Source organism: Talpa europaea (assembly GCF_964194135.1).
Source record: "Talpa europaea genome assembly, chromosome: 9".
NCBI lineage: Eukaryota > Metazoa > Chordata > Mammalia > Eulipotyphla > Talpidae > Talpa > Talpa europaea.
In genome coordinates, this window is record NC_140076.1 from 14,151,287 (window position 1) to 14,222,646 (window position 71,360).

The 71,360-nt window shown below is 45.1% G+C and overlaps 4 protein-coding genes across 5 annotated transcripts in view; 1 reads left to right on the plus strand and 3 right to left on the minus strand.

Moving 5' to 3' along the window:
* Positions 1–20,454: 20,454 nt before the first annotated feature.
* On the minus strand, positions 20,455–26,438 carry SYF2 (SYF2 pre-mRNA splicing factor; the record flags this gene model as incomplete). Its single annotated transcript, XM_084243717.1, has 7 exons — positions 26,410–26,438; positions 26,130–26,240; positions 24,045–24,170; positions 23,458–23,575; positions 23,041–23,131; positions 22,227–22,325; positions 20,455–20,620 (listed from the first exon to the last, which is right to left on the minus strand). Exons 1-7 carry the CDS (start codon positions 26,434–26,436, stop codon positions 20,455–20,457), a joined length of 738 nt encoding a protein of 245 aa, XP_084099843.1. The 5' UTR covers positions 26,437–26,438.
* A 5,134-nt stretch (positions 26,439–31,572) lies between these two features.
* RSRP1 (arginine and serine rich protein 1) lies at positions 31,573–35,546 on the minus strand (the record flags this gene model as incomplete). Its single annotated transcript, XM_084243564.1, has 4 exons — positions 31,573–31,795; positions 32,652–32,735; positions 34,103–34,248; positions 35,042–35,546. 4 exons carry the CDS (start codon positions 35,544–35,546, stop codon positions 31,676–31,678), a joined length of 855 nt encoding a protein of 284 aa, XP_084099690.1. The 3' UTR covers positions 31,573–31,675.
* An 8,463-nt stretch (positions 35,547–44,009) lies between these two features.
* TMEM50A (transmembrane protein 50A) lies at positions 44,010–56,215 on the plus strand (the record flags this gene model as incomplete). 2 transcript variants are annotated; one of them, XM_084242599.1, is made up of 6 exons in its annotated part: positions 44,010–44,108; positions 45,404–45,516; positions 47,954–48,021; positions 49,844–49,936; positions 51,400–51,460; positions 56,170–56,215. In XM_084242599.1, 6 exons carry the CDS (start codon positions 44,010–44,012, stop codon positions 56,213–56,215), a joined length of 480 nt encoding a protein of 159 aa, XP_084098725.1. The 2 variants fall into 2 exon arrangements, with proteins under 2 accessions (XP_084098725.1, XP_084098726.1); XM_084242600.1 differs by having other exon boundaries at positions 44,010–44,102.
* A 1,831-nt stretch (positions 56,216–58,046) lies between these two features.
* RHCE (Rh blood group CcEe antigens) overlaps positions 58,047–71,360 on the minus strand; it is a gene marked incomplete at its 3' end in the record, with an annotated part of 25,899 nt that continues 12,585 nt past the window's right edge. The window contains exons 5-10 of the mRNA XM_084243718.1: positions 71,034–71,200; positions 69,427–69,564; positions 67,208–67,341; positions 65,006–65,085; positions 63,415–63,488; positions 58,047–58,073 (exon numbers count right to left, since the gene is read on the minus strand). Of these exons, the coding sequence (XP_084099844.1) occupies positions 58,047–58,073; positions 63,415–63,488; positions 65,006–65,085; positions 67,208–67,341; positions 69,427–69,564; positions 71,034–71,200 (620 nt within the window). The remainder of the gene's footprint in view (positions 58,074–63,414; positions 63,489–65,005; positions 65,086–67,207; positions 67,342–69,426; positions 69,565–71,033; positions 71,201–71,360) is intronic.

The window sequence follows — 71,360 nt, forward strand, 5'->3', positions numbered from 1 at the left end:
TAACAAAGATGCTAGAACACTCGGATCTAAAAAATAAATATATAGCTCTGATCAAAAGAAATTCTTTTTTTTTTTAAGAAAAAGCCTTTATTTTTTTTTTTTAAGATTTATTTATTTATTTATACAAGCACCTGGTACAGTCAGAAGCGTGGGAGGGTGAGAGAATTCACCAGAGCCAGAGCGGGGAGCAGAGCAGGCAGAAGGACCGAAGTACACTGCTGAGGGGAGCAGCGGGCGGGCGCCATGTGGGACCCTCCTCTGGTGGCTGGGGAGCAGCTGGGAATCGAACCAGCACTGCAGAGGCTACAGGCAGCTTTGCAACCTAGCGCTCAACCGCTGTGCCACCGGGGAGGCCCCAAAAGAAATTCTTAAAAGCCAGACATTCCACTAATATTGTGATGATTCAAACACAAAGGTAGAACCAACAAGAATTATTTCATCAGTTCTGTAACAAAGTTTAAGCCCAGAGAAGCCCAGAGTCGTTTGCCCAAGATCGCACAACATGATAAAAAAGCTGAAAGAGGCAGTTTTCTAACAGTATAAAACATATGTCTAACAGCAACCAGGCCACACCACACCCACCATTCTTATTTACCCAAGAAAAATGAAAGTATATATCCACATAAAAAATATTAATCATACCCAAACACTTACAGCAAATTTATTTATAATAGTCAAAAACTGGAAACAACCCAAATGCCCATGAACCAGTAAAAGGAAAAACAAATAGTGATACAGCCATACACTGGAATACTACTCGGCAATAAAAAAGAAACATACTGATAGATGAAATGTGGATGGATCTCAAAAACAGTCTACAAAATGAAAGAAGTCGAGCTCAAAAAGAAAAGCAGTACATGCGCTAAATTCCATTTAGGCAAAATGCTTGAAAAATAAAACTAATAATAGTGATAGAAAGCTAGAAATGATGGGGGGTGAAAGAGGTGGATTACAAAGGGCATGAGGAAACTTTTAAAGGTGAGACATGTTCGATGTCTTGATAGGTATAACGATTTAATGGATAGAATCAAATGTTAAAACTCATCAAGTTATATGATCAAGTTAAACTCATCACGTTTAAATACGTGTGGTTTTATTATATGTATGTATATATGTGCGTGTCAATTGTACCTCAATAAAACTGTACAGTTTTAAAATATAAAAAAGAAGAAGGCGGAACAAGGCAAAGAGGAATTACAAGCAGGAAAATAGGTTTCCAGAAATGAGGTTAGCGTGCAAAACACAAACCATTTTATCTGTTAGAGGGGATGACTCAAATTTGTTCCTAAATTTCCTACCAGCGAGGGCAAAGAGGGGAAAAATGATTTTAACGCAATAAAATTGTGTCCGGTTATCTCCATCTCTGATGATTTGCTTAGCATAAATTTCTGGAAATGTACTAACTGGAACAAAGAATATTAATATGGCTCTAGCTAGTATGCACTTGCTCTCAAAAATGGTATCAGTTTATATGAGAATTTCGCCACAACCTTTACTGCACTGAGGATTGTTATCAATAAGGTCTAACCATTTTTCAAGTGAAAAAAAAGAAATGATGTCTAAGAAGCTAGAAATGAATCTGTTTGGGGAAAGCCCAACAGGTTCCCAAGCTTGATCAGTTGAGGCTGTTGGTCTCATAAACTTCCCTGGCGGGTAGTGACCACACCTGTTGTTGATAAGCTTCCTAAAAGCAAGCAGAGCAGTCGGTGTGCTGGCACCTTTAACAACCAGCTCTCAACTGGGGTTGGTCCTGACCTGTATCCTCTGCCAGTTTCTGTGGTGTTAACACTCCCACCACAGCCCACGTCAAACTGCTAATGTGAAGTCATGGAGCTCAGAGGTGAACCCCAAAATACACTGGATCCCAAGCTACTCTGTTTCCCCCTCACAAATACAATTGATGTAAATGACCCAGACCATGGATCAAAGCAAAACGTAGGAAAATGATTAGGAAGTGGTAAGTTTTGAAAACTTAACATCCTTGCTTTTAATCAAATTTACCTAAGCTTGTATAATTTCATTTTTAACGCTGGCTGCCCCATAAAATTCCTGAAGCTAAAACGATTGGATAACATGATGGAGCACTAGCCTGCTCTAAGCTGGAGGGTGGGATAAAAGCCAAAATGCCTGCATGTCCCACGGTCCTGTGGTTGGATGTAAGGACCAGGGCTGGGTGGCAGGAGAGGGTGAAGGAAGCCACGAATCAGACACAAACGTCAGTGGCGCAGAGGTGCCATGATAACAAGCAACTAGTCAGCCACTCCCTCAGGTGGGATAGACCCACACCTCTGAGGATCAAGTGAGGGGGCTCCCAGCTGTACACAGACTTCAGAAGGACTCCTGCCCTCCGTGGCTGCCCACAGACCCACAATCCAGGCAGGAAGTCTGATGGGTCCCTAATGCTTGGAGAGGAGCTCTTTGTTTAAGTATCAGGGAATTCACTACCTCCCCTCACTCATTCCTGAACATTCACTGAGCCCCCACTCTGAGCCAGCCATGACATCAAAAGTCTGCTCCAGCTGTTGCAAAGCAACACCAGAGCTTTGGAATCTCTGCCACCTGGCTTCCTCTTCAACTCTGCATCATCCTAGCTGCAAGACCTGAGGAAATTTTTCGCCCTCTGAGCCTCAGTTTCCTCACCTGTAAAATGGGACCTACAGCCCCTCTACAAAATAATGCTTAAAATTGTCTGGTACAATATAATCCTTTTGCTTTCTGAAAGAGATGATTCAATAACCCCTTGAATATAAAGTAAATTCTGGAAAAATATTAAACAAAGAAAACACACTGATTTTGGGTAAGAGATAAAATTAAAAGATGCTTCAATAGTGATAACTAGGGGCCCCCCTGGTGGCACAGGCGGTTGAGCACTGCGCTGTGAAGCTGTCCACAACCTCTGTAGCATGGGTTCGATCCTGGCCAACCGGTGAGAATCCCACATGCATGGCAGACCTCTCCTGTCTCGCCCGCTGCTCCCCTCAGCAGTGCATTTCATCAGTCTGCCTGTTCTGCTCCCCACTGTCTCTGGTGAATCCTCTCACCCTCCCGCGCATCTGGCCTGTACCCCGTTCTTGTATAAATAAATCTTTAAAAAAATAGTGATAATGGGCCTCCCCGGTGGCGCAGCGGTTGAGCGCTGGGTTGCGAAGCTGCCCGCAGCCTCTGAAGCGCCAGTTCGATCCCCGGCTGCTCCCCGGCCACCAGAGGAGGGTCCCACATGGCGCGCAGAACTCTCCTGCCGCCCGCTGCTCCCCTCTGCAGTGTACTTCGGTCTTTCTGCCTGCTCTGCTCCCTGCTCTGGCTCTGGTGAATTCTCTCACCCTCCCACGCTTCTGACTGTACCCAGTGCTTGTATAAATAAATAAATAAATCTTTAAAAAAAAAAAAAGAAAAAAGAAAAACATCTTTAAAAAAAATAGTGATAACTATAATGTAGTAATGATATTTTATCTGCCTTTAGTCAAATAAAGAACTGAACATATTCAGTTTAATCCAAATAATGGGTTAAGTACTGTTCATTAAAAAAAAAAATCAGTGATATTTAAAATTGTCTGACACAGGACCTGGCTCACAGCAAGCATTTATGTGGGCCTTGGTATGTCCTCCAAAGCCACACATCGAAAGTCCAGTTCCTTGGACACGTGAGATCCCTCCCCCAAAATAGAAGAAGCCCTTCTAAGAATAAAAACAGTTGACAGAAAGAGGTCAAATTCTGTACCTTAGGTACTGTATTAATTCTGCATTAATTCACAGAATCCTTTCAATACCTATAGGAGATAGGTACTATCATTTGCAATTGAAAAAAATGGAGGCCCAGAGAGGTGGGGTAAGTTCTCAAAGACACACAGCTAGTCAGCCACATGCCAGAACTTAAGCGGGGGGAGTGTACTCAAGCCTGGTGGTATCATGTAACCTGGTCTGTCCCTTCCCACAGTCCCAGAACTGGGCTTACGGGCCCACCCCAGGTCCAGCACCCAGGGGGACGGAGCAGGGCTGGTGGCCTCCCCCACTGCTAAGCACTCTAGTAAAGTTGCTAACTGTTCTTTTTTGGAAAATACTGTTCTTTAAACAGAGGTTATGTCACTTGCCTTTTTCAAAACATCCTTCCCTTTAAGATTTGATAGTAGTGGTCTACTTGCGGACACAGCTTTAATATTCTCAACTGGAAAAATAAGAAGTTTGTCCCCCTAAGTGTCCCAGGGTGAGGGAGGGGGGTTGTCAATCCATAAAAGCCCAAAGGCCCTGGGGGGGTTGCTGTGGGGAACTCCAAGGTCTCCCTTTGGCCGGGACCCTCCCTGCCAGTCCCCTGAGCTCCTGATGTTCCACCCTCTCAGGGCGCCACCCCAGGGGCCACCTCATGGAGGATTCTGCCTCCTCTGTGTCTACAAGAACTCCAGAGTGAACCATCCCCACTCCAGCCACCCCCTGGCCCATCTGCAAAATTATCTGTTGGCTTTGCCCATTCACCAGAGATGAACCCCTACTCCTCAGGTGTGTTTTGAGGGTGGTGCTAAGTGGGTCCACTGGAGACCCCCAGTAAGCAGAAGCAAATATGACACTTCACCCCTAAAAATGTATGGGTGTCCTGAGAACTTAGCATGAAAACCTGCGCCAGGTGCTCAGGCCAGGGGGTACAGGAGAGCCAATAAAAGGGGGCTCTGCTGTCAGAAAGCACTGGTGCCAGGTGTGGGGCACAAGGGGCAACTCTGGGGGAAAGATGGATAAAATCTACAAAGGGGAATTTCCATCTCACCTGACTGAGGGCTCCACTAGTATCTACCCCTCCCTCTCACACCAACCTCCCTTCCTCACACCCTTCATACCTGCACACTCACACACACTTCCTCACACACCTCACAGTCCCACATTCACATGCCCCACTCCACAGGTAGTCCCTGGGACCAGTCTTTCAACCGCAAGTTCCCGTGACCCCTGGCTCTGTGTTCATGGCCACGCCGGCCAGGACCTAGACTTCCCTGGCCCAATCAAATCTGTTACTCAGACACGGAGCTGCTTGGGTAACACAACACTGGAGGACGATGTGATAAATGTAACCATTTGCCCTGCATCTGGTCTGGCAGGAGAACAAAGAGGAGTCTTCTCAGAGGTGTGGCTTGCTGGCCAGGCCTCTGCTGTCCCCGTTCATGCCCTCTGGAGTCACTAAGGTCAGTGAGCAAAAGTAAAAGGCGACAGGCTGCTCCTCATGTGTGGGAGGTGGGGTGGCCTCAAGTGGGGAAGAACCAAGGTCTTCATTTCTTTAGGTCTTCATGCAGCAGCAACAGGAAACCACGTCAGCATGAAGGAATGGCTTGAGTTCAAGACTAGCTGGGTCTCTCGAGAAGCACCATCACAGCTTCTGTCCTGTGGGAACTGTCCTCTGCTTGGACCACTCAGCCCCAGGGACAGGACCTTTGTCTCCCCCCAGCACCTCCGGGAAGAGCTACACTGCCCCCTTACATCCTGGCAGCAGCACCCACAGTTCCCATGTTGGAGAGGTCAGCGACCAACCTGTAAGGGATAGAGCCCAGAGTGGAACCCGGACAAGCCGAGCCAAGCCCAAGCTCTAACACCTTGTCTAGGAATGCAATCGTAGACACAGCATTGGTGGGGTGAGTGTTTTGAAGTTCTCTGGGTGATTCGGATAAATCGCTGGTTTGAAGTACCCCTCCCAGATGGCGCATGTGCCCCACCCCAATTCCTGACAACACAGCAGCCGAACGAAAAGCCAGGCACTGTCCCGAGCCCTTTGCAGGAACCAACTCCTTGAGTGAGGTACAGGATTGTTATTATCCCCCTGGGCAGATGAGGACACTGAGGGTTGCTCCGTACAGCTATTGGGGAGCACAAGCAGAAAGAGGCAGAGCTGGCTTCGGAGCCAGACAGAGCAGTTCCACCCTCCAGCCTGGCCAGCGACCCTGGCGCTGCCTCCTGGCACATCCTGGGGCCGCTGGTGGCTGGGCATTGTCAAGCAGTGTGATTTTTATCTTGACAAGTGGCCCTTTCACAATTGCTATTTCCCCTCCACAGCCCAAAGCGGAAATGAGAAAGGGTGAAAAAGAAAGAGGGCGACAGCCGGTTCTGATGGATGTGCCCGGCTGGAGCACACCTTGAAACCAAAAATCCATTCTCTTTTGTGTACACAAACGATGCCTCCAGAGGGGGCAGGAAGCAGCGTGAACCACGCACCCCACAGGAGAACTTGGCACACCTCCTGGCCCCACTTGCCGGGTCCTGACCAGGCACGAGGGGCCGGCAGGAAGGGCAGGGCCACGGCGGATGGTGAGGGCACAGTGGTGTGGGCGGGCAGCTGGCAACCCCCCGGGGGCTGGCCCAACGCAGGCTAGAGAGAAACCTTTCAAATCTCCTGTAAATGACCTCGAAAGGGGAACTCTCACTTCCTATATGAGAAACTCCGACCAACACACCCTGAAATCGAGCTTAAACCTCCCAGGATACAGGACCAGGGACCTGTCTTGTCCCTGCCCATGTGGCCATGGCTCCTGCATTCATTCAATGCCCGCCCAGGGACTACGGAGCCTGCCAGGGGCTGCAAGGAATGAGCCAGACACACTGCAAGGTGATTCCAGGAAGACTGTCTTGCCACAAGGCCCAGCAGGTGCGTGTTGGATGATTGGGCACGACAATGAAATAATATCGATTCAAAGCTGACATTTACCAGCCATTCACATGGGCCAGGCACACGTGCAGTGATTTCATGTGATCCTCGCAAGAACCCAGTGAAGTCGGCGCTCCACAAAAAACTCCTTTTACAGAGGAAAAACCGAGGCCCAGAGGGGTTAAGTAACATGTCCTTGCTGAACACCAGCAAGGAAGGGGTTCAGAGGGCTGAGGCCGGGAGCAGTCAGAGAGCACCAGGGAGGTCCGTACAAGCAGGTGGGATATAGGTGCCGGACCCGACCTTCTGAGCCTATGCATCTGCGTCCCTGTCTGTTGACATAACCACCCACAGATTGTTCTAAACTGGCAGGGCCAGCGCAGGCAGCCCTGCGGGCGGGCGGCGCAGCTCCATGAAGATCTCCCCGCCTTGGTGGCTGAGACTGCATCCTGGCCCAGCCCCTCCACGCGCACACCCTGAAGAGCTGAGGGCAGGAAAACAGAAAGTGTGGACAAAGCCCGGAGCCCCGCGCTGTGATAAATGTCAGCTGCCGCTGGGTCTATTAAAGAACACGTGTCCTCGCTCACGCCCGCCAGCGAGCATCACTCTTTCTGAGCCACCAGCGTGGTCACCTTTGCCGCGTTTGGTGACTCCACACCCTTCAAGCCCTGCACGGGTAACCTGTGGCTCTGGGTGCCTCGGCCATAAATCCTCACCCGGCACCTCCCAGTTGTCAGCCGGCCCCTGGGAACCCCTGCTGAATTTACGAGCTCGAGAGTCCAGCTCCACTGGCGAGGGAAGAAAGGGATCGTGTTGCCCATGGGGAACCAGTGCTCAGAAGCCATAAACCACCCGGTGACAGCGGCGTGGCCGGCCAGGGCCCTGGAGGGTCATTTGCGCTCGCTTAATGGCCGAGATGATGAGGCCGGCGCTGTTGGAGAAGCCCTGGAGGGCCACCGCCTGCGCTTGAAATCTGTCACGGGAGGTGAAGGGAGGAGCCACCTCTCTCCTCTTCTTTTGGGGGCCCCTGATCCCATTCTTTTCTTGTTTCTCTGCTGCTCCTTCGTGTTTGTGCTACCTTGGCTCATGAATGGCGCTGGCGCTTGGAACACACACGTCGCATTCTGACTTGGGGGCACCGGGGAGTGACAGTCACTGCATTTCCCAATCTTTTTTATTGTCTTTGGAACAATAGTCTGCTGTGTTCCAAAGCACACAGACTCATCTTCAATGGAGCAAAGCTAAGGAATGGGGGGACTGGGAGGGGTGGGCAGCAGCCCAGGCGGCAGCAGACAGCAGGCCGGGGGCAATGTCGATCTGGAGGCACCCACAGGGAGTTCGGGATCCTCCGCGTCTCCACTAGCCCTGCCAGGCTCAGCGAGGTCTGAGTCCACCCCCATGACTCCTCTGCCCCTGAGTCCCAGCCTCAGGCCATAAACTGCCATTGAAACTAGGAGTGGGGAGCAGTCCTCTTGCCTTGGGCTGGGGCAAAGAGCACAAGGGTCTTAACCACAGCATAATCTCAGATTACTCAGAGTGGATGCTCTTATTTGATCTGACTCTGTGTGAGCGCCCTCACACACACCCCTTCCCAGCACTAGAGACAGAATTAAGGGTACTACCCATTGGCACGAGGAAGGAAAGATCTAGCATCTCTTGGCAGGCTGTGAACACCCTTTAATTAAGTAATAAATTTGGAGCCAGAGAATAGAGCATAAGCAGGGAAGCAGGCAGCTTGATCACCCACTCCTGTGCCCGCCTCTGCCAGGGGACATCTGCGCTGCTGATGCCAAGACACACCAGCTCACGGGCTCTCAGGACAGAGGCTTCCCAGGTCACATTCCAGTTTGGTTCCAGCTCCTTTCGCGTTGAGAGAGAGAGACAGACAGAGGCAGGGCCGCGGCGACGGCACAGGGTAAGAGCTATAATTCCATCAAAGGACTCTGGTGACATCGGAAACCACCAGACACCGCCAGAGCGGTTTGTCACCAGAGTCCCAGTGGAGTTGACTCAAAGGCACTGTTGCAGATTTTTCCAACATGAGGCCAAAATAAAGAGGCTGTGTGTGTTCAAAACCTGCCATCCCCTTCTTGAGCCCTGCACTGCTATTAAGGAGCAAACTCGGCCGTAGCAATCCCTAATCCCACTCCCAGCCATGCAGTGAGCAGAGTGGCCCAACAAGGCACAGTGCCCCTCCACGGTCAACCCAAAGCCCCGCAGAGCTCAAGGCTGGTCCCAGGGTGGCTAGCAAGTGAGCACCAGAGGCTTCGGGGTTCTATTTCTGTGTCCTCAGCAGACCTGGGGCTCTCAGCAGAGCTGGGGGTCCTGGTGTAAGCTCTATGGAAGCCACTCACAAGACCCTCCAAAGGTGGCGGAAGGGCAGCACCAAAGAGGTTGGGAGTTTCTGGGAGTAGACTGAGCCTCGGCCACTCCCTACGTGACAGGACGCTGGGAACCTCTGTCTTCAGGTTCTGGGCTGTCTCTAGATCATGAGAAGAGCAAGTGAGGAGGCCCAGGGAGAACTTCATGTCACTAAGGTACCTCAGGAGTGACATCCCATCTCTATCACCAATGCCAAAGCCTTAATCATTTATTTCTAGAACTTTCCCTCGCTGTGGATGATACAGGGGGATATGCTTCTGGGATGGTCCAAATCTTTTCTGCCTCTGATTCCTAAAATCTGCTCCTACAGATAGCTCTCTCTTGCTCCCAAGAAGCTCATGATGTGTCAAGAGTAAGTGAATCTGAGACAGCAGAGGAGACAGCCATCAAAATACTCTTGACTTTAAAAATTGAAGGCAAAGAAAGCACTTGGCCTGGGATATTTCAGGTTTGGATAAATCCAGGGCTTTGGAAAAATAGCTTGATGTGTTTTGCCAAACCCAGAGCAAAGCCAGCAGGCCGGGGTCTGCTCATTATGGGTTATTTGCAGCTTGTTTCTTTCCAAAGCAATTTTCTTCTATCTGCAAACTGAGCTTTTCTGACCCAGCCTGATTTCTGCAGCTGTTATACACAACCCCTCACCTTCTCCACCTGACAGGCATTTGGAGAACTCTGGCAGGCAGAGGAATGCGAGGGCCCCAGCTCCAGTTCAAGCCCCCAAGGACCCTGTCCCACTCCCTGCATGTTCCAGAGGCGTCTAGAACACCACTGCATCCTCTGAACTACCAAGGGAGCAGCAGCTCCTGGGACACAGGGGAGCCCAACCAGCCTGGCAAAGTCCTGCCTGTAGCAGTCCATGCCATGCATCCCCCAGCTCTACGGGCAGGGACTCAGAACAGAGGGCAGGAGCAGAGAGAGAGGGTAAGATGCAGCATGGGCCTCCAAGCCAAGCCTCCAAGCCCAGGCAAAGTTGAGAAGGCTCTGCAGCTTGGGACGCTTACAGCCAGCCCCGCTGAGTTGTGATTCCCACCACCCCCCCTCACTGGTCCTCTAGAGTGGTCACAGTGGTCCTCTAGAGTCAGCGGCCTAAACCTTTGAGCCTTTGCTTCCTTTCCTATAGGACAAGGAGAACCACCTCAGCCCTGAGGCTCCCTGAGAAGTCCTCTCTGTATGGGGAGTCTCGCCCTAAGCCCTTCTTTAGACTCCCCTCCTTTGGAAGTGATTTCCTTCTGCCCTTCTTGTCTACCCTCTGCTTCTGTGTCTTGGCATCTGCCGCTCTCCTCTGTCCCTCAGGGACCTGTCCATCCAGTAGACTCCCCTCAAGGCCATGAACCACCATGTCACCCTTCACCCACATGGGCTAGAGTTTACCTGTTGGAGACAAGTTCTCTGAGACCTTCCAGGAGGTCAATTCAACAGGTCAAGAAAACCCCGCAGGAACGTGTCCTCTGAACCTGCCTCCCCCTCCAGGGATGTACCTCCCAAGGCCAAGGCACCATCCTCTCTTCTCCATCAGTGTTGCCTAAGCAGGAAGGAGGTGGAGGATTTCAAGCCATTACCAACCCTGGCCGCATCAGCAAGGCCCCTACTCCACCTTCTGCACCTCCTGCCAAAAATGAGGGTGGAGCATGACATTGAGACCCCAAGGGGAGCTTGCTCCAGAGCACATACCCACTCTCTCTTATTATTTCCTATCTGTGCACCCGTCAGCACTGCCCAAAACAACAAATAAAACCTCAAGGAATCAAAGAAAATCTGTCTCCTGGCATTTCTTGCCAGATGCCTTTGCACCATCCTCTGCTCACCAGAGGGACGTCCGCCAGCTGCCAGCATCTCTGTCTCAAGATGGAACTGAGTAGCCCTCTCCAGACTGGGGCTGCTGGTTCGTCCAAGGGCCAACACGGAGGCTGGGAACTAGAGCATGTTCTAGCACATGAACCGGCCCACAGAGCTGGTCTGGGTCTAACTTCCTTTCTATCCCCCAACAGGAGAAGGTTTTGGCTTATTTGAAGAGTTGTCTGGCAAGGCCTTGAGAAGTAGAGTGACCAGCCCCAGCACATTGGAATGACCCAAGTGGAGACTTCGAATGGTGGTATGGCCAAGAGTGTGAGGTTTGGAGGGCAGGAGAGGGAGATGGCAGGTACATCTGTTTTGAGGATCTACCTTCGACCCTGCTGCCCGTGTCTCTTAGACGCTCAGCCAGAGCCACAGCCCCGGACTGCCACGCCTGAGTCAAGGCTTCTGGCTCATCTGGCTGAAGACTTCAATTTAACTTAATGGACTAAACAGGGCACCATTTCTATATGATTAATTAATTAGGGCCCTACTAGGAAGGATAATAATATAATAAGTTAAATAAGACTGCAAGGCCTAGCTGCCAGTTTATAAAAAGAGTACTAAGAATAGTGCAACCAGAAAGAGTCAAGGCAGGGAGTGTGGAGTAGTGGACCCAGCTCTGACCACACCAGGCTTGGCTCTTGGTGTTCAAGTCCAGGGTCCAACAAGTTAATCTCAAAGTTACCTGCCTGCTCTAAACTGTTGTCTCCTTCCAACAGGTGGAAGGTTTGATTTTAATTTATCAGGGCTATTGTGAAAATCCAGTAGATATAATGCATGAAAATTGCCCCTGACAACATAGGCTTAAAATACATGGAAAATATTGCTCAAGAATTCCAGCACAGTTGCTGGTACCAAGGATGGAAATAAATGAAAGGGGACAGTGATCGTGGTCTGTTCTGTTTTATCAGCAAAGGTCTTGTTTATTCCCTCTCATCTGAACACTCACCCCAAGTCCTTTGAAAGTAAATGGATAAAACATCCCAACAAAAATGATCTTAACTGATTACTGATGAAGAAATGCTATTTACAGGTAAGGAAAGTGGTTCTAGTTAGCAGATCCAGTGGTCGGTAAGTATATTTGTGGGCAAATTAGCATATTAGTTAATGGTCCAGAAAGTTCTTGGGGCCTGGCCTCTGCCCCATCTCCCTCTCCTCTCCTCTGACCCCCACACCCTTGGCCATATCTCTATTTGAGGTCCCCACTTGTGTCATTCCACTGTGCTGGGGCTGGTCACTCAGCTCCTCAAGGCCTTGCCAGACAACTCTTCAAATAAGCCAAAACCTTCTCCCGTAAAAGATCAGACTAAATATTTTCGGCTTTGCCAGCCACAGGTACCCAGCTCTACCTCTGCAGCATGGAAACAGCTTTCGACAGCGAGCCAACAGGCGTGGCTGCGTCCCAATAAAACTTGATTTACAAAAACAGACTTGGCCCAAGACTCTAAGTTGTTCTCAGGTATTAGGCAATAATGGTGAACAGATTAACTCTAGAGGCTTCCGGATTAATGGGGGACATTCACACTGGACTGGGGAAAGTTCAGTGTGAAAGAGACTTGAGACATTGATCTGCAACCATCCCAGGCCTGGTGAATTCATCATCTGTTCAGGAGCTTGAAAGAGAATGCTGGAGCCCTTGCATCATCTCCACAGGTCAGGGGAAATAAGCCATCAGGGAGACAGCCCCCCTACGAATCCCCATAAGCTCTTTCCTCTCTCAGCCGTTGTCTGATCTCTCCACTGCTCTCCACTGCACTCCGCGGCATGGTCCTCCTGCTGCCCTGTCCTTAGACGCTCAGTCTCTCGGCTCAGGTGTGCCCACTTACACAGGCCCACACCATGCCCGCCATCAGGCGCACACGTAAGACCACAGGTGTCGATCATCGATGCTAATGGCAAGAGAACAGAAAAAACCTGATCACTTCCATTTACCCTACAGACATGGTGTCTCTTAGTGTCTCTCAGTCACAAAACTTGTGCTGAAGCCCACCGCACCTTGTCACCTCTAATACTGGCATTTTCAGATTGCAGAACAACCTCAGGCTTGATATAAATCAGTGACTCCCGGGCTTGCCAGTACAACAGAATGACCCAGAGGACTTGTTAAAATACGAATCACCGGGCCCCATTCAGAGACTCTCCAATTCACTAGGCCTGGAGTGGAGCCAAAACACTCACATTTCTAACAAATTTGCTGGTAATGCTGATGTTGCTGGTCCAGGGAACCCACTTTGAGAATCACTTGACTGCGTTAAAAACCTAAAGGTATACTGCCACCTAGCGGATAGCCCCTAGTAGTACCAGATGCCAACTATATTTGATTTTTCCAGTGTACTAAAAATCACACCTCTTTTGTCATGGAGGAGAATCAAATTGACAAAGCCAATTTGTCATCTGTATACTTGGGATTCCATAACCATATTCCAAAGCTTCTTTAAAGAAATGAGTTGTCACATTATTTACAATAAAATGGCAGTGATTTTAAATCAACCTAAACCAGAAACAGATTATTTTCCACCAAGGGAAAAACACTTTAAATATCTAAATAGAATAAAAGCGCTGCTGGCTCTGTTCTCTGGTCACTCTCCACCACCAGATGCACAAACCTCTTCCAAAAGGCAAAATCCACACCCCAGCCCCCCTACCTGAGGCCAAAGAACCACTTTCACCAGGTGCAGCTGGTGAAATTCAGCAGGAGATTGGTCAACATGAGCCTGTTTCAGATCCTGGGCTTTGTAATTTTTGCACACAGAACAGTAGCAAAAAGGGCCAGGTTAATAGGTAACTGTGTAAATATTTGCATTTCGATCAACTGAGAATGCAATGACCCACTCTCACCTAAGCACCCCAGCAAAGGACCACCCTTTCTAATACCAAGCTCAAAATAAAGGGACATTATAGCCTCCACTAGCAGATGACTTGGGATTCCGCGCCTGGCTGGCTGCTGGATTTTTGTCAGCGTGGAGAAACATATTAGGGCCCTGTTACAAAGGATGGCGTGGTACCAGGAGAACGGAAATGACAGGGACCGGAACGGTTTTTGATGCCAACAGTTTATATTTGATCTCCAGATGCGATGCAGCTGACAGCTAATTAGTTTGACTTAGATCTACACAGATCCCCCCCCACCCGCTTTTTTCCACACATGTTGTGGGCATGCTAGTGTGAAAATGTGTCTGCCTGGGGTTGTGCTTTGATTGAGAATCCTCTGGAATGAGCACCCTTGGAAGTCCTGAGAGCCCCAGGCCCCCGCACTCGGGACATCTGGTGAGGCCATTTTGCTTCCTGCTTGCCTGAGGGCAGGTAATGCAGTGGCTCCTTAATTTGAGAGGCTGATTCTGTCCTCACAAAGCTGCAGTGAACCGCTCAGCCTCATGTTTCGGTGGACACGGCCACCATTAACTACAGACCTCAGTGGTGGAGAGCTACTGCATGTGAGTTTTGTGGCTACTAATGAAAAAGCAATTGTGGTGCATTAGCGGGGAGCCGAGGGGAGGGATGAGAAGGGCGCCCGAGCCTGGGGAGGTGACACACGGGAGGCACCCACAGCTCCTCCCTTCTTTGTGGCCAAACTCAAATATGGCAGGTTCTGGGCACAGCAGAACATCCAGATCTCTCCCCCAGTCCCAGCAGGTCAGCACTCACACGTAAGGGGCCTACTGTGTGCTAGACTTTTCTAGCATGTTAAGAGTATTCACAAGAACACGACGAGGTAAGTGATGTCATTGCCTCATGTAACAGATGCGGAATTGGAGAAGAGACATTAATGGCCTGTAGGGAAAATGGAGTCAATCTGGCTTTTTCTCTTCCCACTGCTGGCCTCTATGGCCACCCTGTGGTCTTGTCCACCCAGGTTTCATTGCCTACACGTGATATCGTGTTGGCCCCGTGTTGGGATCCTGAGGCACACAGGGATGCCTGGGCTGAGGAACGTGGGCAGGTGGCACACACAGCTGTAATTGTGGACACTCGGTGAAAGAAGCTGGGGATCCTGGGGGTGCGTACCTATGAGTACAAGGCCTGATGAGACTGAGAGGAGAGAGGAGAGATCCCCACGGTGGCGGGGTGACAGGAGCTCAATTGCTGCCAGCCCCCCAGCACCCCGCCCTCTGGCCTGCCTGTATCCAGGTCCCTCCTCCAGCATTAAATCCACCAAGGGCACCAAATCAAGATGTAGTTAGAGTTTGGCTCTCCCAGAAATGGAATCAAACCAGCCAATCGGAATCACCTGATCAGGACCAGTTAGGGAATTGCCTGACGGCTCTGCCATCCCCTAAAGGCCAGTAATTAACCGTTAATTAATTAATTAACCAAGCCACTTAATGCCTAGTATAGCTTTCCACTCCCTTCTGGCTACAAAAGTCATTTTATACAATTCCTTGAAGCTCCTTTCTGTCTGCGAGATTGGATCCTGTCTGATTTGAATTGATTTTTGCTTAAAAAAACCTTAAAATTGTTACTATGCCTCAGCTTATCTTTTAACTGTACCTAGGTAGAGAGATTTATATAGAGATTATATATGTCATGATGGTGTGAGTGTGTATTGTCAGAGTTCTCTCTGGAAAATTCTACTACATGTACCCGACCCAAATTCACATGTTAAAATCCTACCCCACACTTCAGACTGTAACATTACATGGAGATGAGGTTCTTACAGATTTAATTCATCAAATTAAAGTGAGGTCATTAGGGTGGGCCCAAGTCACGTGAATAGTATCCCTATAAGTGGGGACATTTGGAGACAGATCCATGTGAAGATGAAGGCAGAGATCAGGGTGATGCTTCTAAGTGCCAAGAAATACCAAAGGCTCCAGAACCACCCCCACCCCCACCCTGCCCAGAGCTAGAGGAGGCTGTGAATAGATTCTCCCGCATAGCCCTCAGAAGGAAGGAACCCAACGGAGGCCTTGATCTCAGACTCCTGGCCTCCAGAACCATGAAACAAGAAACATCTGTTGTCTAAGCCACCCAACTTGGGGTTCATCATTACAGCAGCCCTAAGAAACCCCTCAGTGGAGAACATCAACATCATGGGAAAACACCTGGGAATTACGACCTGCCACCAACTCAACTCCAGCCAATGAAACTCACATCCCTCCCACATGTACCTCACGTACTCGTCCCGCTGCAACCAAGTCTTAAGACTGGGCAGCACCAGCCCCAAGGCCAGAACCTTGTCAAGGACATCAGGCCCAGGTGAGGTCGAGGTTCTGGAGTACAGGCAAGGAGGGCAGCTGCTCCCGCCTGGAAGAGGCCAGGTAACCACCTGTCCCTGAGCTGCGTGCAGTGGTGGGAGAGGCAGCTGAAGACTTCCTGCCAAGTGACCCTTGTTTTCCTGAGGAAGCTGAATCCACCCACTCTAAGATTTCCAGGATATCAACCTGATTCTTCCTCACTTCCTCCCTCCTCATAGAATCAGATGACCTGGAAGTTGGACAGCGATGTAAAGTGTAAGCAATAGCCAACCTGGCCAGATCTCGCTCTAGACACGGTGTTGGGTGAAGAAAGTCAGACCCCAAAGGGCAGCTGTTCCGATTCCACATAGGAAGCTCAAAAACCACAAACTAATCTGAGGTGACAGAAGTCATGTTAACAGGGACCTTGGGTGGCCAAGAGGTCACAAGGGGTCCCTATTGGCTTGTCTTGGTTGGTGGGTGCCCAGGATTATAAATATGTGAAAATTTATGTATGTGTACGCTCAGGTTGTACACGTTACTGCAGGTAACTAGAAAAAAGCCAAAAGCTTACTTCTTGGATTTAAAAACCAAGAGTGATTTGGAAGCTATGCTCCTCAGCTCCCACAAGGGGGCGCTAACTGAGGGCGTGCTCACCGGGGCGCTGTTCTAGAGTCTGGCGTTCCTTCCCCACCGTTTCTGGGGGGGCTCTCCTTGTGTTCAGGGGGCTCTGAACAACAGGCCAGGGCTGGGCTGGTCCTTATAAGAAGTGTCAAGACGAGATTTTGTAAACTTGTGGTTTATTTTAATGTTTTACATTTAGCCTTTACATATATGTGATGAACATCTATAATCTTCCAGGGTGCATTTCTGAGGTTCTTGAGTATTCTTCACATCTCTCCCCAAGGGACCATTTCCAACTGAAGAAACACACTTGTCCCCCTAGCATCAATTCTTTCTCAACGTGGGGACTATGTCCCCACTCGGCATTAACATCTTTCATAAAACCTCATATTTGCTCATATTTGAACAAAAAGAGACCAGACTTCAGGTACAGAGTCTTCCATAGGCAGCAGTCTGCCTGCCCTCTTCTTGGAAACTCCACGTCATGCACAGAGTGACACAGTCTATTTTTCATTTCATGTAGAAGTTTCAGAGCAAATCTTCTTGGGGGGGTGGGAGTTGTTGTTTTTTAAGATTTATTTATTTATGCAAGCACTGGGGTACAGGCCAGAGGCGCGGGAGGGTGAGAGAATTCACCAGAGACAGAGCAGGGAGCACACCAGGCAGCAGGACCGAAGTACACTGCTGAGGTGAGCAGCAGGCGAGACAGGAGAGGTCTGCCTCGCCATGTGGGAATCTCCCTGGTCGGCCGGGAATCGAACCAGCACTGCAGAGGCTGCAGACAGCCTCACAGCGCTGCGCTCAACCCACTGAGCCACTGGGGAAGCCCCAGATCGTTTTTATATTTTTATGTCTCTTAACTTTTCGATTACATGCTGTAAATTAACTGACTTGTCTCTTAATTCGAACATGTGTGTCATTCCTTGGCAGCTTAGATTGACATTTCTTCTCATTATGATAAAGATATTGGACACTAAATTTGATGTTGGGAATGGATGTTTCTGTGCTTTATAATTAATCTTTATTCTGGGATGCAGTTAAATTACTGCAGTTTAATTATTTCAGGTCTTCCTTTTAAGATTGTTAGCCAAGACCCAAGCAGTGTTTGGCCTAGAACTGATTACTCACCACTACTAGAGTAAAGCCTTCCCAGTATTGTTCCCGTAATTTTTTTTTTTTAAGATTTACTTTGTTGATACAAGAACAGGGGCACAGGCCAGATGCGCAGGAGTGTGAGAGGATTCACCAGACAGAGCAGGGAACAGAACAGGCAGACTGATGAAATATACTGTTGAGGGGAGCAGTGGGCGAGACAGGAGAGGTCTGCTGCGCCATGTGGGATTCTCACTGGCCGACTGGAATCGAACCCGCGCTGCAGAAGCTACAGACAGCTTCACGGTGCAGTGCTCAACCACCTGCACCACCAGGGAGGCCCTCGTTCCCGTAAATTATTACGTTTTCCACTCCAGAGGTGGAAAAACCACTATTTCTAACCACGCGTGAGTACCAGGTACTATTCCCTCTCATCCTTTCCGGTGGCTCTTTCCTCAGCCTCGTCATGTCCTCACATACACGCTGGGACCATGCCTCATACCTGAAGAGACACTGTAGACTTCAAGACTTCTCTGTTGCAGTCCCCTCCTGGCCAGCACTGAGCTCTCACTGCTGTGCTCTCACTGAGACTTTCAGTCCTATCTCTTTCAGCTCTAAGGGAGTTCTCTGGGCTTTGCCTGGCTTCTCCCTCCACACACCACAGCTTTTTGTAAGTTCTCCAGAGGCAATAAGCTGGGGCTATCATAGGGCTCCCCTTGTTTTCTCTCTGGCCTTCCTCACCTCCTGATTTGCAGTATCTGAAACTATTGTTTTATATATTCTATCACTGGGGTGGGGGAAAGCTGTTAAGCTGGAAAGTAAAAACATTCCGTCATTCCATCTTGCTTGAAACTAGAATTGTTTATTCTCTCAATTTTATCATTTTCTTCACAAAGGTCCTGTGTCTTCTTAATCTCTTCTAATTTTTATTGGTATTTTAAGAACTATTTCCTTCCATCTCCATTTTCGGATACCTTCATTTTCGTATATTTAACATATGTTAACAGATGTCTTGAAATTGATCTGTGCGTTAGTCATAAATTTATTCAGCAGCGGAAACAGGAAGAGAGGTAGGCGTCCACTGGTGAAGCTGCTCAGTAATGCCAACAGGCACCCAAGCTCTGCTTCACTCTTCTCAGCACATCAACTATTGTCCTAACGTGTGTAACTTTGTGCACAAAGTGGCTGCTGTCACTCCAAGCCTCAAGTGTGTGTTCCGAGTAGAAAGAAGGAAGGGGGATCTAAGAGGGCAACTCCAAATTCAAAAAACAAGACTTCTCAAAATAAGTTAGATGGTGCCTTTGCCAGAGTTATGATTGCCTCTAACTGCAAATCTGTCTCAGGAAGGGTGTTTAGCTGGAACTCTTACTACAAATTCACAAAAAACTAAGGCTTCTGGTTGGTAAAGAAGAATTGATGTTCACCAGACAACTAACAGGCTCTACAACAAAGTACTTTTGCACTCTCAGAATTAACCCACCCAGGTTACAGTTTTCATTGCTGGATTCCACTTGACAATGTTTTAAACTTATTTTCTAAGGTTACTGCGATATTCAGTATCAAAGAACTTACTTAGTGGAGATGGGAATAGAAACACATTAAATTCATTTTCATAGATAACATCAAGGCCCTGTGCCCAGACCTGATTCAGTGCCCATAGAAATGCTAAAAATCTGCATGAAAACTGATTATTCAGTGGGAAGTGCAACAAAGATTTTTTTAAAGGGAATACTCAGCAATGGTATTAAATGTTAAATTGGTCTTTAAACACTAAAGCAGAAGTATTTGCAAAATTTCATGTGTTTCAGATTTCTTTCAATTTGGAATGCCCTACTTAGATATTGAACATTTTAATCAACGTGCAGCAAAAATTACAACAATTTTTCTCTGGACTTTTATTAAATTAAAACTGTCATCATGGTATTGTGTTCCTTATTTTTTTTAGTCTTTCAAATACATACTGAAATGTTTATAGATGAAATTATACAATCCAGTATTTGCTTCAAAATAACATAAAGGAAAAAAGGGACAGAAATAAACATGAAACAAGATTGGCCATGAGTTGCTGATTGCTGAAGACAGGGCGTGGGTACATGGGATTCATTATATTATTGTCTTCTTTTGAATATCTGAAATGTCCCATAATAAAAACCTTTTAATATTTCTGTATATACACAAACTGTTTAGTACAGACTATTCCATAGGGTATTCGCTACTTAGAAAAGGAAACTGTATGTGGTCAGTGTTCATGGGGGGATAGTTGTGTTACTTCCTCAAGCTGGTCACCAGCGGTCACGGGCAGCAGTACCCAAGCCACCGCCACTCCCTGCAGAGTATAAAACCCCAAATGGTTCCCGAGCCCAGCTCTAGACCTGTCAAATTCATATCAATACTCAAAGCCACAATGACTGCATTATGTATGCAGCCAGCATCTTCAGCCTGAAATGCTTCAAAAATTTAAATGATACACATTAAAAATACATAGAAAAATAATATAATTAGAATTTATACAAAGTAGATTTTTACAAAACAAGTACACTACAAGAAATACATCTTATATCCAAGCACAAAAATGTGGAAATATCCATGAAAGTATATGTTTAAGTAAAAACATTTATTTCTAAATGCTAAGTGTGAAGGCATAGATTTGAGTTCTGGTTTACCAGAAGTAGAATTTGCTAGCAGAAAGCTTCACTTTATTCTCAAGCTTCCAAACAGTTCCTGAAGAGATTACACAGCTGTCCCTCTTTCCAAATTCTGTTTAATTTCAGCTGTATATTTCCCATAGAATCTTTCTGCCTTCTTGTTGAACTTGGCATTCCTCTCATTAATGTAGTCGACATCTGCGTCATCATTATAAGGACGTCTCCGGCTATATTTGTCTCGTTTTTCAATTCTGGGGGAAGAACAAAGTAATTTTAAAAATTCAAAATGGACTTCTTTTTTGAAGTTAATAAAACATGAACAAATAGTTAAGAACCAAGTAGAGTTGGTAGAAGGGGGAGTTCAATTCAAGTTGAAAATGCTAGCTAATAGCAAAGTCCAGATAAGAAATGTGAAATTCAGCAAAATTCATCTTCAAAAAGCTTGTAAAAGAACAAAGATATGTTATTAGAAACTAGATCCATGAAGTATTACTTCAAGGAATGTTAAATAATTATTTTATTAATAATAACCACCGCTGGGGCCTCCCCTGGCAGCGCAGCGGTTGAGCGCTGGGCTACGAAACTGCCCGCAGCCTCTGAAGTGCCGGTTCAATCCCCAGCCGCCGGGCGAGGGTCCCACATGGCACGCAGACCTCTCCTGCCACGCCCGCTGCTCCCCTCAGCAGTGTATTTTGTTGGTCTGTCTGTTCTGTTCCCCGCTCTGGCTCTGGTGATTCTCTCACCCTCCCGCACTTCTGACTGTACCGGTGCTTGTATAAATAAATAAATAAATCTTTAAAAAATAATAACAACAACCACCACAGCTGGGCCTCCCCAGTGGCACAGCAGGTTGAGCGTAGCGCTGTGAAGCTGTCCACAGCCTCTGCAGCGTCGGTTTGATTCCTGGCCAGCCAGGGAGATTCCAACATGGCGCGGCAGACCTCTCCTGCCTCGTCCATTGCTCCCCCCCTCAGCAGTGTACTTCAGTCCTTCTGCCTGTTCTGCTCCCTGCTCTGTCTCTGGTGAATAATCTCACCCTCCTGCACCTCTGGCCTGTACCCCAGTGCTTATATAAATAAATAAATCTTTAAAAAATAATAATAATAACCACAGCTAATATGGAGTGCAGTATGTGCCAGACACTGTCATTAATTATGTGTACTAACTCCTAAAACATACCTTCACTCTCTTTGCCTACTGTTAAGAAACAAACAAAATCAAGGTGGCGTTTACTAGCACATTCTTACTTCTTCAAATCAAATAGTGGAATGGTCATTAGAGTACAGAGCAAGAATAATTTTCTTCTTCTTCTTTTTTTTTTATAGAGGCATGCTTTATTTATTTATTTGTTTGTTTGTTTGTTTGTTTTATACATGCACTGGGTACAGTCAGAAGCACGGGAGGGTGAGAGAATTCACCAGAGCCAGAGCAGGGAGCAGAGCAGGCAGAAGGACCGAAGTACACTGCTGAGGGGAGCAGCGGGCGGCAGGAGAGGTCTGCGCGCCATGTGGGACCCTCCTCTGGTGGCCGGGGAGCAGCCGGAGATCGAACCGGCTCCTCGGGCGCGGGCAGCTTCGCAACCCAGCGCTCAACCGCTGCGCCACCGGGGAGGCCCAAGAATAATTTTCTTTAGACTTTTCCCTATACCTCAACTGTAGCAATTCATTCTGGTATTTTGCGCCTCCATTCCAAGTCATATGGACCCAAGACACACTCGCTGTTTGTCACTACAACCACTGCAGATCTAGGCCATAAATTAACAAGTGTGATTCCTGACTATTCAATTTATTCAAAGCATGTTACATCCATTCCACCACTAAGCATTTAAAATTTCAGGCTGCTGTACTGAGAACTTACTGTTTTTCCAGATCTATGACCATCCTATCAATTTCCTCTGTGGAAGGTACGTGTGTTCCATGAAGAAGACTATTGGATGTTGGGAAAAACTCTTCTCCACTGAAAAGACAGCAAAATGGACAAGTATACCATATGTTCAAGTTTTGATCCAAACTACCATTTGGGCTAAAAGTATACATATATTTACTGTGAGTTCTTAACTTTTAAAAAAAAAAAAAGAGAACAAAGAATTGGAAGAGAGCAAAAAGATCACTTACTCCCATAACTTCACTCTACAAAGGAAAAGCCAAGGACCAGAGCTTAAAGGACTTGCTTCTGGGTTCAGTGGGCCAGAAACCCAGGGGTCAGCAAATTACCGTATCTGTTTCTATACACAGCTGCCCTGGGACGTAGTGAAAGCCACTTATGTTTGTCTCTTCAATCGCTACTTTCACATTTCATGGGAAAGCTGAGGAGTGACAGAGACTGTGAGACTGGATTTGACTATCTGGTCCTTTACAGAAAAGTTCACCCATTCCAGCATTAAAACCTTCTGCCTCCTAAAATAACGCCTGTGTAACCATGGTAATCTGAATGTTAAGCAGTCAAAACCCAGTCTTAGAATGCCCAGATAGAAAGCCTGCCAGGTGGTTAGCTTAACTGCTGTGAAGTGAGCAATAAATTGTGTTGTCAAGACCATACAGAGCTGTCGATAGCCACACTGAGCACTAAAGTGTGCTTGTATTGATGCGTGTGTACATTTATATATACACACACACGTACATTTATAGCACTTTGAAATGAAGAAAGACTTGTATTAGTCCTGTCAACTTACTGCTTTTCCCTCAACCTCTCATAAGTTTCCATGTCAGGTTTGATCTGCTTGGTCAACCGATGATACTGGCGTAACTGGGCAGCAGCATAATCTTAAAAAAAAAAAAATCAGAATCAGAGATGATTTATTTCCTTGTTTGGGCATTACTTTTGGGAGAAAACTCAAAATTAGTAATAAGAGAACAAAACACTAAGTATAGTCTTTATCCTGATAATTCAGATGCTGATAATACAGTTTTTGAATAATTTTACCAAAAAGAAAGAAAAAATCCAGCACATAAATCCTATATCCTTTTGACTTGTGGTATGAATACATATTGTTCATGGGCTTACCCTCTTAAAACATATTCCATGAAGGGAAATATACTTTCTTAAAATCAAATATACTAAAGGCAAATAAAGTAAAAGTCAGTTTTACCTGAAAATCCCAGATCAGGGTTTTTTCTCTTCTTTTTCCTCTCCCATCTTTCTGCATCTTCTGCACTGATTTCCAGCAACTTTACTTTCTCATAGTCTTCCCCTCTTGCTGCACATTCCTAAAAAGAAAAAAAAAAGAGCTGACATTTACAATATTTTCTAAGCAACTCCTTTACCTATTTTAAATCCAGATTCAACAATATTAATCAATACCTTAGAAATTATTTATGAAGGAAACATGGGAATCTACTATGGCATATAAGAAGTGAGTACATCACCCTAAAAAACACTACTGATTCAACGCTGATGAGATATCAGATCCTGCTTAAATGCTTTACACGCATTGACTCATTTAATTCATAATTAACTCAAATGATTAGGGTAACAGCCATTTTGCAGTCAAAAAACAAAGGGCCAGAGAGGATAAATAACTCACCCAAATTGGTGCAGCTAGTAAAAGTAGACCTAAGATTTGAACACTGGCAGTCTGGCCTCAGAGCCAGTGAACAAAACCACCATGTTCTACTGCCTCAGCCCAACACAATGACTGAATAGACCACCTATGAAGAAAGCAGAGGAGTGCCTAACCTTTTTCTTTTCTTCTTCCTGTAGTTCCCATTCCAAACGAGCTTTCTTGGCTTCCCAATTTGCAGGTAGCTTAAGTCTTTTGTCTTCTTCCACAACTTCCTGGTGATTTAATTTACGAGCTTCGTTCTGAAACCATAGCACAAAAAGTTTGTCAGTTGAAAATAAATCCAAAGAATGTTTGCCTTCTTTGAGGGTCAAATAAGATACATTAACAAGAGGATCCCATTTTATCCTAAAAGTAAAAGAGAGTCATCAAAGGATTGTAAACAAGGAACTACCTAAATAGGTCTGCATTACAGTCAAGAAAAATGTGTTGGGCTTCCCTGGTTTGCTATTCCAGAGGGCCTGGAGATGAATGTCAACTTTGCCTCTGTTTAGCTCTGGGGTTCCAAGACAGATCCCTTAGTGTTGGATAAAAACAAGGTTTCAAAAAGTGAGGAGGTATACTACAATGGTACTTAAGTGGACTTTAGATGGCATTAAATAATACTATATCACATTATGAAATATACTTTCAAATTCTCTTTCACCTGTAATTAATTTCAGGAAAAAGCCTTGATTTGGGGCTGAGGACTTCAATAACTATCTTAATCTCTCTAATCTTTTCCAAACCCCTCCTCTTATAAAATTTTAGTATTTTACATTATAGCAAATGAAAGAGATTCTCCATTTGAAATGCCAATGAAGGATTTGTTTTAAAATAAATTTACCTGCATAAACCAAATAGTGTATCATCTTAAAGAAAACTTAAGTGAGATGTCTCTTAGGTCACAGGCAGATGGCAGTTAGTACAGGAAGCCACATCTCCTAATTTCCAAATCACATGTTCATTACCCAAGGATTATTTATGTGTGTCTGTTTATCAGGTTAATTTTTTCTGGACAAAGAGAGAAACTCAACCACCACTCTTCAAATATTATTGGCTCTGGCAATGTCCTCCAGTTGAACACACTGTAGTGACACAAAGCTGTGTTTGTTGCACCAAAGCAGACAAAAAGCATGAAGAACTGCAAGCACTGTGGTGAGAGGGTGTTGGGAGAGGTTAGTCACAGGATTTGGGTTTGTATCAGGGGTTTGGGGAGAAGGTTCAAGGAAGCATGGCTGTGCTCCTGACTGTGCACTGTCAGAAAACAAGAGTATTTGATGACTGAGTCGCTTAAAATTTTATATAAGAGTGAGGAATAAAGGGAGTGAGGCCAATGCTGTATTAGGCAATTAATAGTCACCGGTGTTAGCAAGACTGCTTATTTCTAAGATATGGACAGTCTTGTTTCTGTCTCACACCAATAGTCAAGAGTGACATGGGAGTTTTATGAAACCACTCTGGAGCTGCCAATCAGGCCAGTCCAAAAGCTGAAATAGTCGAGAGTTGTTTTCTCCTTTCTCAGCAGTTGTTGCTGGATCTGAATCTCTAATATGAATTCTCTTCCTTTACATTTGGTCTGTTTGTTTGGGTATCTTCCACTTATTTATTTGTCTAATAATACCTTATTCATCTTTTAAACAGTAGTTTGGTGTCAATTTCCCTATGTGTCACTTCCTGGAACCCCCTCCACCCACACACACAAATGCATTAATATTTACCATAGTATAATTTCTAGCTATAAAGTTGTCGCCTTAAGAACAGCAGTCTTATCTCCATTATCTGATACCCCATTAACTAGCTGGACCACTGACATTATAGATTTTCAAAGTTTCGGAGATTTGCTGATAATTTTCTAACGAAAAAGCCTCTCTAACCAGTTCTCCATTTAACACTGGACAAGTTTCTTTCAGTCTCTCGTTCCACGTATTTCCCTAAGTAAAACAAAGAATTTGCTAGAATCATATAGCAGAGAGGCAATTAATTATTAGTAACAGGCACGGCCAAACGTAACCCAAATAAGTTAAATCAGAAATGACTGCACTGGACTATGTGTATTTCTGAAAGTTCTCGAAGCACTTTCAATGTGCTCCCAGGTTGAGAACCATGGGGAAGGCTCTTTCATGCAGCTCTGCGGGTTTGTCGGGTGCGCTGGACGGCTTCCTCGCCCCTCAATAAACACCCACGGGTGACCGGTCCGACGGGACCCCGGGGCTACTCACCCGCTTCAGGTGCAACTCCCGGAATTTGCGCAGTCTCTGCTCGCGCTTCTGGGCTGCCAGCTCCTCGGTCGCTGAGACGGGCTGCTGCTCCTCCGCGCTGTCCAAAGGCACCTACCGCGAGCACAACCAGCTTGAGCGGGGCCGGCTCGGCTTCTCCCGGGACGGCCCAGGCCGACGCCATAGTGTCTGCGCCCCCCCGGTCCAGCACCAAGAATCGCCTCCCCCTCTCGCTCCTCCGCCTCGCCGGGCCCCACCCTCACGAAACCCCAGCGGCGCTTACCTTCTCAACCAGCGATTCAGCCGCCATCGCAACCTCTCTCTTCCCACTTCCGGCAACAACCTCGAGCACTTCCGTCGGCCTTTGGACCACCCCGCTGTGCGGCGATAGCTGTAAGCCCCGCCCCTTCCGGGCAGCTCTGGCGCTTGGGACCAATCGCTGCCCTTTTAAGCGGAGGGATGTTTTCGATTGGGTAGGGCTTTGCGCAGCCGCGGCGGAGCGGAAGGGCCGGGCCGGGCGAGAAGGGCTGGCTGGGCCGACGCTGGTAGAAAGTGACCTCAACTGCGTGCCCCCTGCGTAAGCGGAAAAGGCTGTCAGTCCGCGCTTAGCTTCCGTGTCGCCTCCTCCAGGCGGGTCCCCCCTGAGCCCCTTATCTCGCGTAGGCCTTTGTTTTCGTCACCATCTGCATTCGCTTCAATAGTCGACGGTATTTTTCTGGTCTGTCCGTTTTCCGTCTCCCCACCCCCGCCCCGTCCACGTTGTGAACTGCAGGGAACAGGCGCCTCATTCTGTGCCCAGCAGAGCAGCGGCCAGAAATTGTAACAGTGACTGTGCTTGTGTTAATGCTTAAGGTGCTGGATACAAGAGGAACATGTCAAAGTATCATGTCTGCACACCACTAGTTAGGTGTAGAAATGAAAAAGTAATCTACAGAGTGAAAAGTGTCTAGATATAAAATTAAAGCGATAACGAGAAGGAAAATACAATATGATGTGTCCACGCTGAGGAAGCTGTTGAGACAACTGCAGAAGCTTGGAGTCAGCACAAAGAAAGAAAAAGTAACCAATTTTACTGTGAATATCATGTAGCCAAGTGACGCACCAAGGCCACCTTCTCCCCTGCGTCATGTAGCGTTGCTGAAGGAACCAGAGATATGCTACACAGCCTGGCCTTCACATCTGTGAAAACTCACCGAGTTAGAAAGAAATCTTGATAGACCACCGTTCTTGTGCTAGTCCCACAAACCGTAACATCTGACTGCAGAATAAGAGATCAGTCTTGATATTATAGATGGTATTCCTCCTTTTTCATGGGCCAGAATATAGCCAGATGTCTTCGTCTCTGCTGTAGGAGAATTACACACTGTGGTGGCCCACCTGCACAGTAAGGCCACATCTGCAGGGCAGAAGCGGCACTCAAAGATATCTGATGCTGTCACCTTGGGTTTGAATCCTTGCTTTGCTCTGAATAACTCCTTGAATTGCTTCACAGCAGTCATTATATCAGTCCACAATATTCTTCAAAACTTGTTGATTCTGTTAAGTACTCTTATAGCCTAAGGGCCGTCACTCAACAAAAAACTTGCCAGACCCAATCGGATACTGCCCAGGGCTGTGAGGGACCCGAACCTGTGGCTGCCAGCCCTGCCTGGGGAAGTGAGCTGGGATTGGAGTTGTTGGCTGTCGCGGGAAGTGTTAGGGGACCAGCGCTGCCAGGTGATGGGTGCCAGACTCTGCCCAGGAGTTGGGCGGATAGTAGAGCGTTTGTGGCTAGAGGTTCTTCGGACTAGACTTGGAGGCCATGCCAGGGAAGAAAGGCAGCGCAGTCGCTGAATCTGGTTTGATGCAAAGGGGAGGACCCGGCCCAGCCTGTCAGGACCAGCAGGGACTCAGGCAGTCTGGGGAGGAGCAGATCTGGTCCCACCTCAGATCCTCCTCGCTGCAGGTGTCTTTGGACAGGTAACAGTGCTTACCTCCTAGGAATAAATGAATTCCTATAGTGCACTTAATCAACTTTGACACATAGTAAGCACTGTATATGTTAGCTATTATGATTATTCCTGTGTCGTTTACCCATGGAGGATCTTTAAACTGCACTCCCCTTCCCTATTATGTAGGACAGATGATGTGCTTAAGATGGAAGCTGTCAATAGCCATGGTGTAAGCTAAGTGGAGAGCTGTGTATTGTGAAGAACAGAGGTTTTCATTCAAGATGTCCCACTAAAGGACATAATTGGGTTAAGTCCATTAACTCATTTGTATTTGACTCGCTTGTCAAATAATTCATGTTGATCAGGACATTGGAGTAAATGAATTCTGAAATACATTTTCTAAGGCTGAATTCTATTTCTTTGAAATCAAAGTATGATCCCAAATGTTTCCATTTTGACCACTAAACCATTGCTCAGTCTTAAAGTGTAGGATGTTTATAGTGTTAACACCTTGTTCTTTTTCAGTGGAGAGTTTTCAGCCAACATCTAAGTCTTCTTCATGGAACAGAGATGCCTTCCTCAGAGGAAACTGATAGGATGGTCATAGACTTGGAAAACAGTAAGTACTACAATACAGCCCAAACTTTTAGTGCTGATTTGATTTACACCTACTGAAAAAAAATATATTTATGACCTTGGAGCAACTAGAGAGAAATTAAGGAACACCAACTATTAAAGAATGGTCCCATTCACCACCACTTTCATATTTGTGTTTTGGATAGGGTGATTATTTGGTAGAAGCAAGAGGTGTATAAAAAACTGTTACAAAGTACTATGATGTATCGCTGCCTTTATATTTCAACATGAACTTCAGACTATATCATCTCATGGTACTGCTAACTTATTAAATTCAAGAAAGCTTACTGAATATATTTCTCTGTAGAATGCTTTTCTAAAGATTCTGCTTCCAGTCCTAATGCCTATGAACAAAAGAGAAAGCTTTGAATCCTGTTTTCACCATAGTATTGAAAATCAAGATAAATATAGCCAGATACCCTTATGACGATGCAGATATTGCCTAATGAAAGGAATGCCAAATTCAACAAAGCAAAAAAGATTCTCTGGGAAATACACAGCTGAAATTAAACAGACTTGGAAAGAGGAACAGTTGTCTAATCTCCGTTAGAACTATCTGCAAACCAGGAGTCTAAATCTTTCCTTTCATAATTTCTCAAGTGTTCTATGTATCTTCATGCAAATATTATTCACTTGTTTTTTAAAAAAAAAAAACCCAAAAACCCGTCTGTATCTGTGTTTAAAGTGAATCATTATTGCCCAGAAAATTTGTCCAACACTTGACTTGAAATAGACCTGAACATAGGTGCTTCAGAAGTGGGATGCTAAATTGTTCTGTTCCTGCAAGATGTGGTAGGAAGGTGACAGAGGCTACTAGAAATTCCTCTTCCCTCCTCCCCAGAAGTGGTCACAATTACAGGTGCCTGCCTGTCCCATGCTTTATCCCACACCCATGGAGCAAGGATAGAGGGTAGTCTAGGGGTATGCACACATAACGAGCCATTCTGTTACAAAGCTAGGAAAAGTCTTGGCCAGGTCAACCAACAAAGTCAAGGACTGATAGGGTGATTATGAAGAAAGAAAATGAGCCAGCAGACTGAGGAATGAAAGAGGAAATATGTCTCAAACACATGAATATGCATAAGAAGGGAGTGGTGACAAGAGAAAGATTACTGTAGAAAGTCAATCTCAGAAGTGGCACAAAACTATAAAACTAATTGCATCACGCAGAAAGGGGTTTAATTGAAGAGGTCACATGACCTATCCACTAAGCTATTAAATGCTAGTATTTGAATGAAGATCTTAATTAGAGCAGGTGTTCTCTGATACCAGAGGTGAAAAGACTCTTCTCTTTTCAATAGTCTGAAACTTTGCTAAACAGAATACCAACTTATAATATTAACAGGATGCACAGGTTACTATTTCCAAATCTTAAAAGACCAATCCTGATGTATTCCTGAATTTCACTGTAGCAAGAAGTCTAAAAATATTCTATTATCTGCTTAGAATAAAAATGGAACCTAGCATGTAAACATTTTTACTCCTTTAAAAGCATGTATTACCCTCTGACTACCTCATTCTTAATCTAGATGTGAAATGAACATGTTTACTCAGAGAAGCAACCCTTTTTTCCAGAAACTCCTTATTCAAACCATATGCTGCTGGCTTGAAGGGCAAGACTGTCCATATCCAAGTCACTGCACATTTTTTTCATAGAATCAAAAATTGTTTAAAGCAGGGCCTCCCTGGTGGCACAAGGGGTTAAGTCTCAGCACTATGAAGCTATCAGCAGCCACTGCAGCACAAGATCAATCCCTGACCAGAGAGCTGCCCCACATGGCGCAACAGACCTCTCCTGACTCACCCGCTGCTCCCCTCAGCAGTGTATTTCAGTCAATCTGACTGTTCTGCTCCCCACTCTGTCTCTGGTGAATGCTCTCACCCCCCAGCACCTCTGGCCTACACCTCAGCTCTTTTATGCATAAATCAATCTTTAAAAAATTTTAGTTAAAGCAGTTCTATTCAATACCGTGTTATATGACAGGAAAGTATTGTTTGTACTTTCCAACAAGATACGAACTAGCCACACAGGGGTACAGCACACACCTGGCAAGCATGACTGAGAACTGAAATTTTAGTTACCGGCTTGCTGGCAGCTATCTTATTGGTAAATATAGCTAAGATACTGAACAGCACAGTTTCAGTTAATAGCAATTTATTAGGATCTACTTGAAGACCTTTATCTTTTTAAAAAGTCAACTACTTAGGTTTTCAGCCTGCTCACCTATTTATTCTGTATCTATGTTTTTTCATTTTGCCTCTAATATTCTGCTAAACTAACTTGTTATCCCTGCTTTCTAAATTTAAGACTTCAAAATGATGGCAAAAGAGAAAGTAGAAAACAGACCCACTTAAAATGAATCATCCATGTCACTGAAATGAAATCATATGCATGTTTTTAGTCTAGAATTTTTATTTTTTTGCCTATGTCTAGGCAAGATGTTTTACTGCTAGCTAGACCTAGCACATAGGCACAAAATTTCATTAATCTGATATCTAACATTCAATTCAAACATTTCATCGTTTAAGTCATATAACACTTGCAGAAAGATTCTAAAAATGACTTAAATCTTTCTAAAGCTGTTATCAGGACAGACACCCTTATTCTTCATTAACCTAAAGACCCATTATGTAATATAAAAATGAAAATGAGACTAAAATAAAACAACTTTATTAAAAATATATACAACACAGTTTAATTACTGTGTCTTACAAATTTCACTTCTGAATAACCACTCTATTATACAAAACATTTACAAATACATATATAAGACTCCCACCTGTATGTAACCTCTGGTCCATTTGTGCTCTCTAACTGCAAGAAATCTAAAATGTTAATTTTAAAATAGTAAGTATTGACATCTTTTTGTGTTGGTGTTTTAACTGCAACATTTACCAATAAATGGCCCGAAGGAATACAATAATGCTAGAACACAAATTTATAATAAAGTGCATTTTAGGCAACCTTGGCCGTATCTTCTTTTAAATAGGTATCCACAGTCCATATGGACTTTTTTTCAGATCAATTTTGGGGGATCCTGAAGAGGTCTCTATAGCAGTAGTTTTAGCTGGTTTCTGAAGCATTGGTTTTGCTACAGAATTCTGTAAGAGAACAAATTCTTAAGTCAGCTTCCCAAACATTTACATAGTACATAATTTAAAATAGTTGCTTTTCATAAAATACATTAAATAATTCCATTTAAGATGAAAATGTCAGAGACACCAACCACATGCAAAATATAGACCCCATTTATAACAAGAAAATAAACTATAAAACCAGGAAGCTTGGAAAAAAATCAGACAAATACAGGGCTTATGATAATGGGGCATTCAGTCCAGAACATTTGTTTTTAAGCCCCTATATGACTTTAAAATATTCTGATTAAGAGATTGTAAGATTAAATTGCTTTTAAATTATTTCAACAATTAAAGTTTAAAGGGGGCCTCCCTGGTGGCACAAGGGGTTAAGACACAACCTATGAAGCTATCTGCAGCCACTGCAGCATGAGTTTGATCCCCAGCCAGGGAGCAACCCACATGGCGCAGCAGACCTCTCCTGACTCGCCCGCTGCTCCCCACAGCAGTCTATTTCAGTCATTCTGCCTGTTCTGCTCCCCTCTGTCACTGGTGAATCCTCTCACCCCCGCACCTCTGGCCTGTACCCCTGTTCTTGTATGCATAAACAAATAAATCTTTTTAAAAAAAAAAAGTTTAAAGGGAAGCTTTTTTTTTTTAAAAAAAAGCAAATACTGAAACTTCACAATGCACATACTAGATATGTAAAGAGACCATTACAGTAGTCACTTGACTTGTAAAGTGGCAAGCAGTAGAAAAGATTAAGGCTTACTAGTTTCCCAATTATCACTACAAAAACAATGTTCCTTCTAAATAAAAACAAAAGCTCCCTTCAATGGAAACATGATCTAAGTACAACAAATCAAAGCTTAGATTTACTTACATGAGAGCTAAAGGCTATGCTTTTTTGCTGGGAAGACTTTTCATTTGGGTTTTTAGTTCCATCTTCTGTTAGGTTTTCTGACATCTAAACAGTAAGAGAAAGAGTACTTTTAATAATACACATTCTTGGCTTGCGGTACTGTATAAAAACCAGCCCAGTTGTAGAGACAAAACAAGTTGAACTTAACACACAGCCTAAACAAGTTATTCTGTTGAATTTTCTCAGTAACAAAATAGACTTAATAAGTTTAAGACATTCTTCCCCCAAAAGCACTGAGTATTTTATCCCCTTATTACAAATTCAAGTAACTTTTCAAAGTCATACGAAAAAATTACCTACTTTCAAAGTAAGGCATTTGTCAACTGGGGACCCAGTTATCTAAAGGAGCAATTCAATTTGTTTCCTTCTAATACTTAAGGCAAACCCACATCTGGGTCTGAAAGATAGGTTCATCTAGACAGTATTATCTTTCCTAACTGATTCTATTAATCCCTAACTAAGTCAACCTTTAAAGCTAGTTACTTTTAGGAATTTTGTTAAATTTATTTTCTTACATCATTGTTCATTTTTGCACAGTATTTCATTTCTCCCCTCAGGTGTAGTCCCTGTAGCTCTCCCACCACCATAGCACCCAAGATCCATCACCATAGTCCCTTATGTAAAGGGATGCATTTTAAGCTTTGGAGTTCACTTATTAAATTGCAAAAATGCAATTTGGCACTGTACATCCTGCACATTTCTGGAGAATCATAATAAACTTATCTGCCAAGTGAAGCAGGCCTCTTCTTCTGTAATCTCTCAAAACATCTGGAATATATTGCATGTATTATAAAAGGGACATCTTTATCACTGATGCCCCACCATTACCTAAGTGTACTTTTGTTTAACTTAAAAATTGTCTTTGGTATCTTATCCAAATAGTACCTATCCCAAATTCTAACATGCACATGGATCTACCAAATGAGAAACTAAGCTTTCAGTGTGTGAACATAAACTTAAAATTAGTTAAACCTCTAAAGCTTTTGCCATGTATCAATACCAACAGAATTTCTTCATCAATGTCTGGGGACCACATTCATGATTTCTATAAGACAAAAATAAAGCAGAAAAACTATACTGTATGCTGGGTACAGAATTTGTGGGAACATAAAACTGCTGCAAGTGAAAGCAACAGATATTCTGTAAAGACTAGATAAATTTGATAACTACATTAAAATGATCAAAGATCCAGCTATAATTATGAAAATAATTAATACCTTGTCACTGAAAATAAAAGTTCATTGTTTCCCATTTTCCTGGAGAAGACCCTGTGTCACAGTCATATCTGGTATTTTGAGTTCAGCAAATTTAGCTATCCTTTCCAAGATTCAACTCACATAAAACAAAAAAGGCTAATTAGATCTTTCAGGCAGCAGCTTTCTGAAGATTTTGGATAAACCTAAAATACTTACCTCAAACTTTGCACCATTTGGTACAGATGTTCCAAAGTTTGTTTTAGATACAGAAACAGTTCTTAGACTAGCTGGCAAGTCAAAGTTGGTTGTTCCTAAAGCTTTTGCTGCATTGGCTTTTGCTATTTCTAACAGCTCCATCCGATCTATAAAAGAAATACAATACATTTATTAATCCTATGGTATTTCCTCAAAAACTCACAATCACAAAAAAGCTTGTGTTTCATTTAGAAAAGCACCATATATTTTCACAAATAAAATACTTTACTCATATAAACAAAATTCTGTACCTCATTTTCTTGCTGAGAAAAATAAGCTCCCTGAATAATCACAACTAGTTCTCATCTCAGTTTCCCTTAGATCAGATCCAGAATTCGGAATTTCATGTTTTTTGCCTTCTCTTCAAATATGTACTATGTTCAAGGCTTTTTTTTTTTTTGTAATACACTTTCTAATCTAACACATTTTTTTCTATTCCATGATTCCATCCAAAGCATCACAAGTCATTTGTTTTAAAATACTGGAAAATTCAATCTGTTCTGTAATACAGGCATATTTTGATATTTCCTTACCATTCAACTGTTAATCAGCAGAAGTGCAGGGTGGGTAAACAATTTTTGGATGGGTAACTAAGCCGCCTACACTTAAGAGGTTCTACTAACAGCCAACACGGGGGTGGCGGTGGAAGGCGAGAACGCGAGGGGAGTCTGAGCCGCTTTCATCCCAAGGAGAAAGAACGATGTCCTCCGGAAAACACCCTCGGTGCCAACTGTTGCCCGGTTCATACCTGTTAGCCAGCTAATGTCCACCCTCTTCCTCGCTCCCAAAAACTATTCAGACTGCAGGCAGCCAAGGAAACACACCGCACCGCAAGCTTCCCGAGCCGTCCACACACGCAGACAGGTACCAAGGGATCGCGCGTCCCCGCCGCCGACTCACCTTTCTCACTCAAGCGGAAGGGGGTCCGGCTCCGCGACCGCGTCCGGGACCTCGCGCGCCAACCGCGGTGCTGCTCGGGGTACACCGTGCGCCCGAAGCCGTAGTAGCGCCGCCCCCGCGGGACGCCGCGGGCCCTGCGGGAAGGCGACCGTCCGCGCGAGCGGGACCTGCTGCGGGAGCGGCGCCGGGGAGGCGGGCGCTGCGGCCTCCGGGCGGCGCGGCGGGGCCCCGGCCGGGCGCGGCGGCTGCGCGACCGCGACCGGCTGCGCGAGCACGAGCGCGAGGAGCGCCGGTGCTGCCCGGGGCGGCGCCTTCCGGAGCGAGGCGGGCTGCCGCGGCGGGGCGCGGGCCGGCTCCCCGACGACGACGGGCTCCCGCAGCCGCTGGAGCCCGAGCGGGAGGCCCCGGACGCCGAGGACGGGCGGCTGGACCGGCCCGAGCGGGCCGTCGAGGGCGAGTCCTTCTGCGGCGAGCCCGGCCACATGTCGTTCACGTAGCCGGACATCGGGGCCGCGGCCGCCCCAAGGCTCGGCGCTGGGAGAGACCGGCGGGGCCGGCGGCGTTCCGGAAGGCGGCCTCGCGGCGCGGCGGGCCCCGGGGACGCGCCCCGAGTCTCTGGAACGCCAGGGAGGGCGACGCCAAGGGCCGCCCTCCCGCCCGCGGGCCCGGGACGCCCTGCCGCTCGGCGGGAAACTCACCCCCAGCCGCCGACGCCCGCTCAAGGCCGAGAGAAACGCCCAAAGGACGCCTCCCCCGAGGCTGAGGCGCGGCTGCCCGCGGGCAAGGCCGGCGCGACGACACACGCCCCCCGCGTCCTCAGGCGCACTGAGCCGGGAGCCCGCAGGCGCGACGCAAGTACCGGGAGCCGCCGCCCTGAGCATGCGCAGAGACGTTGGCGGGGGCGTGGCCTCCCGCTCGTCCAACCGCCGCCTTCCGCGCTCTCCCCCGCGCCCCGCCCCCCGGCCCCGGATGCGCCGGAAGTGGTGCTGCGGCCTCCCGGCGCTCCCGGGCTCCGGCCGTGTTCCTGACTGAAGCCGTGAGTTAGGCGGCCCTGCGCGGCGGCGCCGCGATGAGCTGATGCTGGCGTGGTCGCTCCCACGCTACCAGGCCAGCTCCTCCAGTGCTGAGGCCGGCCGGCGGCGGGAAAGGCCCCCTATCTAGACTCCGCGGGGCCGCGCCCTCCCCAGGCGGCGCGGCAGCTCTGCAAGGCAGCAGCACCTGGAAAGGGTTTTACTTCCTTGTTTTGTAAAGTCAAAGTGGAGTCAGAGAATGCAAATGTTATAGGACAGGGAGAGGGGCAGCCCAAACCCCGCAAACCTGCCTATTCTGAATGGGTTCTGCCATCCGCCGCATCAACACAAAACATAGGAGACTTTAATGGGAAGGAACTTTAATAAAACTAGGAAACAATACAGGTAAGGCAAAGAGTCTCTTAGGGGGAAAAGGATGTCCCAAAGCAAATTCCATATAGGCTTTGTGGACTCCACCCCCACCCCAGGTCAAAGCCAAAGACACTGGGAACTCCAGATCCCATCACCACCAAAGGGAAGGTGGCTGGGACCTGAGGGTGGGGTGAAGCAGCCAGGTGGATACAAAAGGCAGACACGTGGGCTTTGGGGCTCGCCATTTTTGGGCTCTCGGCCAGCTCGCAGTGTCCGGCCAGCTCGCAGTGTCCGGCCAGCTCTGAGAGTGACTTTGGGTTTCCAGGTCGTCGGATCGGGTAGGACGCATTAAAGACTTTATTTCCCTATTTTCTCCCTGAGTTGTACATTTTCCTTATTTCTTTTTCTCTTGTAAATAAACCTTTTATTAACCCTTTTGCGTGTGTCTGTAGTAGAATATTCATAAGTCCCTTTAAAGCGCGCGGGTGAGGACCCACAGCCAGGAACCCGTTTAATATCGGGGTTGCTCTATAACAAGTCTAGTTTCTAAATGAAGCACCCAAAGTTACCCGTCCCCTCGTGGGTAAAACTCCATCCAAATGGGATTGGCCCAGAGCAAGACCCCAAAGCCTGCCACAAGTCTAAAGCATCTTCCAGTGGGGACCCACAGAAAAGGGCCAGAAACAACCAGACAAGCCCGGAAGGAAAAGAGCAAAATCAACATCAAGATAAAAGCTGCCATTGTCACCTCTCCACGGGTCTCACCCACATCTGTGTCACCCAGTCCACGACCAAAAGACAAGCGCAATTTCTTCACATGTCTCTAGGTCCATGCGCCTCCTCCAGGTCTCCTTCTGGCTTCATCCTGCTTCCTTCCTTCCTCCGTCTCCTCTGCATCCTCTTCTCTTCCTGCTCAGCTCCACCCTCCCTTGGGTGGGGCAGGAAACCTGGAACCTTCCCCTTTCATGGGGACCACCCTGTTACACAAAGATGCCCCTAGATGACCGTTATTTGAGAGTAAGAATGTTGTCTGAGATGTCTAGGGAGGACAATGTGCTTGATGCTGGAGATTGAACAGTAACTATTATTTCCAGGGATTTGTAAATAGAATACATTCAGACATACTCACTGTTCTTAATAAAGAACATGCCTTGACATAACGTTTTTATTGAATGGTCTAATCATCTAAGGAGTCGTTAGGAGCATCTCTCCAAGTTAAGAGGAGCGTTTTGTTGCCAGATTCAGGTTCAGCTACTTGTCACTTGCAAATCAATCTGGAGAAACAAGTACTGGTGCTAGGAAAGCAAAGGTTTTCCAAGAGCTAGCATCTTGAGGAGATAGCTGGATTATTGTCCCAAAATTCCATCTCAAGCTCTCAAGTTGACCAGAGGGTAAAGGGACTGGGGCTCTGTGGGAGCCAGTCAGCATATTCTTATTTTGATAGCCTGACTCGTGGCCACTGGTGCTCCAACTGGCATCATTCATCAAGATCGGGATTATGGTGTTCACAATTTCGGTTCCTAACTTATTTTGCCTTAGTAAACACAGAAGGTCTCCTTTTTGGTCTCAGCCAATTTTGCCTGTTTTCTGTAGTGCTGTCTTCAGGAGTTGGGCAAGAACTTGAGGTTCCCCACGCTGGTGACCACTCCTTCCTCTGTCTATATCCTGTTCCTCATTTTTGAGGGGCAATAGGCCGAGATCATCTTCTGAAACTATTCCCTGCTGAATAGGGGCAGAGGTTTGGGGATGCATAGAGGAGCAGAATAGTAACCTGAGATATGACTGGTTGTCACAGGGTTGTAATCCCAAGTGTTTATAGCCCTGAGTTACCATTATTTGGAAGTTTCAATGTCTCCAGCCTTTTGGAGACAGGAAACTAAGTCATTCTGGAGACAAGGGCCAGAGATCAAAATAAGGGCCTCCCTGATGGCGCAGGTGATTGAGCGCAGCGCTATGAAGCTGTCAGCAGCCTCTGTAGCGTGGGTTCAATCCTGGCCAGCTGGGGAGATACCCACATGGCGTGGCAGACCTCTCTTGTCTCATCCCCTGCTCCCCTCAGCAGTGTATTTCAGTAGATCTGCCTGTTCTATTCCCTGCTCTGTCTCTGGTGAGTCCTCTCACCCTTCCGCACATCTGGCCTGTACCCCGGTTCTTGTATAAATTCATAAATCTTTTTTTTAAAAAAGGCTGAAAAACTGATCAGGGGCAAAGAAAGCTGAGGTTAGCTGAAGTTTATTGACTAATAGAGAGGCATTTCCTACATGAAGTATGAAAAGTTTTTCTTTTTCAAAGAGCTAACATAAGGTCTCCCTGGTGGCGCAAGGGGAATCTCAGCACTATGAAGCTATGGGCAGTCACTGCAGCATGAGTTCAATATCTGGCCAGGGAGCTAACCCACATGGTGCAGCAGACCTCTCCTGTCTGGCCTGCTTCTCCCCTCAGCAGTGTATTTCAGTTAATCTGCCTGTTCTGCTCCCTTTTCTCTCTGGTGAATCTCCTATGCCCTGCACCTCTGCCCTACACCTCAGCTCTTGTATGCATGAATAAAATAACTCTTCAAAGAGCTAACATATTTGTTAGTGGGCCAGAAGTGTGACAAGAGAAAACATGTCCATAAAGCAGTGACATTCTCAGTAACATGGTAGATGCCACTGATGGCAATACAGCATAAATATGCACACCATCTTCTATGTGATTCCTCACAGACTCAGCTTGGTTTTTCTTCAGTGTTTTCCTCTTGGAATTGTACCTGATTTTATCACCAGTTTTCATCTGAATCCACTGGGGAATGGGACAATTCTGTTTTTGTTTCTTGGCCAGGAAGCCCATGAACCTGAAAGTCTGTCTTGTGAGAAGACATGGCAAGGAAAAGGCAAGCACACTGCGAGATGACAAAGGGAAGGAGTGAGTGAAGAGGGTTTTCTTTGGACAACTGGAATTTTGAATTTCTGCTGATATGCCCTTCCTCGTCTGGGGAGCCCCTTCTTTCTCTGCATTCTCAGCTCCCAGCCAGCATTGCAACACATATTTTTGTTGTTGATAAACCCCCAGCCTTTGCTGTATCTGTATAACAGCCTCAAAAGGAAAAGTTGAGATAAGTTTTTTTTCCCCCTCTGTACTTTTTTTTTTTTTTTAAAGAGGCATGTATTTTTTATTTATTTGTTTGTTTGTTCGTTTACACATGCGCTGGGTACAATCAGAAGCGCGGGAGGGTGAGAGAATTCACCAGAGCTAGAGCGGGGAGCAGAGCAGGCAGAAGGACCGAAGTGCACTGCTGAGGGGAGCAGCGGGCGGCAGGAGAGGTCTGTGCGCCATATGGGACCCTCCGCCGTTGGCCGGGGAGCAGCCGGGGATCGAATTGGCGCCGCAGAGGCTGCGGGCAGCTTCGCAACCCAGCGCTCAACCGCTGCGCCACCGGGGAGGCCCCCCCCCCCCCCTGTACTCTTTAAGGTCTGAAAGCAATTTAATTATTTAGCTTCCAGGTACCTTTTTACAAAAATCATTTTCTTCAGAGGGAGACACAAATTCAGCTTTCTCTTGTTCCTCTTCACCCCACTTCCCCAAAACATGCACAGCAGTGGATGGAACCACAAATCTGCACCTACCCAAGTGTTGAAATGTTTCTTTAGAAACAATATTATAAGTGCAATCATAAGTAAACTGAGAAGATACAGTGTCCATCTACCAAGAACTTAAGCTGGAAGTCTTCATGAAGCTGTGGGAGTAGAGAGAGAAATAAACTGAGCTTCAGATTTGACAACTGCTGGGGAAACAATGTAAAAGTTTTCAGTTCTTGGTGATGAATGAGGAAAAAGTTGTAGGAGTCTCTGTAGCCAGATAGTTCATAGTATCAGTCAAATGTGAGCCCTATTTATTTATTTATGCATTCAAGATCTAGGGTGTAGGCCAGAGGTGCCATGCAGTGATGGTGAGAGGATTCACCAGAGACAGAGTGGGGAGCAGAACAGGCAGATTGACTGAAAGACACTGCTGAGGGGGAGCAGTGGGCAAGACAGAGAAGTCTGCCACACCATGTGGGTAGCTCCCTGGCCAGGGATCGAACTCGTGCTGTAGTGGCTGGCAAGAGCTTGATAGTGCTGAGATTTTACTCCTTGTACCACCAGGGAGGCCCTACTTGTTGGTTTTTTTTTTTTTTTAATGTCTTTCAATGTGGTAGGCAGATTAATAGCCACCCAAAAGTCATCCACACCCTAACTGCCAAAGATATCCACACCCTAACTCAGCAGAACCTTTTAAGACACAAGGAATTTTGCAGATGTGATGTGATTAAAATTAAGGCTCCTGAGATGAGATTATCCTGGATTATACCAAAAGGCCAACTCTAACTGTAGGACTGATTCAAAACAAGAGAAGCACTGTATACCCCAAGTTGCTGCTTCTGAAACATTACAGGCTATGTGCAAGGACTAGAGGGAGAATTCTCAGAGCTAAGGGTGGCTGTCAGATGCTGGTCACCAAAGAAACAGACCTCAATTTATAATCTCAGAACACAGTTCTGTCAATATATGAATGAACAAGGTGTTGGGAATCCTCCCTTGAGCTTCCAAAAAGGAATGAAGCCTGCTGACACCTTGGCTTTACCACAGAGACATCATATGGGTCTTGCATCCTCCACCTACCAATTTTCAGCACTTTATTACTAAAGAAGATTTTTTTTCAGGAGCACCTTATGGATCATGGAACAGTCCGAATCCAGTATGGTTAACTGAAAAAATAGTTCATTCCATTCCCATTTTTATGAGTGAAAGCGTATCTAGTAGGCTTTCCTATGTGCTATTTTTTTTTTTAAGATTTATTTTATTTATTTATACAAGCACTGGGTATAGTCAGAAGCGCGGGAGGGTGAGAGAATTCACCAGAGCCAGAGCGGGGAGCAGAGCAGGCAGAAGGACCGAAGCACACCGCTGAGGGGAGCAGCGAGCGGCAGAGAGGTCTGCGCGCCACGTGGGACCCTCCTCCGGTGGCCGGGGAGCAGCTGGGGATCGAACCGCCGCCGCAGAGGCAGCGGGCAGCCTCGCAACCCAGCGCTCAACCGCTGCGCCAAAGGGGAGGCCCCCTATGTGCTATTTTTGACTTTAGCCAATTACATTTAGTCTTTCTGAGAAATGCAGCATAAGGTAAATCAAATAAAGGTGATAAACTATTATTGGTAGTCACTGCAGAATGGCACTGTCAGGGAGTGGTATGCAAATAAACATCCTAGGACGCACGGACAGCCTCTCATAACAGAATTAGCCCAAAATGTCAGCAGTGCCTAGGCTGAGAAACCATGCCCTAAAGCAAACGGAAAAAAAAAGATCAAGTTCCAAAAGCGGATCACCAGCTGGCCTTAGGCCTGCAGACCCCCAGCCCGGGCCATGAGGTCCCGGCCTCCCGGGAATGGCCCCGCCCCGCAGGCGGAGCTACGGCGAGGGCGGGGCCCGAGTCTGAGAACATAAACATGATTTAAGAGCCCTTATTTGTGCTGTGGGGCTACCAAGCCACACCCACCTTTTGCACCACGCGTGACCTGGCACTCTCGCTGCAGCCCAGGCCTGAGCCATCCCGGGTCCCGACCCCAGCACCACAAAACTCTCCCCCGCACAGCACTCAAGACGGATACGAAGGCCCAGCAGATGCCTTCCCCTGAGTGCCCAAGACAGACCCGACTTCTCACGCCTATCCCTGCAAAGAACATGCACAAGACCACTGCCGGCGTCCGGGAGCGAACTGAGGGCGGCGCAAGGCCCCAGCGACCCGCCCCAAGAGCAGACGCCCGGACAGGGGCGCGGGAGGCGTGGCGCCCCGCCCCGCCCTTGCCCCGCCCCCGGGGCCCGCCCCTCCCCGGGGCCCGCCCTCCGCATGCGCAGTCGAGCCCTGGCGGCGCCGCTCCATCCGGGTACCGACGGCCCGTGACGTCAGTGTTTTCTTGGCTGGGTCGGGGGCAGCGAGGCCGCCCAGCGCTGCGCGACACCGGGCTCCGGACCGACGGCTCGGGCGGGGCTGGACGTGAGTGCCCGGCGCGGAAGGGAGGGCCGGGCTCCGGCCGCACGGGGCTCGGCTCGGGGACCGCCTGCCCGGGTGATGCTGGCGGGCTCGCGTCCATCTCGGGAAGCCGCCGGGTCGGGCTGTGCCCGTGGACCCTTCCCGGCCCCTGGCTCCTCCGGTGTCCGGCGGGCGAGGGGCCGCCCCGCGCGGCAGGTCCCCCCACTTAGAGCTGGAGACGCCGACCGGGAGGGGGTGTCGCCGCCGGCCCGCCGGGGAGGGAGGCGGCCGGGCTCTGTGTGGGGAGTGCCCGGCCGTGCCAAGCCCCGTCCCCACACCCCGGCTCCCGAGGCCGGAGGGCGGAGGCTGAGCCGAGCGCGCTGGTAATGCACCCCAGAAACAGGGATTCGGGGCGGGGTCGCCGGGGTGAAGCGAAAATAACGCATAATAGATTGCTGTCCTCCCCGGGAAGAAGAATAAGGAGCGCGTTTCCAGAGGCACATCAGCGCTGGCTGCAGTTTTTATATCTAATTTTAAAGCGTGAGGCTACAGTTGCATTCATGGCTCGCTTTAAGCATAGGATTTGGACCGCCCGATGGCTGGCAACAGAGTAACTTAGTGGTTGGGCTCAAATTCCAAATTCACTCTGGGAGTTCTGGGTATTTCTTGATTATTAGTGATTTATCCGTAATTCAGGCTTTTTCATGCTCTGCAGTAAAGGTAATGTGGATGTGTCTCAGGCCAAGTCTCTGCATCTCATCTCGGAGAAATGTTTTATGTAATTTAAGACAGTTTAGGTCGGCTAAGATAATTTAGCAATGGATTTTTTTTTTTGTCTGAATTAATAGCCTCAATTTTCTCTATTTTTGGCTTGGAAACATGTGTAAGACTCTAAGAGATAGTAAGATAAAATTGGTAATCTTTACATGAAACAAAAGGTGGCCTTGGAGAAAGAAAAAGGAAAGGAAAGGAAGTGATGCGGGTAGAAGATCATCAGTGCAGTGTTTAATTTCTTAATCTGAGTGTGGAGAAACAATCGTTCTATAATAAAGTGTGTAAATTCCTGCAAGAAATACTTTCCCTCTGACTCATGCTTTAACTCATAGCTGAAGTTTATCATTGTGTCTACATTATGGTAGTGCTCCTCACTGTAAATATCAAAACCATATAAATTCGTTTAGCCTGCAAGTGAATAATCATCGTCATTAGTAAAAGAATCACTTAAGTGGTAATCGACTTTGAAAATGAGTATATGACAGTTTTTAAGAGATCATCAGCAGTTAAACTTTTCAAAAATTTGGTTTCCCCCTTTATTCGTATTACTTAAATATACCAAAACCATCTTTTAAAATAAAAATGACTAAATGAATTCACATTTCCCCCCCCCCAAAGTTATAATGTGGAAATTCATCAAAAAGTAAATCAAATACTCTGAAGAAGTATAAGTAGCCACAAAATAAAGCATTTGTAACTACATTTTTATTAAATTATTTTGAACAGTTTGCTAGTTCTTTACTGGGAACATAAGTCAGGTTCTGAAGCAAATAATTGAAAGTACTTTATTTAGTTGGTTTTTGTTTGTTTTTAAGTGACCTGGAAAAATGTCTGGATTTCTAGAAGGCTTGAGATGCTCCGAATGCATTGATTGGGGGGAAAAACGCAATACTATTGCTTCAATTGCTGCTGGTGTTCTAGTAAGTGCCATCACTAATTTAGACCATTATTTTGGTGTGTTTGTTTTTGTTTTGGTGCTATTTTATCTTGAATTTATTTTACTGAGCTTTGATATTTAGTTGACAAAGGAGTTGAGTTATTCCATGTTGAGAGTTGAAATTTGATCAGTAGACTGTTTTGTCAATTGTAGTGTATAATAAGAGTATATCTTACATATTTGTTATCTGGATTATGCCCCCTCTTACTGGGTACATTAAGTTATCGGGAACTATTTCAGAAACAGCAGGGTCAAAGCACTCAAATCAAAATTCTGCAGAATTCTGCATCTCTCCATAATGCAGTGTTAACTTTCTTCTCAATCTCATAAAAAAAAAGAGAGAAAACTCATTAAAATATGTTGCGTAGGGGCCTCCCTGGTGGCGCAGGCGGTTGAGCACTGCACTGTGAAGCTGTCCGCATTGGATCCCAGCTGGCTAGGGAGAAACCCACATGGCGCAGCAGACCTCTCCTATCTCGCCCGCTGCTCTCCTCAGCAGTGTCTTCGGTCCGTCTGCCTGTTCTGTAACCTGCTCTGTCTCTGGTGACTCCTTTTATCCTCCTGCACATCTGGCGTGTACCCTGGTTCTTGTATAAATAAATAAATCTTTAATTAAAAAAATATGTTGCTTAGGACCAGTATATAATAAATACATATACTTATATACTAAACTTATATTTACTAGAAGTATATAGCAAATATTATAATTTGGTATTTAAACTGAATTTAGCACCACACCTGAAATCATCTGTAAACTGTACTATAATTAATCTATCAAAAGGAAAAGCAGAGCTGCAGAGCCACTACTTATTTCACAATCCCAGTAAGTAGATAAAATTCTCCCCACGAGAATTAGTCATCGTGTTATTCTGAGATTTACTTTTTCTTCATTTTCAATAGTAACATCTTCCTGGAGCAGCAGGCCACTCCTTCCCTGTTGGAATCTGAATCATTTTTTCTCCTTTCTCCTGCCATGAGGTGTTGTAACTTATTTCTAGTTCACAAAATTATATTAAAGACTTCGTCATGACAGTATAAAATAATGATGAAGGCCAACTTAGAAAACAGGTTCATCTTGATAAACAGTAATTGCTGTCCAACTAAGGTTATTTAATATTTAATTAAGCCACATGCAGATTTTATGCAAAAAAATACTGAGACATAAAAGAACATTTCGAAATTCATTAGAGGGCTTCTCTTCACATAGACACCTTGCTTTCTCTTAGACAGTGAGATATGAAATCACTGTATTTACTGGTATCACCTTGGTGTGGCTTGTTTTAGTTTTTTACAGGCTGGTGGATTATCATAGATGCAGCTGTCATTTATCCCACAATGGAAGAGTTCAACCACTCATACCATGCCTGTGGTGTCATAGCAACCATCGCCTTCCTCATGTGAGTGTCCTTGTCAGTCACGTTACTTAAAAGGATTGTCACAAAATAAAAATGGTTTACCTATATAGTTAAGTACATTTAAATTTTGTGACTGTTACTAAATTAATATATTTGTAAGGGTTTAGTTATTCATTCAGCAAATATGTATTAAGCTTTTGTATTCCTAGACTTTGTTCTATGCACAAGAAATACAGGAGGAAGCAAAAAAGGAACTGTCAGTGCCTTTATAGAATGTATACTCTAGTGAGTAAAGTAAATAGTAACTAAAGAGAGTTAGTGAAGTTAAATACTACACGGCACACGATATGGTGATGAGCACTAGAGAAAAGAGGCAAAGGGGGGAGGTACGAATGTCAGCAGGAGAGAATAGAATTATTAAATAGAGACAAGAAAGTCTTACCAAGAAGGTGATTATTGAGTAAAATCTTGAAAAAATTGTGGGCGCTATCACTGGGTTAAAGAAGAGAGAATCATTCCAGACAACCGGAACAGCAAGCACAAAGGCTCTATCACAGAGAGGCCAGTATAACTGGAGTAAAGGGTCAAGATCATGAACGCCAAAGAACAAAGAAGACCAAGGAACTGATCCCGTCTGAGGAGGCTAAAGAGACAAAGGAACACAATGTACCTCATGATTCCTTTTGCTATTAAGAGCATTTTTAGGTTACTCAGGAAATCGAATGAGGTCTGAAGAGTGGATAGTGTCAGTTTCCTGACTTTGATCATGATTATGGTTCTGTAAAACTGTCCTGTTTGTAAGAAATACATATAACTATCTGAGATTATGGGGCATCATGTGCAACTTTCAGTTTTCAAGGGAAAAAATGTTTGAACTGTGTAGCTTTTCTGTAACTTTGAGACTATATGTAAAATTGTAATGTTAGAGAAGAGAAACTGTTCATTTCAGAATGTGCCTGAGTGTATACTGACAAGCAGATTTAGGACCCTCTGGCAGGGGGGCGGTGAAGTTTGTGCAGATGGCTCAGCAAACAGCTCTGCTATGAATCTAACATAAGAACATCCTCCATATTCTAAAAGAAGCAGCTTCTTTTAAAAATATATGAGGGCCTCTCTGGTAGCACAAGGGGTTAAGATGCAACCTATGAAGCTATCTGCAGCCACTGCAGCACAAGTTTAATCCCCGGCCAGGGAGCTAACCACATGGTGCAGCAGACCACTCCTGACTCGCCCGCAGCTCCCCTCAGCAGTGTATTTCAATCTGCCTGTTCTACTCCCACTCTTGTCTCTGGTGAATCCTCTCACCCCCCAACATCTCTGGCCTGTACCCCAGTTCTTGTATGCATAAATAAATAAATCTTTAAAAAAAATAAAAATATATGAATTTATGTACCAAATAATTTAGTTAATATGGGTTGTCAAAAATAATTATGAGTGTTTTGATCAGTCTAAAACTTACATTTCAATGACTTCATATTACCGTGGGAAAAAAAAATACGGTTCGTGTGGTCAGGACATGTATTGAGCATCTGCTGTGTGCCAAGCCCCATGGGAAAGAAGATGGACCCAGCCCTTGCCCTCATGAAGCTAACATATTAGTGGTAGACACACAACTCACACAGTTAAATGACCGTGTATCTAGCTGTAGATATGTGACATACATAATCTTTTATAACTCCTTTGCTTGCTATATGGTGAACATTTTTCCGTGACATTTAATTTTTAAAGGATATGTTTCTAAAGAAAGCCAGACATTCTCAATATAGAGTGGTATTCTATCAAAGTCAGCGACAGTCTTATATTTGGAATATGTATCAGGAATTTAAAAAAACAAAAGATTTTACTTAAATCTCTTGATAATGTCTTCAGAGCAAACATTTTTATTTTCTTTGAAATATAATTATTTCTTCACTTGAACAAAATTGGACCTTAGTACAAAATTATCACAAAAAAATTCATTCCAAAGCCAATTTTAAGCCATTTTTGGCTTATCTACGGTCCATTTTCTTGCTATTTCCATATATAATCCTGTGTTGTGTTTGTCTGATGTGTACGTGTGAAACTGGATAGGACAAGGCTAAAGATTGTCCCATCTTCACAAAACATAATTTCAAGAGAATTTCACTCTCAAATGTTAACAAGCATCAGAATCAGAAGTACTTATAAAGACTCTGATTGTTGGGTCCTGTACTCCATTTTTGCATTTGTAAGTTTGGATTGGGACTGGAGAATTTTTCTAGCGACTTACAGGTGATGCTGATTCTTCTGATCTGAGGACTCTATTTAGAGGCCATCTGTTTGAAGGAACTTGCTTAAGGTCATTTGAACCCATTCTCCTACCAAACCATACTCAAGGCTCATGAGGCCTAAACTTAAATCTCAGGAACACTGGCTTATTGTATTTGGTCATTTGATGTCATGGAGAGTTTTCTTTTGGAGTGAGAGACCCTGATTTCTTCGTTTTCTTTTGTTCCTACAGGATTAATGCAGTATCGAATGGACAAGTCCGAGGTGATAGTTACAGTGAAGGCTGCCTGGGTCAAACAGGTAAATTCATGCAAACAGCATCTTAACATACATTCTTGAGTGAGAATTACATATGGAAATGCCCTTGTCAAACTCTTTCCAATCAGACATAAGATGAAGGTGTATTTAGAGGAGAGGTTCTAGAGTCCGAGGCATAAGTTAGAAGTGGTATTTAGTCATACTTGGCTGTATCGTACAGAATACACAGATTTGGGTATGGAACCCCATGCAATAAGCATAGATATAAAAGTGTGCTGGGTACAGTAAAAAACAGTATATAATAAATGAATGTGCAAAATAGAGTTTGTAGCTATACAATATACATTCTTCTCCTTTTTGCCAACCTCTTTTGATTGAATTAGCATTTTGAAAGAGTTTAAAATCCTAGTTTTTTAGTGCATTTTACATCCACAGCATGAAATTTACCATCTTACCCACCTGTAAGTGTTCAGCAAAGTACTGTGAAGTCTGTTTACCTTACTGTTCCATCAGCCTTCCAACTCTTTTATGTTGTAAACCTGAATAGAATAATTTTAATTCTTAGGTTCACCCAGGCTTTTCCTTCTTAACTGGGGAGCTCATGTCCCCTGGACAGCATGGCCATGTGGCCCGAGTGTGGGACATACCTGTGGCGTGGCTTCCCAGAGAGTCCAACTTACTCAGAGACGTGAGGGGACAGATAGTTACTAAGCAATTTAAATGATAAACTTAAAATAGTATATCTATACAAAAAATAAACCTGGCTATAGACAAATTTCTATTGCCTTGGTGTTTTTTTGTTTTTTTTTTTTTTTTTTTTTAATAGGAAGAACTGCAGTAGTCAGCTCTGTTCTTTGCCTTCAGACTGTCCTCTGGTTCATTCTCTTTGTAGATGAACTTAAGTAGAAGAGATACAGAAACACTGATCTTACCATAACCTTGAAAAATGTAAATGAATTGCTGGATGTTAGCAGCTAATGTTTGATAAAAAGTGAGCCAATAATGTTGAGAGCCAGGACTAGTACATGGCCATCCCACCTCTAAATAAAATTTGTCAGCACAGCATTAGAGCATGTTGTGTTTGGTTTAATATCACATCTGTAAATAACAGTTTATTGTTCCCAAACTGCTGTTCTATGTTTGGGGTATGAAATCAAAAATTTATATACAGTATTCTCTGCTGTGCTTTCTTGAACAAGGCAATGTTTTTATTAAAATGTATTTGTACTTATTAAAGAAACACATCTCAGAATTCATTTTCGGCTGTCTAATGACTCCATTTATATTAGAGAAAATCTTTATAAATATTATATAAATGTGAGTTAAAAGTTGATTGTCTTTTTTCTGTTGACATAATTTTAATGCAGCATTTCTAAGTGCCCGTCACCATCAATTGGAATTTACTTTGCTGCCCGACTTCCCTGAAAGCGAAATATGGCAGTGTTGATCTGCATACCACTAAACATGAATTTTTTATCAAGTCTACCTATGTTATTCTTTGAAAATCCTCTTGAAGGACAATGAACTTTGCAACACAATTTCTAAAAATAGGCCAAGTGAACCTGTAATAATGGTGAAACATTTTTGTGAGATTTTTATAGGAAGGTTGAGCAAAGTGCTTTTCAGTGTACGTGATTGGGGGTGGCCGTGCCGGCGCCTGGAACAGTGCTCCGGCGTCAGCCCCCACACACAAGGCCAGCGAGTGGGCTGGTGACTCAACTCATCTCCTGCTGCTGCTTTCATTTCAGACTTTAGTGGCAACTACACATTTTTTTTTGTATTTGAGTTTTAGGTTCTTTTTGAAAATTGAACTGAACTGGCTGCTGCCATGTAAGAAGCACTCTCATCGAATGTTTCTTTTAAGGTGCTCGCATTTGGCTGTTCATTGGCTTCATGTTGGCCTTCGGATCTCTGATCGCATCTATGTGGATTCTCTTTGGAGGTTATGTTGCTAAAGGTAGGATAAGGCACAGCTTACCTTTAACTTCAATGGAATACTGAAATTTTGCATTATTTTAGAATAAAGCTTTTTCCAGGCAGAAGGACCAACTACATGCAATTCATTTTATGCCTGGGAACTTCCCTCCCCCATCAGTATTTTCATTTGCTATGTTTTTAATATTGTTTTCTTCTCTGTTTTTCCTTCTAATCTAGAGCCTGTACGTAATGGAACACAGCTCCGACCCTTGCTTCTCTTGGCTTTCAAAAACCACAGAAGCAAGAAAAACACATACACACACACGCACACACACACATTATGTTCTCTGGCTACTTAGCAAGTTCTGACTTGGCTGAATAATTTCCACGCAAAGGTCTAACATCCTAGAATTGCAATTTATTAAACTCAGCCTCCTGATCATTTGACATCTCCTTTTAGATAAAAAAGTAAATTAACACTTAATATGCATCTGCTATTAAAGCCAGTGTAAGGCAGGCTCAGAGAAGGGCCTGTACTTAGATCTGTGACTCAAATTTTGCCTTGAGGAACCCCAGACAAATATGAAAACCACTTAAAGTTCCAGATAAAGCTGACTATGCTTATCATAGTGAAAACATTGTATTGGGCCTCCTGGTGGCGTAAGGGGTTAAGCACCGCACTATGAAGCAATCTGCAGCCTCTGCAGCACAAGTTCCATCCCCGGCCAGCCAGGGAGCAACCCACATGGCACCGCAGACCTCTCCTGTCTTGCCCGCTGCTCCGTCAGTAGCGGGAGCAGACTGACTGCTTCAGTCAATCTGCCTGTTCTGTTCCCCACTCTATCTCTGGTGAATCCTCTCACACACACACACACCCCCCCGGATCTCTGGCCTGTACCCCAGCTTTTGTGTGCATAAATAAATAAATCTTCAAAAAAAAAGAAAGAAAAGAAAACATTGTATTAATGGTTTGCAGAAACTGAACCAGCAGAGATCTAATCTAGCTCTTATTTTAACATTTCTTTGACTAAAATGTAATTCTTGGATTAAAATCATCATTTTCTTGATTTTTTATTAAAATTACTGAAATCTTACAGACAGGAAAAATAGGCATTTAAAATATTTATATTTTTCCTTTGTTTATATAATTTGTTATTAGAAACACCTTATTAAAATGTAGGGAAAAAAACTATAATATTCTTACTGCTTTAAAGTATTTGCTGCTACAAAATTTTTGTTACCATCATCCTTTAAAAACAAAAGTTTTAAATGATAACTGTCTTTTCCTCAGCGCACACCCGGTCTGACTCTACTGTTGAAATATATCCAGTGCTGGACTGTCATCTGCATTGTCATTTCATACTCAAACCAACCAGTCACCAGAAAAATCAATGATGTTAGGCAGGAAACCCAATATTCATGAGTGTATCAGAAACAAGTTGTTTTAAAAGTCTAAGTGTTTTGAGATCCTAAATCTCTAACTATTACAATTATTTTTTACAGAAAAAACCGTAGTATACCCTGGAATTGCTGTGTTTTTCCAAAATGCCTTCATCTTTTTTGGGTAAGTTTGTTTTTGCATTCTTCACCCTATTTTTTTTAACAGTTTATTTTATGACACTTACTATATTTTGTTGCTTGATTTATCCCTGTCCAATGCCCCTTACCCACCTTGTCATAAAATGTGAAGAATGAGATTGGGAAAAAATTTTTTTTAAGATTTATTTATGCAGGGCCTCCCCTGGTGGCACAGCGGTTGAGCGCTGGGCCGCAAAGCTGCCCGTAGCCTCTGTAGTGCTGGTTCGATCCCCGGCCACCGGCGAGGGTCCCACATGGCGCGCAGACCTCTCCTGCTGCGCCCACTGCTCCCCTCAGCAGAGTACTTCATCAGTCTGCCTGTTCTGTTCCCTGCTCTGGCTCTGGTGAATTCTCTCATCCTCTCACGCTTCTGACTATACCCAGTGCTTGTATAAATAAATAAATAAATCTTTCAATAAATATTAAAAAAAAAAAAGATTTATTTATGCATGCAAGAGCTGGGATACAGGCCAAAGGTTCAGGGGGTGAGAGGATTCGCCAGAACCAGAGCGGGGAACAGAATAGGCAGATTGACTGAAATACACTGCTGAGGGGAGCAGCGGGCAAGACAGGAGAGGTATGCTGCGCCATGTGGGTAGCTTCCTGGCCAGCTGGGGATCGAACTCATGCAGCAGAGGCTGCAGATAGCTTCACAGTGCTGTGCTTAACCCCTTGAGCCACCAGGGAGGCCCAGGAAAGATATTTTTAATACATGGGTTGGTTTGCTACCACCCTTGGGCACATACATTGATTTTTAAAATTGTTACCACTCCCCTTTAATGAACTGTAATTCATGTGGATTTAGTTATGTAACAAAGTCAGTGTTCATTTTAAATCTGTATTTTAACAGTGGCTTTTAATGAAGGTCTGTTTAAAACTTTTTTCCTTAAAATTTTGTTTCTGGGCGTATTTTGTAGTTCTTTCTATCCTTGGCATCATTAGAATTTGTACATGAAATTTAACCCTTCTGATACAATGTCTAAGAGATTATGAAAACCTTAATACTTTTATCAGTAATTTTTTCTAATGTTCATTCCTAGACTCTTTTCTTTTTCCCTAGTGAACCATCTACCTCCTTCCCCTTACCCCCAAACTTCTTTTTTATGGTCTGTAGCAGGAGTTTTTATCCTCTATTCCATGAGTAGGTTTCTGAAGGTGGGGCCACCAGACATTTGGGTATGCGAGCCATTGGTGTTTCTGTGTCTTTGGCTTTCACCTGAGTTTCAAAATTCCTTACCCAAAAAAGGTTAAGAAATTGCTGTTCATTCTAGGATGTTTCCTTCCCTACCCCTTCTCGACTCACCCCTTCCCCCCAAAGAAAGAAAGTAGAGGCCCTGTAGCTATCTGAACCTTTCCTGAGATGCTAAGCAGTGCCCTTTAATTGCCATCAGCACGCAGTGTTCACACTTGGCATTCCACCACGGGCATTTTTGCAATTTCACAAAATCATGTGGCGATATATACCACCTATTTGGGTCATACCTTATTTCCTGACACAAGTGGGAAAAAACCCAGATCTACAAAATCCCAGAGGGATATCACAGTCACCAGGGTTAATTTGGAAGTTGCCAAGGACTTGTTTTAAAGGGTTTTCCAGTCTGACGAGAACGCTAACATATAGAAATACAGTCAAGCATTTGATCTTATACGGAAAATAACGACAACCAAAGATTTTCCGAGCAGTTACTATGTATGAGGCTCTCCTCTGTAAGCTGGCGCCCCCGCACTCTGTGGGTGGCTCTGCTTTTCTCCCCATTTGATGTGGAGGAAATGGGTACCCAGAAGGCAGGTGACTTATTTTAGGTCACATGGCGAACTCCAGGTCATCTGACTCCAGAGTTCAGGCTCTGACTACTCTGGTGAGGGAATTAAAACTCAGGATGAATTCAGTGGACATTTTCTCCTCTTGAGTCTTTCATCAGTTGTTTAGTTCTATTTCCCTTCTTCCATTGGGGGGAAGAAAAGAATGTAAGACTATAGATGAAAAGTGCAAAATGAGTAAACCTTACCCCTCACCTTATAAAATAAATTTTTAATCAGTTTGTTACTTTGTAGGGTAATGTAGCATGTATTTATTGGGGGGAAGGGGTGCATAATATTTAGAATTTCTTTCCCCATTGAGCTGCAGTGCCAAGACCAGGCATCCTGAGCTCACTGCTGCAGTATCTTCACAGGGCTCAAGGTGCTGGGGGGAGTTCAGTCCCCTCCAAATTCAGCCAAAGGAAGGTAGTGTAAGAGGGCCAGAGGGAGGGGTGAGAAAAGCTTCAGGAAGGGGTGATGGGGAGAGGATTTACTGAGCCTGGGAGGGGCAAACAGCAGCCTTCTCTGTTTTAATCAGTATTCACTCTGGCAAGGGTAAGGGAAGAGGTAAGTTCCACCTTAAGATGGCAGAGAAGTCATTCTGTCACAGCAGGGAGGAACAGAAGATGGAGAGTAGATTTGTAAGAAAATTTTTTCTCTTTCAGTGAGAGAAGAAAAGTTATCACGTATCATAAAACCTTGGAAATCTCACTCATTAACTTGTCATTGTCTCAAATTAGCTATAATAAATTACTTTTATACGCAACAAGTTTGATTAATTTCTCATGTTATTGTCGTACCTATTAAGTCTAAAACTAATTCTTTTTTTAAAATACTATAAGCAAATTGAAATTAAATTCAATTATAGACACCATAATCAGAATAGCTGTAGCAGATTGCCTACCACTCTGAGTTTTAATAGAACAATACTCTGCAACAGCTTAGAAATTGCTATTTCAAAAATAAGAAACAGATGTCAGTAGCAGAGGTCGCCAGCTGACAGTGTCGGAGGCCTGGCTCTTGTCCAAAGAACTCTTCAGATTATAGTTTACATCTGTTGACTAGTGTCCTGAGGGGGTAACCTCTCTTAGCTACCTGGAGAGTAGAGGCCCCTAATAACCAACTTTGCAGCAGTAGGTCTCATAATAACTGGACTGGCAGAAATCAAATCGCCTTTTGGAGGCTCATGAAACCCTTTATAAAGAGAAATTGATACTTCCAAAAGAGGGAACAGATGACTTCCTGGTTGCATTTTTTGTTTCCAACTAAAAATACTCAAGTGTTTTATAAAAACTTTCTGAAACCTTTTTGAAAAGAATCACATGGGCTTCACGGTCAGTGTATAGCAATAATTAGTAAGCAGATGAGAAAAGAAGATGGAAACCCGTATATACCACTGAGCTGTCTGTTCCTGTCTTCAGCTTCTCCCTGACACCTACCCCACATCCATGCCCTGTGGGATCTGCCTCTGCTGTCTGCACCTGTTCTCTTCTCTTCTACTCTGTGGTTTGTGTTTGAGCGTCATCATCCCTTCTGAGCAGTTTGCATTCCCACTGGCTCCTCCTCAGACCCAGCTTTTCTGGGCCAGTTCTCCTCCTGACACATAACTCTAATCACCTCATTTCCATTTAAAAATTCTTCCAGACTCTGAGCTATCTACGTAGGAGGGTCATGCTAGGGCCATCAGGTCACATCCTGTTCTGTCTGTCATATACAGTAGTCTTTGTTTTATTGAGCCAACGTTTTAAAAATAGATTTTACATAATAATCAGAGTAGGAGGATTTTCTTGAAAAACTGGAAGATCTGACAAGCCTATCCCCTACCCCCCATCTACCCAGCAGCAACCAGGGCTGCATCCGCATAGCCCTATTTCATGTGTGACCTGGGACTGAGTCCCAGGTGCCCCTTTTAGTGGCGCATATAGCTGAGTACCTGTCCCCTGCTTGTTTAGGGCTTGTAAGGCCCCTGTGGGCAATTCACCATCTTGGTCAACTGGTTTGCCAGATCTTGGCTGCCTCTACTCCCTGTCCTCCTTGTCTCCTAAACGTCAGTCTAGCCTATTAGACTCTTCTCTGCTCTGGTGTACCTCAGGTGTCTTTGGATCTATACATCTTCTCATTGCCCTCTTATTCCTCTCGAGTTGAAGCTTTGAGGACAGTTGTAGACCCCTCTCCACCAAGCCCCGGACTGTAAGCTCCGTGAGGGTATGTTCAGGACACATCCACCTCCTGGACTTTTCCTAAGGCCCAGGGTTCTTTTATTCCTCTTTGCCTTTTGATAGGCTCCTTCCTCTCTGTGGGACATCTTCCTTCATCATCCCACTGGCCCCAGTTCCTGCCTGCCTTCATTCACATTCCCGCCTGTCTGGCAAAGCCCATCTCCATATTATCACCTCTGTAAATCCTTTTCTTTACCTTCAGGCAGAATAAGTTCTGTATGTTTCTATACTCCCTTAACATTTGGTATAACCACTTCCCTTTCCCAATACCTACCACATTGTGTCATCAACAATGTGAAAATCTTGAGGCCAGAGACTATGTATCTTATTTATCCTTATAGCCCTAGAATCTGACATGTAGTACATCAATACTCAGAAAAGCTTTATTGAAAGAATTTGATAAAATCAATACATACTGCTTACATACTAAACACTGATTAACCTTTTAAGAGTGACATATGTCTTCAAGACTCAAAGGATGTGGGGAAACCAGTTAAGCACAGCAGAAGAATTTACTACCTTGGAATGATCAGTTTCTGTCTTGATACACATCCTGTGGATTTGTTCATGCAACTCATCAGTTATTCTTTGTTTCTAGTTTCCCACCAGACTCCAAATCTCACATTTCTATTCCCAAACTCAAGTAGCCATGTGATGTTTCTTATTTTATTCGCAGAGGACTGGTTTTTAAGTTTGGCCGCACTGAAGACTTATGGCAGTGAAGACTCTGACTTCTCCTTGTCAGCAGCCACCCTTGGATTTTTTACTCCTCACCCCAGCCTTTTGCAATGCCATTTTCTAGACTGACTTCTGAGTATGGTCTCCAGCTTCAGTTTGTATAACATTGAAATCATGAGAATTCCCTTTTTAAAGAACAGCTGCCGGAATCTACTGTGGGATGCATTTGACTGGCTTACCCAGTGTTGCAGGAAGCTATCTCACATGAGTCTTTTTTTTGTTGTTGTTTTTTTAAGTTTTATCATGGTGTAATTTGTAAAACTGAGGTTAAATTACAGAAGAAATGATGGATACAGCATATACGAATGTTATGTCCGAGGCTGAAACGACAAAGGAAGTGCGCTGGAGATTTAATGTTTGTTTAAATGTGGCCTCTTCTGTGTCAAATGTACAATAAAGTGTAAACATTTTCTTGTTTTTAGAAACTATTCAATGATCAGAATTCTGTATCATTCCACTTTGTATCTGGTTTATATGGTTTTACCAAAAATTCTATAAACATTCAGCTCTAAGTAGCCAATGAGGATCTGCAAAGTGTCAGATGAGCAGGTCAGAAGAGGCGCCCCGTGACCGGCCACCAGGCTCATGTGTCCCCTGTGCCCCTGATCCAGCTGCGACGCAGGTCCTGGTGGGCTGCAAATGTCCACTCCCATCCTCCAGGGAAGGAAAGAGGAAAAGCACAGGTGCTTGCCAGTAGTCTGTACTCAGGTGACGCGTTTTTTTGTTGTTGGTTTGGTAAAAAAATTAATATCCTGTTTCGTTTTCTCTGTACTAAACCACTAAGCTCAAAATAGACCGGCAAGGTCAATTAATTGTCACTAAAAACATTAATCATCGGAACTTCTCAGTCTTTTCCTCTTTGAAACTGTTATCTATCAGACACCCCCACCTGGCAAAATGGGATTTTTTTTTTTTTTTGGTATGAACTGGGTAACTCTGGGATGCATGACCTTCAGAACAATGGCTTGAAATGTTTTCTTTTATAAAACTTGTCACAATTAGCCCTTTGTGCAACACGACGTATATCTTAGAGGATCTCAATTTGTGGTACTTTTCCTCATGTCAGCCACTGTTACCTCCCAGCACGTATGTTTTGGCATTTCCTGGCCAGCAAGACACTACTCAAGAGGTGACTATTGGCATCTCACAGCAAATCATTCATGGTGAAATTTTAGATCTATAAGATATGAGAGTCAGAGGGGACCTTAGAAGCTGAAGTCCACCTTCTCTTTCTGGAGATGAGGGTACCCAGACCATTTGAAATGATTTCCTCAAGATCACGAAACTAGCATTTTAATCTTGATGAGAGCATCTCCCCACTGACCGTGCTCTTTCCCCACGGAAAAATTCAGAATGTGCTAAAGGTACAAGAAGTACTTTGTAAAATGGCTGGAATAAAAGCATAATGCCTGCAATAACTGAATATAATTGAGTTCTTAATTTTTCCCTATTTTTTTACCACATACTTTACTGATGTTGACAAGAGTTAACTGGGTAGCATATTTTACTAACAAGCATAAGCAAGAACCTAAGAATTGTCAAAATTGAACCAAAACCTTAATCATTTGCATCCAAGAAAATATTGATAGCATAATCTTCAAAGAAACCAAATATACTTACTTAAAACAATAATGAAATTATTGAAGCAAATTTTTTGCTTTTTATTTTCAATATCAAATGCATCTCTGATCTTGTATCATTGTACATAACAAAAATTGGTTGTAACAAGTATTTGTCACATACACAAAAAGGTGGGAATGGTAAAAGGAATCATCTTGTTTTCAAACAGAGCTTGTTTTTCTTCGGTGATTTTGCCTAAAATCCAACAGCCAAGTGAGGAAACTGTAAAAACAAAACAAATATTTTTATTACAGATGAATTATACTTTTACATTATGTACACATATTGATTCTGGCTTGATCTTTCAAAACTTATGTTGACCAAAATACTATCTCATCAAAAAGGCCTGAGAGTTTCTTTCATAAAATATGAATTGGAAGAACTCTTACATCTCATTTCCAATAGCTCTTTGTATGGATCATTGATACAGTCATCTGGCTTTTGTTGAATGTCTCTATTGACTGGGGACTCACTATATGAATCTCATTCTATTTTGCAGACAGTTCAAATTGGTAGCAATTTATACTGCATTGCCACTGGGCCTAGTTAAAATCTTTGGAGAAGTATAGAAAAAAATTTTCTTCTTCCAAACGACCGTCAGGTTTGTGAAGATTGATCTTTTAAGTGTCCTTTGGGTCTTCTGCAAGTTTATGCATCCTGAGTCCTTTGGCCTTGACGTTAAGCCCTGCCATACAGCACCACTGCATGTCAAATGGTTGTGGGTCACAGATTCTAGAACTGGAACTCAGATTAGCTAGCATTTGGGGGTGTCAGTGTGCTAACATTTCACACATTTTCTCCTTTAAATCCTCACAGCAACTTAGTGTGAGATGACTGGTATCTCCACAGTCGAGCTGGTGAGACTGAAGCTCTGAGAGATCACAGCTACAGGTGGTAAAACTCAGATCTGTCAGTCTCCAGACTATGGAATTTGATCTCATTTATCTCATTTTAAAGTATCTTGCTTGGGTCACCAGCCCGCCAGAGGGTGAGCTAGTTCCGGAATTCAGATTTGCCACCCAGAACAATGGTTTTTTTTTTTTTTTTTTTTTTGGTTTTTTTTTTCCAGTGGGCCTCTCTGAGATGGGAGGGGGAAGCTCCTGAGCTATCTTCTTACTTTAAAAGCTAGTTTCCCCATTGTGGTTGAATAGATATCTGTTGCCCCCTGGCTGTGTGTCTAAAACATCTATTTTAAGTGAGAAGCAGGGATGACACCATGTCACAAGGCCAGGTGTTAAGAATTTTGCACAAAACAGCAGGAGGAACTCAACACATTTTGGTGTGTTTTTGTGCCAAAAACATTGGTGGTGTTTATGTTTCTTGGCAATACAATTTAAAAAAAACACTGCAAATACTTGTTCAAACATACAAATACTGGAAGCTGTTGAGCATATTGCAGTCATTTCAGAGTCCTCCCCACTTGCTTAAGCTCATCATACTCATCACCTCGAAAACATTCATTCTAAAGCCCCACTTCCCCACTGAAATCTTGGGGAGCTTCCAGTTGACCAAAGTGACTTTGTTCACAGCCTTTTCTTTATCAGCTCTATGATGAACCAGGTTGCTCCAGCTTCCCCTGATCTTGCTCACACACAACCCCCCCCTCACCATTTTGCTTGAAATGCCTGTCATGTCCAATCACTCAGTCAAATCCAGTACACCTCCAGCTTGCATTTTCCCTACCTCCCCATCCTCCATACTCTTCTAGCAGCTCCTACCAGGATTACTACCAGGATTACTTACTTAGTATGCAATAGGTGGAGCTGGGCAATAGTATGCTGGGCTTAGTATGCAATAGGTGGAGCTGAATATCCAGAGGAGATTCACCAAAAAACCCCTTTCTTCAGAAAGGCTAACTGTGGAATTAATTCTGGAGATGAGGGTACCCAGACCATTTGAAGTGGATGTCAATGGGTTCTTGTGTTTTGGAAAGCATGAAATAAAATCCATGGTTTATTAAGTTGAAGCAGGAAGTTGAACCAAAGAATTTATTCTCTTAGGGCACAAGACACATGAAAAGTGTGTTATAAACTGAATTTTTGTAATTTAGGATCTGGGTTAAGATCATTGTAATCTGTAGGTGGATCGAGGGTTAATATAGGTAGCCCCTTGAGACCTCAATGTACATATTTTTTTTTTTAATCTAAATCGTGGAACTTTTTGTTTGGAAAATCTATTTTGGTGTTTAAAGGGATTCTCAGAGAATGTTATGATAGAGCATATATAGACTCCAGTTTTAGAGAAAGGTATTTGTTATATACAAAATGTATAACAAATGTATAAATACAAGATAATGACATTTTTCTTCATTAAAGTAGGACACTTAAATTCACACAAATGTGCACAAACACAAACACACACACACACTCTACCTACTTTCCTCTTCCTCTCCCCATCCCCTGCCCTAAATCTAGGGATTAAAAATACTGAAATCTATGATTGAACTCCCAATTTTTAAAGATTATATAAGTGAAAGTGCTTAACAAACAGATCTCTTCTCAAAAATTAAATGTGAACATTTTATTGAATGGTTGTGTGTGTGTTCTTTCTAGACAAAGCAAACATCCTTCAAATAATTTGAGACCTCAATGTATATTTTACTTAAATTTGTCTCCAGCTCTTCACAACAATATCTGTCACATTTTAGATAATACTGTAGAATGAATTAGTGAATTCAGGATTGCATCTTCATAGACCCATCCGAGGATGAGGAGGGTGCCCATGGGCAGTGGGGAGATCCCATCTCAGCATGTTACAGGCACAATCTGGGCAACCAACGAAGGGATGTCCCTTCCAACCTCCAGCAGTCTGGTTTTATGAGAGGCAATAGGGCATTCAATAATACTTAAAATGTCCTTTTAGATGGTTTACCCAAAAAATCACCCTGGATCTTTCGGTTTTGCAAGTCTGAAGTCTTGCCTATTTAATGGATATTTGGTTTTTCAAATACAAGCTGTGTTATAGAGCTGAATAAATGGTTCTGCTAAGCTGTGAAAAAAATACACCAGAAGTTAGAGCAATAACTGTTCTCCAGTAGCTGTCCACAGTATACATGGACACGCTGTGCCTTAGAGCCACACAGACACCAACTCAGCTTCCTCCTCTCCCATTTACTACCTCTGTTGTCTTAGCCAAGTTGCTCCTCATCTCTAAAATTGGAATGCTTACTCATAGCGTAGTTTGGCCAGGATAAATCACATCATGTTGACAAGCATCTAGAACAAAATCACCAACAGCAGGCTTGCAATAAATAACTACTATGATGCTTATACAATCTTTCGTGGTTGGCTAAACCCCAGATCATAAACTTTAACATTCACATGGTGATTTTACTTTTTACAGAATGTAGTTAGACCTTATGACCTCATCTGATATTTTAAAACAACGCAATGAGGTAGAACAAAGATTCCTATTCTTATTTTACCAGTAAGAGATCAAGGAACTTGCCTACTGCTACCTTGCAGAATGGGGACTGGCATCCAGGTCTTCTCGTTCCAGGTGTATACCTGTTCCATGCCAGCAGCTGCCAGTGTTAGGTAGGGTTTCTTGGATTACCTTGATTGCAACTCAAATCATTGAGCTGGATGTGTTTGTGGTATCCATTGTTAATTAGCAGAGGGTCGGTATATAATAGCAGCCCAATAAATATTTGTGGAATGATGGTGGGATTCAGCCAGTTTCCTGAGTCCTTTCACTAGGTTACCCTGCTTCTACAAAGGCGCAAGATGGCTTTCAGGGGGCTGGGAGAAGCCAGGAGCCAATGTTGCAGAGAGAAGCTGCAGAATGAGGCAGCTTACACTCAACAGCACAGATGACTCTTGGAATAATTACACTGAGGAGAAGAGGAAGTGTCATATGATTCCATTTATATAAAGTTTTAGACAATCCAAACTAATTTATAATGGTAGAATAGTTCAGTGGTTGCCTGGGGATGGGAGGGGTGGGGGGAGGGGAGGGAGGGAGCAGTTTCAGAGAGGCAGGAGGAAATGTTTGGTGCTGAGTGTATGCTCTTTATCTTATTGTAGTGATAGTTTCCTGGGTGTCTAAATATGTTGAAATGCATGAAATGGAGCACTGCAAATATCTGTGGTTCAGTGTCAACCCTACCTCCCTAAAGTAATATAAAGAAGAAGAGGAAAGGAAAGGAGATAGAAAATAAAAGGAGGAGAGGCCGGGCCTCCCCAGTGGCGCAGCGGTTGAGCGCTGGGTTGCGAAGCTGCCCGTGGCTTCTGCAGCGCCGGTTCAAACCCCGGCTGCTCCCCGGCCACCGGAGGAGGGTCCCACATGGCGCGCAGACCTCTCCTGCCGCCCGCTGCTCCCCTCAGCAGTGTACCTCGATCCTTCTGCCTGCTCTGCTCCCCGCTCTGGCTCTGGTGAATTCTCTCACCCACCCGCGCTTCTGACTGTACCCAGTGCTTGTATAAACAAACAAATAAATAAATAATACATGCCTCTTTAAAAAAAAAAAAAACTTTAAAAAAATAAAATAAAAAAAAAAAAAAGGAGGAGAGGCTGATTGTTTCTGCTTTGTCCCTACAGTGCATGATTAGCCTGGTTCTCTGTCCCCTTTGGTGATCAGTATCTTGGCGTGTTGGGTGGAGACAGGATTTGCCTGGGACTCCAACTCCTCTAGTCTCTGTCACTCACAAAGGGACGATGTTCAGCATTAGCCTGACCTCTGCTGACCCCAACTTCCCATTTATAACTTGGCAGTGCTTGGCAGCCAACCCTTGTGTTGACTGGCACATCATATTAGGGCGCTTGGTGAACCATGACTGTAGGTCAAAGGGAGGGCAGCAACGGGTTGACAGCAAATGAGCCCCAACCTTTCTAACCCAGTCAACAAACCCTGAATGTAACCGCGACCCTCAGAGCAGCCGGGTGGTTTGAGCCTGAGGCCCTGGGCTAAGTGATCCCAGACTGCTACACTGCAAGACATCCAGTGTCCTCTTGGTCTAATTCATCAAGAGCTGTGCTCTCCATGTAGCTCAGCCTCTCCCTGTGAGGACTGGACAGCAATCAATTCACTCCGAGTATCTATCCAGTGAAGGGGGCTGTATCTGCTGGTCGGTCGCTGCGGGTGCTGCCCACCTTGCACTACAGGATCCTATCACCTTTATGTCAAACTATTTTCCCACTTAGATGACTCCGGATGGGGACACATGTAACCTGGTCTGTCATCTCTAGCCCTCCATGACTTCAAGGCATCTGGAAAATGGTAACCTGTACCACTTCCCACCCTGTACCAACAAACACACACACACACACACACACACACACACACACATACACGCATCAGGGATTTTGCTCCTCCCAATGCTCTTCATTTTCCTTTGCTTTTTTTTTTTTTTTTTTTTGTGGGACCCTCGCCAGCGGCCAGGGAACGAATCGGCGCTGCAGAGGCTGCAGGCAGCCTCGCAGCCCAGCGCTCAACTGCTGCACCACCAGGGGAGACCCCATTTTCCTTTGCTTTTATTTCACTGTCATAAGCAGCAAGCTAACACATATTCCCAAATATCTTTCTTAATTCTTTCAATCAAAATCCATGGCATGAAAATCTTACCTCCCAGTAAGCTTGGTCATCAAAGTATTTAGCCACATGAGGTGCTCTCCATATTTTGAGATTTAAGAGCAAACCTGTTTAAAGTCATAATTAAATGTTAAACATTTGGGGAACAGCATTTGTTATCTCAGAATTAATCAGAATATCACAGGTCCTTTATAGAATCTCAACAGAAATCCCTGTTTCTTCCACAACCTAGAGAAAAGTGGAATCACTGTCATTCCCAGGGCAGTTTAATGAACTCTGGAGACATCTTAAAGGAACTGGCAAAAGCAATTCTCTCCAAAGGATTTGGCTTCTGCTGAGAGGCAGGTGAGTGTCGGTGGATCTGATGTGCTCCCTGGTAGAACCAGAAGGGGCTTGGCAGCAGCCTGCTCCCCCACTCACATGCTGACCCATTTAAAACAAGAGCTACCATAGAGAGTGACTCCAGGAGGGCCGGGGGCTCTGAGCTCACAGGCGCCTGCAAACGCCCCCTGGCCTCAGCTCAAGATTCCACCTGAGTGTTGAGGAAAGCTGTTGCTACAGTGTTGGTTAGCTTTTGTGCCTGTTCTTTTATTGTGATTGTTGTACCTTTTTTTGGTTTCTTTTGATCTCTTTTTTGCCTGTTCTTTTTACCCATCCAACCTCTGACCAGACAGTTCGGCTTTGTGCATTTCCCCAGCTGCCGAATTCCCCAGGTCATATTACGTGAGTGCTCACCTTTCCCGGGAGGCAGGGAAATGCCACTGAGAGACAGATGTGTGTGCTTTTAATGATGATCAGACACAATGTATTAGTGATATTAACGAGTAATAACCGTGCACTTATCCACATTTTCCTTCTGCAGCGCACAGCTTTCACTGATATCAGCATGTAAGGCACAAGCAGCCCATCTCATTTAGTTACAATCACTCAGCAATCATCTCTGTCACCTACATGGGCTTTCCAGGTAGCTGAGGCTTACTCATCACTGAGAAAATCATCTAACATTTATTTTCTTGTCTTGTGAGACAAAATCAAAAAATCAGAGAAGGCATAGAGCTGTTGGCCCAAGCTTTTTGTGTTCCTGGGTTGGCTTTAAGAATTTCTTTTTTCTGTTAGGCTGTCTGCTTTCAGTTCTAGCTTCTACCAGTAAGTCTTACCTCTAGAAACCTATCCTACCTCTAAGCTACGGAGGTATTTTTCTCGTCTGTATTAATAGGATTTTATCTTAAGTTAAATACACATGTGCTCTGAAGAAGAGGGTCTCTTAAAAAGTGAAATGCTTGGCACTAGAGGGTCACATTGTGGCTCTTTTGGCTGTTTGGAGGCCTCTTTCCCTCCCATTCTCCAAGTTCTTTTAAATCACCAGTTCCCTAATGTCAAAAGCAACATATAAAGAGGCAAACACCTCTAGCAGGTGACCCCACAGGGCCTTTCCAATTCTAAAATGATAAGATTCTGTGTGTGTGTTTTAATCAAGGTCTGAACTCTTTGCTCATGTGTTTTGGGTTGAGGGGGTCAGTTCCCAGGGGAGGGTGGGCATGCACATGTCCAGTCACAGGGGAAGGGCACTCTAGACCCCAGCCCTGTGTCCTGGGCAGCAGTAGAAGAGTGATCTAACACTGACCTGTTAGGAGACCAGACACCAAACCCATAGCCATGGCTAAGCTGAGTGCCCCAGTGTCGATGAGCACCTGGTAGCTGATCCTGGAAATGACAAAGCAGAGGCGGTCACATTCAGGCATCAAGTGCAGAGATCATCAGGGACAAAAAGAGATGTTTACTTCACTAGTGACACTGTCAGGAAGGACCATCAGAACCAAAGTGCTCTCCCGAGGCAGTACATTCCCATGTCATTTTCCCTGCAAAGCCACGCAGCTGTGTAGGAAGGGGAAATCCCAAAATTCTCTTTGGCTGATTTTAATCCTCAGACCCTGTGGGTAATGAACGAGACAGAAAACCCAAGTTCAAGTCCTAGTTCTGTCACCAGCTGTGTCACTCTGGGCAAGTCACTTAACCTCTGTGTCCTAAGTCTCCTCACTAGGCAATTAAAGATGAAGGCTTTATTTCTATCAGGGCAAGGTGGGGTACAGCTTGACTATCAGATCCATCTCCCCTGTCCAGCACCCCCTGGACACACTTCCCTGGCCTCTTTCCTTCAAGGCTTCAACTCCAGGGCTTCACTTTATTAAGGGACTCTGGGAGGACATCTTGAGTGGGCAAAGATTTCATAAACAAGATACATAAGAACTAAAACTAAAGGAAACAACAACAAACTAAAGTCTGTTAAAATTAAGAATGTCTGTTTATGAAAAGACAATATTATGAAAAAGTAACCCACAAAGTGCAGAAAGATCTTAATACATAGATCTGAAATAGGACCTGTATCCAGAATGGATAAAGAATCCCCACTTATGAGGAAGAAGGCAGAACACAATAGAAAAATGGGCAAAGAACTTGAATAGACACTTCACAAGAGAAAATATTCAAATGTCAAAAAAACATCAGAATAGTATTATCATCTGGGAAATTAAAATAATAAGCTTGATGGCTAAATGGCAAAAATTAGGAAGAGGAGCAATGAATGCTATAACACATGGGGTAAGGGGGCTGCTTGGGTACTGCTGGTGTTTAGGTTGGCACAAACTACAGTGGAAACCTGGTATTATCCACTAAAGTGATCATATGAATATGTTATGACCCAATAACTTCACTTCTGGGCAACACTCAAAAGGAGTGTACTCATATGTTCCATGAAAAAAAAAGAGCTAGAATATTAATTGCAGCAACACTGGCCCCAAATTGTAAACTACCCAAAATGCTCATCAATAATGGCTAAGAAAATTGTGCTGTATTCACACAATGGAACGCTTGCACTAACTGTATTTCTTGGATTCCATATTTGTCTACTCAGTGTTGATTTATCACAGGGCCAAATTAATGGCCAGAGTTGCTTGCTTCTCTTTCTTGCAAGTTGGCTTTCATGGAAGTGCAAAACTCATATTACAAACCCCCCAACCACAAAAATCTAGCATATGAGTTTTCTCTTCCTGCCCAATAAGGGGCCCCCAGTTGGTTACTCCCCCACCATTATAGTCTCAGTTCCCCGATCTCCCAGCAGCCTGGCCCCTGCGGTGTTGTGATAAGGTTCCCTATGGCTTGTAGGGCCTCTCATCTCCAGGGGAGCAGTGAGGAATACACACGTCCCTTCCAATGGCATTGATCTCTCCATGTTGTCAGTCTCCTTTAAAAATCAAGACTCAAGTACAATTCAACATCAGACCCTAATGAAAATAAACAACTTATAGCAATACTCTCCCTTTGGCTCAGGGATGGGTCGTACTTAGCATTTTGCTACATTGATTTATTAAACCCGCTTCACCCCACAGGTGCCTGGCCTTAAGCAGCCTCCAACAACTCTTTGAGGGAAGGTACCGTCATTATCTTCACTTAGGATTGAGTGGCCAAGGCTCAGCGGGGTTAGGAGTATGCCCAGCTGTAAGAAGTCAAGGCCACTGACTCCACGGCACACTCTGTCCATGAGCAACTCTGAGGGGTTGGAAAACCAACTGGCTTGGATCTGATTGACCTGCTCTGTCTCATCTGGGGGACCTCAGGAATATTTGCCTTCATCTTGCATCTATGCTTCCCCTTTGGAAAAGAAGTAGCCTGGACCCCTTGCAAGGTAGGAACTGGGCAGAATTTCTGATGAATGGGTTAACAAATGTCCATTGAGGCCTGCTGAGTGGCCCTGGAGGCAGCTAAGGGTTCTGGGCACATTACTTCCTGAGTGGGGAAGGAGACTTGAGTGGGTAGCCAAGTGACTCACATGGGATTCCTGGTCCAGTCAGTCTGCCGCAGCATCAGCACAATGTAGGCGACCCCTCCCAGCAGACCGGGCAAGCCGAAGGTGTAGTGCACGCCACAGGTGTCGTGGATCCCCAGCAAGGGGTTAAAACACACCTGCAGGCAGACACCATTATAAGCAGGTGAGACCCTACTCACCTCTTTACAGGCCATGGCATCCAGGCCTCCAAAAGGGGATGGACCCGAAGTTCTTCCCAGACTTGAATGTGCCCTCAAATCACCCGAGGAGCTTATAAAATGCAGAATCAAACTTTATGCTTGTGGGGCTGAGACTATATTTTGAACAAAGCCCCAGGTGATGCCATGGCTGCTGCCCCACGCACCACACTTTGAGTAGCAAAGGTCTAGCTCAGGCACTGCTCAGATTTGGGGCTGGTGATTCTGTTGTGGCAGTCGTGGGGTATCCTGTGCATTGTAGGATGTTTAGCAGCATCTCTGGCTTGTACCCTATAGGTGCTAGTAGCCCCCTCTGCCCCCACAATGTGTTGACCAAAAATGTCTCCAGGTGTTGGCAAATGTCCCCAGGGGGTGATTAAGACCTGTGGGTTCAGCCCCAAGTGAACTCGGGGAGCATTCTAGAAGAATAGTCAGACAGCTCCTCCATGCTCCCATTCAGTGTTCCTTTGCTCCCCACCTAGCCTCCCAGAGGGCCTTGAGTCAACAGATGTGGATACAAATGCAAGTGAGTCAGGCTCCTTTTCTCCTTAGAATCCCCACTGTCTTCAGAATGAAGACCTGACTCCTGACTATCCCAGGAAGTACACAGACATCTCCCATGGAGGCTCCGGCCCCACCGGGGCCTGGTGCTTCAGCCAGAGAATGTCCTTCTGTTTTCTGATTGGGCATGAGTTCTCACTGCGGAGCCTCTGAGCACACTGCTCCCTCTGCGGAGGTCCATTGTCCACGTCCTTGCCTGGCTAATATTAGTTATCTGTCAACTCTCGGCTGAGACATCCCCTGCCTAACCTCGCCCTTATAAGCTCTGTGGTGTTTATTTGCCCACTTCCTCACTGCGCTGTAGCTCAGGGAGCAGGAGAAGTGCAAGGACATACGTGCTGCATGAATTAATAAGTGAATGAGCCAGTGTGTGATGCCTGAGGGAGTGATCTTGGAATTGTTCCCCCACTGAGTCAGGGAAACAGGCCAGAGGCGTGGTGGCCTGAGCCTAATAACCTGGGGGGCTCTTTTTCACTGTGTCCTCCCTCCTTTCATCATAGGGCCTCAAAGTCAAAGGAGGCAAAGGACACTTGTTCTCATTACAAAGATGAAAAGCAATTTGCCCCATCTCTGGTCAAACCAAACCCTTAGTGAGGTTCTCCCTTCCTTTGGGCTGAAACTGCCTCCCTCAGAACCCACTGGTTATTCAAATTCAGCTTTGGAACTGTTCTAAGTCTACACCTTTGTGCCCCATCGAGGCTTCGAACCAACAAAAGATTTTTTGTTCCTAAATATTTCTCTTGGACAAGTGTTATAACGGATTAGCCGCAACAGAGGATTCTGGGAGAGTCAGTGCCTGTTGAATGTTGAAGGAAGAAAATCCCACCCACTTAGAGGAGCTTAACAGTCAGAAGTGGACAGGACCTGGATCATCACCCTGTACCCCCTCTTCTCAGTGCTGCCTCCCACTGCCATTCACATGGTTCAAGGGCAGCAGCCATGAACGGCATGTGCCCCCCTCCCACCTAAAATAGACACATTATCCAAACTCAACCATTAAGCCCCTTCTCCAGAGAATTTGGCATTGGAGCCAAGAGAGTCCACCTGGGTCGTATCTTAAAGAGAGACGCTACATGCCATTGTGTGGGATAAGATGAAGAAAATACAGAGTGGGAACAAAGCAGAAACTCAGGAAAAGCAAAAAAGAAAGACTAACCAGGGCTTCTTGGGCTCCCCACAACACCCCCACCGTCGGGGCCAGCCCCTCCAGGGCTTCCAGCAGCATCCCCATCCCTGGGTTCTTGACACCTGAAGCAAACTCCCCTTATGCCTGAGCAAGCTTGGATGGATTCTGTTACTTGCACCCTGATGCTAAGTAGCGCACTATGCAACCTGGATAGGACCCTCGCCCAGGCTTTGAGAGAGTGCTGGCCCCTGCCCGTGGTACCCCAGGAGAGTCTACCGTGGTCTCAGGGTCCCGTTGGTTTAAACCAAAGCAGAGGCTGTTGTTGCCCAGCTCCTTACCAGCAAGCACTTGGCTCCCCCAATGGAGATCAGTCCAGCCAAGAGGCCCAGCACCATGGCCATCCAGGGAGTCGGGATCAGGTGGCATGAGGGACCCACGGCCACACCTCCCGCCAGCACCGCGTTGTGGATGTGAATCTACAAAGAAGTAGCTTTGGCACATGAAGAGAGCAACAGAGAGCACAGCAGCCTGCCCAAGGTACCCAGCAGGCTGGCAGCACCATGGCGTCTTCCCTGCTTCCCTGACCCGGAAACCACCCCCTCCCCGCTGCTGAGACTACACGGCCTTCATCAGTGATCTCATCTCACCCCCCTTCTGAGGCTCAGGGGGCAGACACCCTGATTGGGAGGCGTTTAGTGCTGCCCCGCACTGAGGCACCCAGCCACCCAGCCATACTAATTAGTGATGTGTCTTAGGGTACTTTACTTCTGCTCAGTGCTTCAACTTTTCCACTAGAAGAATGAGGTATGTTTGATTATGCTACTTAATACAGTTACTGTAAGAATGAAATGAATTAGCACACGTAAAACTCTATGCCTAGTGCTTGGTATAGGACATGAATAAATGCCCAATAATTGCAAGGCAGTATTGTTGTTTGTATTGTTATTTATTCTTATTATTAGCTACTTGGTGCTTATGCCTCCTGCATGAATGGACCCAATAAGCTGGTCCTTGTTCCTGGGTCTCATCTCTGCTATGTCCTTCCTTCCTCTAAGCCTGGGCCTTGCCTGCTTCCCCCCGCCCCCACCCCCACCACTAGGCAGGTCTTGGAGCTCTGAGCCTTGGGTGCAGTCTGGGCTGCCCTGATCTGCCTCCCTGGATGTCGGCACCTTGTCTCATCCTAGACTCCCATCACTGGTGGGGCACGCACCTCCCCTTAGTGCTGTAAACTACACTGCTAACCTGTCACACTCTCCACTCCAGGTCCCCCATCTGTCAAAACTTCCCACCACCACTGGCCGGCTGCCCTATGCCCTAATCATGGAAAACTTTTCTCCTTAGATGTCTCTCCCCATTTCTCCACTGGAAACTCACACACAACCTCCCACCCCCAGCTACACTAATAATAGTAGCTAATGATTGCCCAGCATTTAATGCATGTGAAGTCAACTAGGAATCTTCTAAGACTTTGCCTACACTCTCTTAATTCCCACACTACAAATGACGTAGTTGAAGCCAAAAGTTTAAGTGGCTTGACCAAGGTCACTTGGCTTCTTTACTGCTGTACTCCTGACTCAGATCATTTCATTTCATCCTGAGACTTCCTGGGGGAGGAGGCAGGACTGACGTCTCCATGCTAGACCTTCTCTGATGTCTCTTGCTCATGGGGCTTTAGTAACTAGCAGAAACAGGGTTCCAAACGAGGTCTGTTTACTGTCGACACTGGTGGCCTAAATCACTCCCTCCAGACTCCTGTGTCCCAGTGCCATCCGGGCAGTGTTCTTCCGGATGCTCCATGACCCTGCACATAGGCCTCCACCACCCTACTACTGGCAGGCTCTTCCCCACCTGTGGGGCTGGTGTTGGTGCTGGGGGAGGGGGCATGAATATATGTGTCCAACCTAGAAGACCCAAGTGCTGCCCAAGGGGTAGCCCCCCTCCTCACCATGTTGATCTTCCCTTGGGGGTGAGCCAAGATCGACGTGGAGATGGCTGTCACTGCGCTGACCGCAAGAGCATAGTAGGTGTTGAACACCGCGTTCTTCTTTTCATTGGGTAAATCCAGCAGAGCGGAGTTGAAGCTTGGCCAGAACATCCACAGGAAGAGGGTGCCTGGGGGAGCGAGAGAGGGTCAATCAACCTCCTGCTCCAAAGCCTGAGCTTCTGGGGGCTTTTGACAGGAGACTCCCAGAGCTACTAAATGTCAGCTTTGTCCCTTTCTAGCTCTTTCTAGAGCTAGAGGTAAGGTATGCCGCCTCTGAATTCTCAAGTT